Raw genomic sequence first — 72,089 nt, 5'->3', positions numbered from 1 at the left:
ACGGAGATGATGCTGTGGCAAGGGATGTGACCCTTCAATCAGATGATGCTAAAGGAGTCCATGTTTCTTAGGCTAATTCGGTTATCGATGCATCTGCGGGAGGGAAGGGGGACCTTCACTCACTCGTGGCTGAAGGAGTCCATTTTCCTAAGGCTGATTCGGTTATTGATGCATCTGCGGGAGGGGAGGGGGACCTTCATTCTCTGGTGGCTGAATGAGTCGATATTCTTGAGGCTGATTCAGTTATCGATTCATCTGCGAGAGGGGAGGAGGACCTTCAGTCACTAGTGGTTGAAGGAGAGCATCTTCTTGAGGCTTATGCAGTAGTCGAGGCAGTAGTAGGAGGGGATGGGAACCTTGCATCACTACAAGCTAAAGGGGACCATCTTCCTTAGAGCACTCTTGAAGCCAGAGAGACATGGTTGTTGTCAGCAAAGTCTGGTGTCCATCATCATGCAACACAAATTTCAGACCCAACTGAGCTAGCATGGGTCAAACTGGTGAGCAAATACATGTCAAGCCCATACGTCGACCCCTCAATGAGCCATCGGGATATGAAGGACGCAATGGTGGAAGCATACGAAGCTTTCAAGAAAGACGAGTGTGTGAGGTAAGCTCATAAATAACATTGCAAATATTGTTTTTTAATGAAACATTAATCCACAAGGCTTTTGAAATTCATTCTGTTACATATGCAAGCATGACGTTCGGGATCTTAGGGGATCAAGGTGCTGAATTTTTCACAACATTAGAGGATCCTATAGAAGAAATGAGTAGTGAACATATAAACGCATGCCTCAACATACTCTGTAAGCGGATGACAGGGCCAAAGTCTAAGCTGTACACGACCCGTGCATGCGTGGTTGACACGGTATTCTTCGTAAGTTTATCTAAAAATTTTTCAATTCTGAAAATACTAAGTTTTTTTATTGCATTAAGTGTAAGCTAATGTATACATGCTTCATAGGACACCATCCATCTACTACACACCGCATTTCCAACTGAAAATGCCCAGTCCACGATGGAAATTTTGGATGACTTGCGGGGGTACGTGGAGGGTGAAAGGCCGACATACGGTAAAAAATGGGAAGATGTTGATTTCATCCTCGCACCTTACAATGTGGGCAAGCATTGGGTGATAGCGAAGATCGACTTGGTGAGTTGGATGATCAAGGTGGTGGACTCCGCAAGAACTTCGGATGCTAAGGATAACGAAGTGCGTGCGGCTCAGATGACACCCCTTACGACTATTATGCCAATCATCTGCCACCAAGCTAGTTATTTCAACAAAACATTCTAGAAGACACGGGATTTGAAGCCGATGCCATTGGAAATCCATTTGCCAAAAGCTAAAGTGCATCGGCAAAAATAATAGTGTTAGCTGCGGTATGCTCATAATAGGGTACATTTACTATATTTTGTAGTCGAAAAATATCAGAGTTAAGCAGAATATGATTGCAAATATGCGTCGTCAATACATTCTAGAAATTTTTTCCAACAGTTGTGAGAGCGAACCCTGAACATATTGGCCCTTGTATGTACATCATTTTTTTTGTATATACAATTAATTTTAATATTCGTACATTTTATACATTACTTTCCTATTACTTATTCTTTATCAATTCAAACACAGTGCCTATAAATATAAGAAATTGATGTAAATTTTTAAAATAATATTGCAACCACGTGGCATGTCACCCTAGTGGGGCATGGCGTGTCACCTCACAAGACTGCAATAAGTCAGCATGTCACGCCAGAAGTCTGCATGCACTTAGCGTGTCACCACAATTGGCCCGTGCCATGTCACCCCACAAGATTGCAACAAGTCAACGTGTCACGCTAGAAGTCTACATGCACTCAGCGTGTCACCACAATTGGCTCGTGTCGCAGCACCCTACAAGACTGCAACAAGTCAGCGTGTCATGCCAAAAGTCTGCATGCACTCAGCGTGTCACCACAATTGGCCTGTGCAGTGTCACCCCATAAGACTGCAACAAGTCAGCGTGTCACATCAGAAGTCTGCATGCACTCAGCGTGTCACCACAATTGGCCTGTGCTGCATCACTCCATAAGACTGCAACAAGTCAGTGTGTCACGTCAGAACTTTGCATGCACTCAGCATGTCATCACAATTGGCTTGTGCCGTGTCACCCCACAAGACTACAACAAGTCAGCGTGTCACCCCAGAACTCTGCATTCACTCAACGTGTTACCACAATTGGCCCGTGCCGTGTCAACCCACAAGACTACAACAAGCCAGCGTGTCATGCCAGAACTCCGCATTCACTCAACGTGTCACCACAATTGGCCCCTGCCGTGACACCCCACAAGATTGCAATAAGTCAGCATGTCACGCCAGAAGTCTGCATGCACTGAGCGTGTCACCACAAGCATTTGCTCCCACTCAGCGTGTCACCACAAGATGTCATTCACATATACCAATTATAGCCGAATCTCAACCCTCACACCAGATGATCAAAACTGCCATGTGGCATTTTTTTTATTAGCTTAGCATAACTTAGATGAATTAATTTAATTTTATATCACTTAGGAGATTTGATTGTAAGAACATAAAAGGTTAAATCAAATGAAATAGAAATGAATTAAATCAAATCATTAATTGTTTAATACAAGTGGTAATAAAATGTGAGAAATGGGGTAATAGTATAAGGACTTCGCAAGTCTTTTCAGTGTTCAAAACTACGGACAAAATGAAATGAATACTCAAATAATATATCTACAAAATTAATAAAAAAATAAAGACTCATTTACAAGAGGAAACTAACAAACACTAAAAAATATGAATGAATGTAAGATACTGCAAGAGGAAATTGTGAGAAAGGTATTGCACATGGGTTACAGACAAGCTATCTTTATCCATAACACACTTTACATTTTCAAACATTGTCCTTCGTATTTGACAGTTGTTGCGTGTGTGATCGGTTTGTTTGCAACTTGAACATGCTTTGGGTTTGCACACTTGTGGAGGCATCGATTGACTTGAAGATGGTGCCGGATTTGTGGATGGAACTACAAATGGGGATGGGCAATTTTGTCTGTTATGCCTGTACCTCTTGCATTGCGAACATTTAGATGCTCGACTGCCTTCACCGGCCGATGGAATCCTTCTCCTCTTAGGTTTTCCCGCTTGGCCTCGCCAAGGTGTTGGCAAGACGACAATTTGTTTCACATAAGGGGGGATGGCCCACTCACTAGGATGCCGTACCGAGCGAATGGATCCCGAACAACCCTCCACCAAAACAGTTGTCTTGTAGTAGTCAGCGCAAAATTCAATGGTTTCACGTTTGCATTTACTGAAAAATACAATAAACTCAATCTTCAAGCACAATGTAAATGCTATGTCAATTAGGGTTCAAATAAGAAATAAAGATATTCTGACCTTATTGCTGCAATGGTATGGCTGCATGGTAGTAAATCTGTTTGAAACTCACAACATGAACACGTCTTCCTGGAAAACTTTACAAGTCCGTCCATCTTCCCGTCTTTAACTTCAAGCTCCACTCGATTGATAGGCTTAACTACAAAGCGATGTGCATCATTGAACCGTTTGCTCAACTACCTAGCAACCTAAGGGCTGAGGGGCATGGGCACCTTGACGGCCTCCTCGTACCGATCATGGAACCAACGCTGGAACATGTCTTTGATAAACTCGATCAAAATAGTGATTGACATTTGTCTTGCATGCTTCAAGCATGAGTTAACACGTTCCGCAATGTTGGATGTCATCATTTGGTATCGCCTTGCCGGTGAACATGCACGTGCCCATCTCTCAGGCCCTATTATCATAAGGTCAGCGTGGGCTCCCACGTGAATCTGCTTGAGTTGGTTCATATGTCTGTTGAAATCAGAAACCTTGTAGCAATCTCAAGCAAGGGTAAAAATCATAGAAACGACGTTGCGCTTGAACTTGTTTTTAAAGGTTTTTTTTTTCAAGTGGTAATCGCATAACCATGGTGCTCTTCTGGGTATGCATTTTGGATTGCTTTCTTAATGCCAAGATGCTAATAAAAAATGAACATAGTGTGTTCAAGACAACCAACCACATCACGCAGCTTGCTAAAACACCACGTCCACGAATCTTCATATTTAACATGGCCGATGCCAAACATAACTGGATATATGCACTTGTTCGCATCTTTGCATACAACGACAAACAGAACACCCTTGAACCTGCCTTTCGGATGTGTCGCATCAATTGCAATCGTAGGACACATTACATCTCTAAACCCTTGAATAAAAGCCCTATATGACCAGAAACAATATTTGAATCTTTCTGCCTTATTAATAGCCACTGTAGTCACTGTGCCAGGATTTTCTTGTTCCAACATATAAAAATACGAGGGTAGTAGTTGAAATGACTCCTCCGAGGGACCGAAAACAAGCCTCTCCGCATACTCCTTCACTTGCCAAGCATTCCAATCCCCACTGAACCCTTATCTCACAAATTATGTCCGTAGGTCTCAATGCTACTCCATTAGCCCGAAGCTTGTGTGACATAAGTTCACCAATTATCTTCACACTCGTAGTTAGATATCGCCCTTGCAAACCATCAACAGTACAGGTGTGTACTTTGTGGAACGTCCGAACTTGCCAATATTCTTCTCTATCAAGTAACTTAATTGCACGCACATTGAACTTGCATGCCTTGTCCTTGCAACCAACCTCATAACGACCTTTACATGACCTTTTTACTCTTATCGCAAACTTCTCTTTTAGAACCAACATGTTTAAAGCTCGTTTCAACTCAGCCTTCGACAAAAAAATTCTTTCTTTGTATTAGCGATCATCGGTACATGTCGACTCCTCAGTGGTAATTGTTTGGAAGGAGAACCTTTCTGCACCTGCAATTAGCCACATACGAGATATCCTTGCATTTCCCCTTTCTTGATAACTGTCATCGAGCAATGTATTAAGGGAACGAATCCTGTTCTCACCAGCTATGGGGTTATTGTATATGGGGTCATCACATTGAACATCTTCTACATCAACACCTCTAACAGGTTCTGTTTCGCCTTCAACATTATTGCAAATTGGAATGTCACTATCATAAAGCCAATCATCGTTTAAACTATCATCATGCCATTGTTCAAGCCCATCATCTGAATTATCATCAAATCTATCTTCATCGGCAGCGAACAAATCCTTATTTCCCTCATCGAATGCAATATTATCCTCCAACGTCGCAGTGTCACCCTCCAACCTCATAGTGTTGTCCTCAAGTGTCGTATTCTCATTTGACAATGGCATTACACACTCTATAGTTTCACCCGATCGTTGCATTTATTAGACAGAAGCAAGTAATTGGTTTGATGCAGATCTTGATCGGAATTGTGCAGCCAACTGTTCTATGAATGTCGTCTATCTACCGGGCTGCACAAACTCTTGTGCATACCTAAATTGCCATTGTTGTGGGTTACGGACCGAATGCTGTGGTATATGTGAAGCATTGTAAATCTCATTTTGATTGAGCTGATTACCATGTTGTTCAACTTCTTCACATGACATAACATTTGTTTGGCGTCCTTTAATGCTGACATACACAGTCGGAACATTCCTTTGTTCTAGTAGAATTAATGCAACATCCTCGTCGTCCTTGATAATTGGTTGTGATAGCTCTCCGGGTGTACTGATCAATGCATGTAACTCAATCTAGTCAATTTCTGAGTTTACCCCAACAACATCTTTAACCAGCTTCATCAAGGCTGCAAACGACAAATCACTCATAACCCCCCACATTCGTGACACCCATTGATCATCGTGTCTTATCACAAGTCGCACAATTAGAAACCCAATGAAATTTTGAAAAAAAAAATTTATCAATCATTTTACACAATACATGCCGTGTTCAAAAATTTGTTAGTCATGTTGTTACACGCCATGCATATAACGTAAAATCTTGTAACACACCATGCATATAACGTAAAATGTGGTGACACGCCATGCATATAACGTAAAATGTTGTAACATGCCATGCATATAACGTAAAATGTTGTAACATGCCATGCATATAACGTAAAATGTGGTAACACGCCATGCATATAAGGTAAAATGTTGTAACATGCCATGCATATAAGGAAAAATGTTGTAACACGCCATGCATATAAGGTAAAATGTGGTAATACGCCATGCATATAACGTAAAATGTTGTAACATGCCATGCATATAACGTAAAATGTTGTAACGTGCCAATGCTGACACACCTAAAATAACCAATGTCGTGACATGCTAAAATAACGCTAACACATGTTATAGATGCATGGCGTGTAAGAACTCTGAGCAATGTTTCTAATCCATGTTCTAATTGACACCAAATATTTCATAAATTTAAGTGTGTTACAGCAATAAACCCAATAACAGGTACCTTGATGTCATCTCTACAATAGGGTCTGTTAATCTATGACAATATGGCCATATGCCGAGAGATAGACCACAGCCTGATGGCGATGGTGCTCAACAGAGAGTTGACAGAGCTCATACAGTTCAGAGATCTCAGAGAGCTGATGACGATGGTGCTCAACAGAGAGTTGGCAGAGTTGAGACAGTTCAGAGAGTTGAGAGAGAAAGATGACTGAGCTCAAATTTATTTCTAATTTCTCTCTGGTGGGAGGGAGATATCGGGACCCTAATTTGAAACGATGTTTTTAAGGGCATTTTGGTCTACTTATACTTCTTTTTGGCTAGAAACAAGTTACTTTATATGGGTGGTTGTTTCTTATATCACCTTATCATGAGGTCCTTTTCTCACAATTTCCTCTTTATATTATTATATTGGTTATTCTCTAAACGTACAGTCTATTGATGATTAATGAAATTCATTTTTCTTCAAAAAAAAAAAAGAGAATCAGCATAAGACATAACCCATTTGCATACATTTGATAAGCTGCAAATATATGCAAAAGGTGTTAATACTAGTAAGGTGCTGCTGCAACTTTTTCAACATTCCCTACAAGTTTACAAACAGTCTTGAGTAAGCAAGGAACGAATGGTTGGTGAGGGAAAACAATGGGCCAACAATGGTCACCGAGCAGGGTGATTGCCTCGCAGCAAGCAGGTCCAAGATCACCGAAGGTCTTGTCAGAAACAGCCTTGTCGATTGCCTCGATACAACCTTCTACGCTTGTGAAAGACGAAAGGCATTCCAACAGATCCTGGGTTCCCTCCTGAGCTGATCCAAACGGAACAATTGAAGCTGCAATGCATGTCACAACCAACCAAAACATGAGGATTTTTGATGTTCTGGTCTCCATGGGAATACCTAGTATGTCAAAGTGCTTGGAAATTACCATAGTCTTGGTGAGATTTTATAGTGTGTTGAAGAAATATTTGCAATCAACATATTTTCAGAAACAAATTGATGATTCATTGGTAAATATCTTTCAATTTTAATTTGATTTATTGCGGAGTAACTAAATTAAATCCATGTAAGAATATTTTTCCTTTCTCTTACAGATTGATATGTGATCTTTCTAAGCTTCTTTCTTTTCCTTTTCTCTTAGTATGGTAAGCAAATATTGCTAGTGTTCAAAGAATGGAAAACAAAAGAATATTGTTTTTTTATTAGTAAAAGTACGTTTCGTCAAAATTTGATAACTTGTTATGTTAAAGGGATTCAATTTGGGGATTCGGTCTACAGAATTAACGTAACAACAATAAAATGTTGCCATTTTGGGGTAGCTTCTTCCTGATTTCAGTTGTTAATACGTTATGTTTTGACCAAATAATTATTATTAATTAGAATACAAATATCTTATGTAATAAAATTTCAACATTATGTCGTTGCTCCAGTCCTTAGGCTTAATTTTTATTTTTTTATAATTAAAAGAGGGAAATTCGAACACTACTCTTAAGGCAGTGGGATTATATGTCAGTCAATGAACTAAACACTAGGATGCTAAGCCCAACTTAATAAGTGGACATTTAGCCAACTTATAGAAAGACTTTTGTACAACCAAAGTAAGAATAAGGTGTGAGACTTTTTCACTTATCTAAGTTTTAGACAATATCGTAAAGCAAAACTTCTCTGAGAAGTATTAATGTGCAGTAATTTTATAGGATTAATAGGATTTTTAGAAATTATTTGGTTAAATATTCAAATAACATTTTGAATTAAATTTATATTTTTTATTACTTTCAATTAGGTTTTTAAAATTTTATTTTAAATCAAATAAGTATATTTTATTAACTGTTGATTAATTTTTATTAATAAATTGTACATTTGAGACTTTTATGTCATGTCATTATGTAATGTGATAAGTTGACATTTTATTTTCTTAAAATCGTTGTCACATGACAAATGAGGTGATGTTAATAAATAAGAATGATTTTTTTTCCCTTTTTTCTCAACCATACGTCATAAAATGTTTGGGTTAGGGATTGAACAAAAAAAAAAAAACTAAAGAAAACAACCTAATTACTTTATTGGTTCTTCCCTAATCCATAGAACAATAGGAGCGGATGGCTGCAGAAGCAACAAGGGCTTTCTGCAAGTGCCTCTTTTTCTTCTCAGCTTGTTTAATACAATCCAACTCATCCTTAACCTCCTTTTTTTGCTTTTCTCACCATTGATTGAACTTTATTGTATGCCCACGAAAATAAAATAACTTTAAACTCATACTTGTGTTTGCCAAGATTTTTTTTTTCTTTAAAAGGGTTCCTCTAAATTGTATACATTTCCCTATAAAGCTATCTTTTTTCCTCTTTAACTTTTTCCTTTCAACTAAACTTTCGATGCCACCTATTTCTAAATAATTCTCTTATTGAGAACTAATATAATCCTATAACACTAAGACTACGCCCACTCAGGTCTGTAAGAATATCTCATCTCATGGACAATGAATCCCAAACAGAAACAACAAGAGAACACAACAGAGCAGAATAGTAAGTATTCACGGGCCCATCCCTTGGTAGCATGCTTCCTAATTTCCCGCAAGCCTTGCATTTACCCATCTTGTGCACACTGCGAGAACCAACCCACCTTATAAATCAAAATGTCTTCTCCCTATCTGCAATTTTTTGTTGCTTTTCTCAAACTCGTTTCTATAAGATTAATATTTCAATGACTAGAACAAAGCTCAAACTAACTTGTCAATTTGAGATCCAAGTCGAGATTTATTAAAACTAAATGCAAATATGGTTTAATTAAGTATGCTTCAGCATTAATTAAAAGTCTCCTCACAAAAATAATCAGATAAGATTAGAATAAAGATGGCTTTTAATCGAATCAATGAAGTAAAATTAATTGCAGTAAATCCAAATTCGATTCCAGAATTTCAGACTTGTCACCCAGTCCTTACCTGACACATTACAAATGCATTGAACATCAAAGTATTCTTCAATTCAAAAGCATGTTCCCTGTTACCATCATCCTTCAAATGAAGAATGATCAAGCTTGCAAAGTTGAGTGCAAGGAGGACAGTAACTTGATACAAAGCCTGAAATGACATGTGAAAAGATGATAAGACAACAGGGAACCATGAAACTAAATTCCCAGATTGTGGTCTGAGTTAACAACTCTTGATCAAATAAACTTGTGAGAGAACAGACCGCTATGAAAAGTGCAAAGTTAATAGGAAAAAATAATTAGTCGTATTGTGAGGACCCAAGAGAAAAAAAATACCTGTATGAGTAAGTTTCTCCACATGCTGTTTATAATTAGAGGTTATCTGAGAAAATAAAACATTAAGATGAACACCACAAGACTATTATATATCAATTAAATAATGGTACATTCATCCCATCAAATCACATAAATATTTATGTTCGTGAAAGCATTCAAATCATTCAAGGAGCCTCTCCATTTCAAATTTCTAAAAATTGATTGTGCAAGAAGTATATCTATGTGTCTTCAAGTGTGTCATAAAAGTTCTTCCTTGGGAAATTGAAACAAATACTAACTAAAAGATTTCCAAGAGATGCTTTGCCTATGTATGCATATCTACTTTTGCAAATTCCAACGATGCATGTTAACAATGTCATTAAGGCATGAGCCACCTCTTTTTACTTACATTTGCTAAAGCATGAACATTGGGGACAAAGACATAGCAAACATCATAATTCTTTTAAACTTCAACTAGGACAATGAAAATTGGTAAAAAGAAATTAATAAAAAACAACAACTTGTCAGTAAAAGACAAATCGTAACATAATAAAGACTTATAACAAAGAAGGTCAAAGGTAGCAGACCCTGACTTTTTATTAAACTTTGATATGTCAGCCACGAACGACAGACAGTGATTCAAAGTTTTCACTATTTCATACTTTATGGTAATAGCACAGAAAGCAAAGCTGAATCTACAGCAATAAGCTAAATTATTCCAGAAGTGCTTTATTCATATCTACTAAACCTTTTTGCTACCTATGATTTCTTTTTGCTACCTATGATTAAATTGGAATATTTTTAGAAAACTGTTAGTTATTAACATATATAATTTGCTTATCTGGTATGTAAAACCTTCAATTTTTGGTGTACACAAAGTAAACTGAGAATGATTTATGAAATATCTTGTGTATTGAGGACTTTGATGATAGATTAAATATGATTGAGTATATGGAAGCATGCTTGATGACACTTAGGCAAATTTTTATGAATATATTTGGTAAATCTTAAAGTTTGATACTTTGATCAAGATTTGATCATATAATTGAGTATATGTATGAAGGATTTTGAGTAATATGAATGATTTGAAGTGTTTTGATTGAAGGAAAGTGAATTGGAGGTTTAAGGGACAAATTTGGAGGCTCGGAGAAGTGAAAATATGAAATCTGGGCATGATTTCACTTTGAGAAGTGAAAATAGATGTTCTACATCTATCGATAGATGCAAGATAGAAGGCTTGGGAAAACAAGTTGGATGAACATCTATTGATAAATTCTCTTAACTATTGATAGATAACCACCTAAGAACTTTGTAAAGCAAAGAGACCTAGGAACTATCGATAGATCCGCGAAATCTATCAATAGATAGCCATACAAAATTAATGAAAACCAAGTGAGAAGCATCCATCGATAGATCCGCGTAATCTATCAATAGATGGCTAAATGGGGAAAATAGAAAGGGGGTTGGGCACAATCTATCGATAGATGAAAGTTAATGTCTAAAATTTTTAGAGGGATCTAACAATAGATGCCTCTCATCTATCTATAGATCACCCCAAAAAGGCAAAAATAAAAGGGGCGAAAGGTGTCATTTGCCTTAGAACAAAAGAAGAAAACCCTCTCTCTTTCTAAACCTTAAAATCCTAACCTCCCAAACTGATTTTTGGAGCTATTTGGAGTAAATTGGAGTTTGGAAAACTTCTCTAGAGGTAAGATTATGCCTTTTTACCAATTGATTTTCAATTTGATTGGCTTAACATCAATTTGGTCTAGCTTTGGTAAAATTTTTCTCCCTTGAGTTTGCTGGGGATTTGGAGCTAAGATTTGGGTAACCCAACATCTTAGGTAAGGATTTAGCTCATTGTTAAAGGATTGAGCTTAAATATTGAATTTGGTTATTTTTGAAAAGCTAAATATTTTCAAAAGCTAGGAAATAAATATTTTTGTAATGTTTTGATGTGTTTAAGGAGAAGTTGAAGATAATCAACTCATTTGTGAGCTGAAAGACAGTTAGAAGCTGAGAATTTGAGCTTGGTTGTGGGCGCACCTCCGATTGTCATCGTGAGTGGGTTTAATTAAAAGTGCATGTGACGCATGATCCCTGGATAAAGGCGTTGCCATGGTACTAGATTAAAAATTTATGTATGTATATAATTGCTTAGAGAAATGTGCATAGGCTAGAGAACAAAAATAAATGTGATTATATGCTGTGTTGTATGCTTTAGTGCAAGCCATATAGTGGTCTATGATGTTTGAGTTTAGACTAGGAGGTCTAATGAATGTGATGAACATTTACAAGTAGATTACTCAAAACAAATGATTTGAAGAGAGATTGAATATTTGATGACTTAAAGATTTAAGGGCACTTAGAACTATATTGAGATTATAAATTATTGAAGCTCGTAAAATGTGATTTATGATATGATTGATGGATATATATGACATTACAGGGATGGCCTCATTTGTGGATTCATATTCCATCTAACGATGAGAATTCCAGACGTTGATTCGATTTAAGGTTGAGTGGAGTTCTACACCTTGAGACTATGTGTGCTTGCAAGGATAGTGGTAACCAAGGACAACGGTATTAGTCTCGCCTATGATTCCCACCTGCAATTCTTTCAAGCCAGCTATTTGAGATTACTTCAGGTGATGCCATCTATTAGGAGATTACTCCGGATGATGACTCTGATTCTCCGCTTCTTGCCTTGGCACGTGAATGATTTGATTTTTTGTTAACAACTTAGCCCTGAGCATGACTTGACTTCATTAGTTGGCCACCATGCATGATTTGATGATGTCCAAGAGAGGACCACTTTATAATTGTGATTTGATTTGTGAGTGATATGACATAGCCTCGAATAGGCTTAGATAAAAATTATTTGAAATTGATATAATACCTTAGTAACTAGCATGTGCTTAATGATATTCACTTTGATATAGCTTTGAGGGTAAGCCTAGTGATATACTATTTACGGATACTCCTAAGAATGATTGATATGCCTCTAACATTGGAGATGTTTGTTAGAACATTTGTTTGCACTGATAGTGCAATATTTGTATATGTGTCTAATATCTATATATATATGTTTGATTTATCTGTTAGGATGAGCCCTGCAGCTAATTGAGATTTGTTACGACTTGATTCCAATCATGCAACAATATCATTCATGTTAAATGATTAGAGGTTTTCTTTCATCAGGAAGACATTAATTATAATGGGTTATAAGTCTAATTGGATGAAATCCATGAGATTAATATGCCTTGCAAGGGAATTGTAATAGGTTGCAGTTATGAGATCCCTATGCTTCAAAGCATAATCTCTAAATGTTCCTGATCGATGTATCATTGAGACTGGACATCAGCGATACCTATAGACTGGTACATTCTATGTTTCTTACTTGGGAAATAAACAATCGATCTCATAGGTTGAAGTATAAAGATACCTGAAGCTAGAATGTAGGTGCTTGCTTAGGAGAGCAAGTTCATTAAACATGACCTGTCATGAGAAGTGTATTTGGTATTTCACTCAAGTGTCTATACAATACTTCTCATGTGTTAGTTGTGTAAATAGTCCCTAGACTTGAGACACCAGGTTGTCTTATGTATGGAGTGCTATACTTTGATTTCATCTTTACGGGTGCCTAACCAAGAATGCCAAAGCAGGATACTTTTGGGAATAACATGAAGCATGTGAAGGCAAATGAGTAGTCAAGAAAATAATCATCACCCCAAGTGATTTAGGGGACATGTCCTAACAATTCTTGGTTGATATTAGCTTATTGAAGTCCTTGGACAAGGCGACTTAGAGATTATGAAAAGAGTTTCATAAGTCTCCATAAAGCTAATGATCTAACTACAGGAACGAATATGGGGCTGAATAAGAGTAGACACTGTGCCATGCTCTTATCATCTTTGGGATATATGATGAGGGAATGAATTACACTGATATACTATACACTGAAAGGTTGTCGAAGAATCTTTTGACTCTCCTAACAATTTGGTGGCCATGATGCATTGCTAGATGCCAATCTTGGTCTATGGAATTGAATTAATTGATTAATATTACAATTTAATTCCATTTCCAACTTGTTAGGAGCCTAATGGGTCACATACAAAAGTTGTACTATGAATTAAATTAGGAGTGTGATGATTTAAGTTAGACTTAAATCATACTCTAGGTTTTAACTTCTAAGGACTTAATTAAAATAGTTTAATTAAGATTAAGGTTAATATTATAAATAGTTATAATATTAGAACCTTAATTGCAAACATGACAAAAGGAAATTAATTTGATTTTAATTTCCAATGACTAAATTAAAAGAGTTTAATTAAGTGTTGGGCCAATATTATAATAGGTTACAATATTGTGCTCTTAGATGCAATTATAAGAGTTGTTTAACCTAGGTATAAGTATCACCTTTAACTACTCACATATGACTATGAAAACCTAGTTATCAAAAACAACCAAAAGTTCTTTAACCGCCTCTTGTGGTTGAGAAAAAAATCTTGTGATGAATTTCTCTTGAGTGATCTGGCTTATAGTTTGTGTGAAGAAAACGACAATTGTTGGCCACTCTGCTAGCACAGAGAGTAGTTAAGAGCTCTTACCTTACTGAAGGTTCAAGTGCAATAGTGTGGATACCGTTGGAGGCCAAATGCTTGGGTGGCTTGGGTTCTTCCTCCCTTTGTGGTGTACACGGGTTTGGGTAGAAACAAGAGTAGTGTTGTATCTTCTCTCAATCAAGAGGATTTGCCATCGTGATTACGACTTCACTTGGCTAGGTGATATTTTGATTACTTCTCTTAAATTTTGTTTGTACTAAAACGACCAAGGTGATCCATAAGTGGTGGCATGGCATGGTATGTTTAATTTTTTTATTTTTCACTACGTATGATAATTATTATCTTTAAGTTTCATGCCATTCCAACATTATCTGCACCTCTCATTGAGTATTAAATGACTTACTCATTTGTTGTACCATATGTAGATAAATAGGCCACAAAACTATGTAGTAAGGGTCGTCTATTGACAAACCAATTTTGGCGTCCAGTAAGTCCTCATCCTAACATGTCCACTCTGCTGAGTCTATCATGAGCTTTCGCTTTTGGAGTTCAGCTTAGTTATTTTGTATGTTGACACGATGTGCCATTTGAACTCGTGTTAAGGGTTACAAAGTATAAACCCGTTTTGCTAGCCAAATGTATGGCCTTATGGATATTGTATTGAATATTGTGTATAAGCAATGTGCCAAGAGCAACTTTGTGTACTTGAATTTAAATATTATGTGAATATGTGGATTTAGAAATCCTTGGCTATGTGCGTATGATGGGAATTCTAAGGCTTGCTCCGGTCTCACGGGCTTCACCTGTCGGACTCGTGTATCAGTCATGGACCCTGTGGTTAGGTCTTGACATGGTAAGCTAGAGAAAGGCTCTATTGTAGCTGGTACCTTTATTTCATTTACTTCATTGTCTTCATCTTTCAACATCTTTATCAAATTTGAATATTTTGTAGGATCGAGTTTGTCTTTAATGTTAGATTTTCTAGTAACCAAAGTTATCTCACTCCTACAATCTAAGAGACAAAACAAAAACCACTAACTGCTATCAAGTAGAACATAAAAGAAAGAGAAAAATTAATGAAAATGAAAAATAGACATAAAAACAACATAATTTAAATTAAAGTCAATCCACAAAAAAACAAANAGAGAACGTGGGAAAATAGACTTAAGAGTACTATTTTTTTAATTAAAATAAAGAAACATAAAAGGTATTGAATTGTTTATAGGTTGCAAAATAAAAAATGCAGCTAAATCTTTAAGCCCAAATACTGTGACAAATTCTTTAGATGCAAAAATGAAAACGTAACTAAAATTGTGTCATTAAAAGTCATTTATGTTGTAGTGTTGCAAATAAAAAATAATAATGTCATTAGTACAAATAATCAAAGTGAAACAAAAAAAAACTTCATTATTTAATTAAATATTCCAATTAACAAATATTAGCATAATAACATAGAATTAAAATAAAAATATTCAATTATTTAATAGATATTGCAATCATAAATGTTAAAAATATATGAGAAAAAGGAAAAGTAAAGTAAGATAAATAGCATATTTGTATATTTACCTATCTGATAAGCGAAGAATTGATTCCAATAAAGACTGAAAAAAAATGTAAGCGATCAATTTAGTTATAAATATTGTTTCTATAAAAGTCATTGCCTTTTATGTATCAAGCACAACCTTAAGTCACTACCTTTCATGGATTAAGCATAACCTTTACAAATCACTACCTTTTTAGGATCAAGCACAACTTCTTTATCTTTTCTATGGAGGTATAACGGTTCTACCTTTTGCTATGAAGGTATAACATTACAACTGTGGATTTTTACAAAAGCTTAAGTCCTCAAAAGGCTGATGAGCTCAATTAGGTACCAAGGGATGAGAATAGTTCAAAGAATGTAAGCTCAAAGATGAAGTCTCTGTTGAAAGTATGCAGTAGACAGAGAAAAAATATGAACTTTAAAGATCTTGACTTTCTTCTTTTCTTGGAATGATTTTTTAAGTGTTCTCTCTTGCAAATGATGTTCTATAGGAAGGTATTTATAGGTCTTTAAGATTTCTGCCCTTTGGAATGAGATTTGGCTTCCTTTTTGAACGTTAGGACCATTTGAATTGTGCCTGTCGAACTTTAAGAATTAATTAGTGGGCATGTGAGACATCAATTCTTTCATGACCCGAGCCTCTCTGTTTCTTGAGAATCGACCTTTTTACTATTGTAATATCGATTTTTCTTGCCTAAAGTTGTGTTTGAAGCTTCCTATTTACTGAAAATTGATCATTGCATTCTTGAGTAGTCAATTCTTCTTATCTTTTTTCAAGTCTGGAGCATTTTATTTTGTGAGAATCAATGACTACATATTTGAGCTTGAATTGCTTGATTGAGGATAGGTTCTAACTTAGCCTTGCAAAGTTAGGTGTTGGGTTTTAGTTGATCCCGATAAAAACTATTGTGAAAGGTTTTGGTTAGGCCTGGTAAAAGCCATTGTAAAAGCTTGGTGAAAGCTTGTGAATTTCATCGTTCATAGTGGATTAGTTTGGAAAATCCTTTGTTGAATAATCAAGGTAATGGATGTAGGTCTTGGACCGAACAACTCTAAATTCTCGCGCATTGTCTACGTTGTTTTTATTTTCATTACTTTGAAAATTAGTTTTTCATCTTGCCAAGAGCCAAAAAGTGCTATTCACCCCCCCTCTAGCACATTTATTCGAGACCAACAGTAAGACATGCTGATCTAAAGAGTAAAAATGGTGACCACGTGGAGTTCACCAAAAGACTATCAGAGGATTGATGCGCTGGAGGCTGTGGTGGCTACAGTAAAAGCTCAAATGGTTTCGCGCGAGCGAATTGATGAAATTGAGATAGTCCAGTGAGAACTATCTAAGATGATTAATACCCTGAGTGATGAGACTAGGGATATGTTGAGCACTCTCTAAGGCGAGATTGGAGAATTGAAAGCTCAAGTAAATCTTTTGGTTATTGCTGTAGGTAATGCTAGTGCAAATTCAGGAGATTGAGGTAAAAAGGCCAAAGTACCAAAACCCAAGCTATACGAAGGGGTCAAAGATTCTAAGGAGTTAGAGAACTTCATTTTGATATGGAGCAGTATTTTTTAGCGAAACGCACGGAGTTAGAACAGGATAAAGTGGCGATGGCTTCAATGTATCTTTCTGGGTGATAACTCTCAAATATAGAGTTATTTGGGCTTAATTTTGATAATAATTTAGCTTAATTCTTGTAGTAATACATAAAAAATAGTAAATTTTGTTTAATTATTTTAAATTAGTTATTTAAGGTGACTTAATCTAATCTTAGTTAATTTTATACTTAATTTGGTGTTAATGTGGTTAAGATAGGTTGTTATTGATTTATGTATGCTTTTGTAGGTTTTGAAAGAAGAATTTGAATGAAAGAAGGAGAGCAATTTTGAGGTGCAGACCTCTAATGCACATGTTTTGGTATTTTGGCCATAACTCTTTCTACAGAGCTTCAAATGAAGTGATTCTTAAACCATTGGAAAGAAAAGAAAAGAATATACAACTTTCATGTTTACCACTTCATCTTTTTCAGCATGGAATGTAATCAAAACTCTTGTCGAAGTTGACATACTACAGTAGTCTTGGAGCAATTACGATTTCTATTAATTAATTGGACAAGGCTGCGACTCACATAGTCTGATGAGGAAATCCCAACTGAAATTGACTTTTTTCTTCACCTAACTTGGCTTAACTTCAAAGCCTATAAAAACAACCTTTTTGATGACTTAAAGAGAGAAGAAAAAAACACCAGATTAATAGTTGAGGGTCAAGCCACAAGTCATTGAAGCTAAGAAGAATTTGAAGGATTCACGGAGATTTGGAGATAAAGAATACAACTCTTGAGTTTTTCTATCTTTTCTTTTATTCTCTTATTTTCTTGGTTTTGTTCTTAATGTTTAAACTTTATTCAATGATGATGTGTGACTTTATGGGGAACTAAGTTTTTAATCTAAGATTATGATTGAACTCATTATGTAGTCTAAATTATTTATCTCTCTATTGATTATGTTTGATAGATTTAAGTTGTTGATTTTATTATGTTCTTAATGCTTCAATTGCTTGATCACCAATTAGATTGAATTGGAAACCTAGATTAAACCTTGACGAAGGAGATTTAGGTAGACCTAGAATAGAATAGCGAATGATCGAATACACTTAGTTGATTAAGTGGTTTGATTTGCATAGATGGTAGACATACACCTATAAGCCATACATAGCCAAAATTAGAGCACAAACTTAATGAATCTTTCTTCAATTTAATTTGCATAGACATATAGTAAATTAATTGGGGAAGGTATTTTTATGAGAAACTCGACAAAGACTTGTAAATAATTTAGGACTCTAGGTTAGCAACTTAATCCATTAAACTGAGTTAAGAGAGAGAGACAATAATCAGATAAAGTATTGAGGGATATCGTAATCTTAGGTCTGGTAGTTAATTGAGTTTTATAAAACAAATTTACTATTTAATTTTAGTTTTAGTTTATTAGTTTTAATTTTTCCTTTTTAATAGTTTTAAATTTAATTGTTCGGATAAAATTAAGGTGTTATAATTTTAATAATTAGCAATTAGGAAATAATTCAATTTTCTGTGAGAATGATACTCTATTTCATCATTATATTACTTGTTAATGATACATGCACTTGGGTGAGAAATCAACAACACCGGGAACACAAAGTTATGGTGGCATTCCAAATTCATCGATAGTGAGTGCCCCATCAACACTTGGGTGGACCTCAAGTAAGAACTAAAGAACCAGTTTTTCTCTGAGAATGCTGAGTATATGGCACGAAAGAAGTTACGGGAGTTGTCACAAATGGGATCAGTGCGGGAGTTCGTGAAGAACTTCTTTACTTTAATGCTAGATATTAAGGATATGACTGAAAAAGATAGACTATTCTATTTGTTCGAGGGTTTGAAACCATGGGCAAGGATGGAGTTATAGCGATAGAAGGTACAGGATGTGACTTTGGTGATGGCAGTTGCCGAGTGTCTTACTGATTATAGTGAAAACTCCAATAAAGGAAAAGACCCTCCATCCAAGACTAGTAGCTCTTGCTTAAATAGTAGAGCTAAATTTCAAAGAGTGAGCAGACCTTTGAGTGAGGGAGGTGATAGAAGACCACCTACTAGAGACTCACCCAATCGAGAATAAACAAGCCATGAAACTTCAAGACACGACTTCCGGTATGTTGTTTTTATGCAAAGAACTACATCGAGTAGTTGATTATCCTCACCGACCAACTCTTAGTGCGATATGCACTACCAATGTTAAGACACCCCACCACACACCACAGTCGAAGAAGTTGAGGAAGATCTAGCCTGAATGGGTTCTATTCATTTCCTCAACGCCTTATAAACGCAATTAGAAAAGATGGAGAAGGAGCCCTAACGAGATCTAATATACGTAGAACTGTTGTTGAATTAGAAAAGTACCTAAGCCATGCTCGACACGAGGGCCTCAGACTCCTTCACCACCCTAGGAAAGGTAATGAGATGTTGTCTTAAAGTTGAGAAAGACTTTGGGCAGATGATAACAGTTAACTCACCAGCTTTAGCTATCATGGGAAATGTTAAATACGTAAAGGTTAAGATTGGCTCTTCGAAAGGAAAGATGAACTTGACTGTAGCCATTATAGATTACTTTGATTTTATCTTGGGCTTGGATTTTATGATGAAAGTACAAGCCATTCCTTTCCCTACTACAAGTTGTTTAATATTTTTTGGAGAACGACCATGTGTGGTACCGGCTATAATTCTACCTAAGAGTGGGAAGAAGATTATATCAGCTATACAATTTAAGAAGGGGATACCCATCTACAAAGGCGAAGTTAACATAAATTCAATACCCGAATAAGTGAAATTGGTTTTGGAAGAATGTCAATCTATGATGCCAAAATGACTACCCAGGGTCCTACCCTTTCGACGAGCTATTGATTATGAGATAGAATTATTCCCAAGAGTCAAGCCGTCTGCAAAAGAGCCATAGAGGATGGCTCACCTAGAGATAGCAAAGTTAAGGAAACAATTAGATGAGTTGATTCAAATCAAATTTATTCTACCATCAAAAGAGCCTTTTGGGTCCATAGTACTCTTTTAGAAGAAGCAACATGAGAGTTTACGATTGTGCGTGGATTATTGGGCTCTGAACAAATTCAATTAAGAATAAATATCCTATCCCTCTTATTGTAGATCTCTTTGACCAGTTGAGTGGTGTAAAGTACTTTCCCAAATTAGATTTAAGATCGGGGTACCATCAAGTAAGAGTGGTTGAGAGAGATGAACCAAAAACTACTTGCATAATGCGGTATGATGCATTTGAATTTCTTGTTATGCCTTTTGGACTAACCAATACTCTTACTACCTTTTGCACATTGATGAATCAGGTGTTCCATGATTATTTGAACAAATTCCTGGTAATCTACTTAGACGATATCGTAGTATACAGTTTGACTTTATAGGAGCATCAACGACATTTGCGGTAGGTCTTTCAAAGGCTACTTGACAACCAATTGTATGTAAAAAGGAAGAAATGTGCATTCGCGTAAACTCAAATTTAGTTTTTTGGCCACATGATTGAATAGGGACACATCCGAATGGACATGCAGAAGGTGAAAGTTATTAAAGAATAGGCCACCCTTAAGAATTCAACTAAGCTTCGTTCGTTTTTAAGGCTAGCCAATTATTACTAGAGATTTATGGAAAGATATTCAAGAAGGGCAGCAGTATTGATAGATTTGCTTAAAATGGGACAGAACGGAGTTGGACGCCATAGTACTAAGAAGCCTTCGAAGGTTTGAAAGACACAATGATAAGGGATCCCGTTCAAGCACTTTTTGCTATTACAAAGCCCTTCGAGGTATAGATGGATGCATCAGACTTTGCCTTTTGAGGAGTGTTGTTACAAGAAGGGCACCCGGTTGCTTTTGAAAGTGGAAAGTTGAATGAAGCTGAAAAGAGCTAGACAACACAGGAGAAAGAACTACTAATAATGATTCGTTATTTACATGCCTAGATACACTACTTGTTAGGATCACAATTTGTGGTCAAGACCAACAACACAACCGTAAGTCACTTCCTCACACAACCAAAACTTACCATCAAGTAGGCGAGATGGTAAGAGTTACTAGTCGAGTTTGATTTCGCTTTTGAGCACATAGCTGAAAAAGAGAATCGTGTGGTAGACGCCCTCAATAGGAAAGTCGAATTCATAACTCTAAGGGTGACTGCACCAATGATAGCTAGCAAAGTGACTACAGATATCCGTAAACTTATTAAGGAAAATTTGCATCGAGATCCCAAAGCAATGGCCATTAGAAAGGTGGAAAGTGAAAATTCAAAATACTTTTGGATGGAAAATGGACTCCTACAAACAAAAAGACCACACATATTTGTTCCAAGAACGGGAAAGTTTAAGCAAAAATTAATGCAGGAATGTCACGACACTCTTTAGGTAGGACATCCAGATTGTTAACGGATAGTTACATTATTGAAACAGGGTTACTATTGACCTCATATGTGGCAGGATGTGATGGATTATATGAAGACGTGCCTCATTTGCCAGTAGGACAAAATAAATAGACAGAGATCGGTAGGAATGCTTGAACCTCTACTAGTGCCAACCAAACCGTGGGAAAGTATTTCTTTGGACTTTATTGTAGGACTTCCTAAAGTAGGAGATATGACAACGATTTTGGTATTGGTGGACCGTTTCTCCAAGTACGCGACGTTCATTCCAGTGCAGAAGTTTAGCTTTGCAAAAAAAAATGGCTCGCATAGTTTTTAAACATGTGGTAAAATATTAAGGTATTTCTAAGAGCATTATCAGCGACAAAGATCCAAGGTTTACAAGCTTTTTTTGAAAAGAGTTTTCAAGCTATTGGGGTCAAAACTCGACATAACTTTTAGTTATCACCCGCAAACAGATGGTCAGGCAAAATGCTTCAATGGGCTATTAGAATAATACTTGAGACACTTTGTACAGGTGAACTAGAAGAATTGGCCCAACCTATTAGATGTGGCTCTGCTATGTTTCAACTCACAAAAAGCTCAACCACCAATAAAACCCTTTTCGAGGTAGTCACTAGACAACAACTTAGATTTCCCTATACCTCAGTGGAATCGTACAGCAAGAAAAGGCCATGGGCATTCAACTTGGCTAAGGAATGGAGACAAAACATTGAAATAGAGAAAGCTTATTTAGAGAAAGCCTCCAACCGCATGAAAAAGTGGGCAAATAGAGGTTGAAGGGAGTAACACTTTTAAGTGGGAAACTTAGTGTTGGTGAAGTTGGTACTCGAACAACTTCGATTCCTAAAGAAGGGAGATCGAAGACCGGTACAGAAGTATGAAGGTCTAGTACCAATTGTAACCAAGGTAGGGAAGACTTCTTACAAGATTAATCCACCTAAGTGGATGAAGGCACACCTTGTGTTTCACGCCAACAATTTGAGGCCGTTCCATTCAAATCCAACAAATGCAAGTAAAAGTCAAGCCATAAGAGCCGCCATTAGCACCAAGTCACCATCATAGAGCTAAGTGGAGGAAATTTTAGTAGGGAGGACGACGACAATCAATCGAAGACTGACATAGGAGTACCTGGTGAGATGAAAAGGTTTAGGACCAGATAAGATCACTTGGGAGAAGGAAGCTGATCTTCACACCTTTCACTAGAAGATTGAAGAATTTCAAGCCAACCAATCAACAAAGACATCAACAAATTGAGTGGGGGAGGATGTCATGAGTCAACTTTGTATCGGACTATGATAGGGTAGAGTTGTTTAAGGGATTGAGTCTTTTGTACTTGTAAGGGAAATGTCCCTCTTTCAAACATTGTAATGGCTTGTGGTGACATCTCTAAAAATACTTATTAAGTCTTTAAGGGGAAAAACCCTTTAGGAAAAGAATGCCTTCATCTCAAGTGTTGTAATGGCTATTGATAGAATACATGTAAAATCTCATAAACTCTTTATAGGGGGTGAGCAGTCGACAAATTGTTGGGCTACCTCACTGATAAAGGTATGTTTGTAGCGAATCATCTATAGCTACCCCTACGGCCCAACAATGGCATGTCTTGGTCCTTTTGTACTTATTTTCATATTAATAAAGCATTTTTCCTTTTTGCGGCTTAATTGTTGCATATATGGCATTCGATATGCCCAATGATTTTGATGTGCATAGTCTTAGTCTGATTTGTTGTTATTATTGATGTTTGATTAGATATAACCGAGTATTGGCTAGTTGGCGTGGAAGCATCCACTCAAGCGCTGCACGGAGTATCGCATACTTAGGTGAAATAGCATAGTTTGTGACATGCGGTCGAAGATGTATTAAACTGTCAAGAATTTGATAAGGATTTACAATTTGCATTTGATGATTGTTTTAAAACCAAGAATCTTTGGCTTAAAAGTGAACACGATTTGTCATCTTATTGGTTTCCCAAATTTTTTTCAAGTAAAAGCCTATGGTTTCTTCAGAGAAATTTGGCTTCTATGGAATTAAGCTATTATGGAAATAGAGGTGCTTGCTTTATCTTCTCAACTAATTCATACTATGATTAATTTTCAAAATAAGCAATGGTTGTTAACGGCTTCTTATGGAGGCCTAGAGATGGAGGAAAGGAAAAGATTTTGGCAATCTCTCAATTGAGCTAGTACTTAACACAATTTACCATAGTTAGTAATGGGAGATTTTAACCAAGTAATATCATCAGATGAAAAGAAAGGTCGTAGGGGTGTGAATTTGTCTCATTGTAATCAGTTTAATAACTATATGAGTCATTGTAACTTATTTGATTTGGGTGCTTCTAGTTTGAAATTTACTTGGTGTAAATGTGATGGTTTAGCTTACATACGGGAAAGATTAGATAGAGCAATAGTAAATGTAGCCTTCTCTGATGAATTTCCTAATGCTGAAGTACTCAACTTACCTTGTACATTTTCATATCATCATCCTATATTAGTTCGTTGTCATCAGCTAAGCCTAAATAGGCATACCTTTCATAGTTTCTATTTTGAGACTAGAGGCGAACCTAGGAATTTTTCTAAATGGTGTCATTAGGATGATGCTTAGAAATTTTTTTCCTTGATCTAGGATCTGTTAAGAGAGCACTTAAATCAAATTCAACATAACTTTACTTAGAAGAATATTGTTGAGTACCATCATTAGTAGAATTTTATTGTTATTGCCCCGAATCTGAGTCTTGTGAGACAATTGCTTTTCTTTTAAAATATCTTTCCCTCGCTTATTTATCTAAAATTATAAAACTTATTAAAAATTACTACTCATTAGCATAAATTAAAATATTAGAATTAAATAAAATATTATCTTACATAGCAAATTATCAAGTTCAGTAACTGACAATATGACAAATTTCTATTTATTGATCAAAACTAAATATAAGCATCCACAAACCATATAAAGTTAAATATAAAAATCAAATAATCAAATAATATATCTACAAAATAAAAAAAAAGAAAAATTCATAATTTCAAGATATTATTTGACATGCAATATTATTTTTTATTAGCTAGATTATAATTATGAACCCAAATTATCAAATTAATCAAAAATATTTAGACATGAAGTATTTAAAAACTTAATTTGGGTTGAAAATTACTTACAATTGAAGTCTAGATGAGTTGTTTGAGGGAGTGAAAAACACAGCCAAGGACTGAAAAGGGGAAAGATTTGAATTTTTAAACAGGGAGGGTAATTTAGGTTTTAAGTTTTTTAATAAAATCTTAAATTATGGAAGAAAATTTTTTTGTCTTTCATTGTAGTATTTAAATATTAATACATAAATTACTTTTTGATAAATCACTTTTACTTGGAGCCTTTGACCCTACTCCCTATAAAATAAAAAAAATGGGCTCATTAATATATTAACAACCTTAAACTCTAGATAAATAGTATAAAAACTAAAATATTTTAAGAAGTGAGTGGTGCCATGTGACACAACTCCCTCCAACGTGGGTCTGCCCATGTTTGAGACTGATTGGATGTCACATCCAAAATTTTCAGATTTCATAAGAAATAATTGGAACCTAGAAGGAACTAATACTACTGCCACCTTACGAGATTTAGCTGAAGCTTTAGATAAGTGGTAGTTTGATTCTTTTAGGTATATTTATAAGTGCAAGTGAAGAATATTGGCGAGGCTTTGAGGAATCCAAAAGCAACTAAACAAGGGGTAGAATGACTACTTGGAAAATTTGGAAATTTCCTTAGTGGAGGAATTCAATTTAATATTGTATCAAGAATTTTTATTGTGGAGGCAGAAGGTGAAAACAGATTGGTTATAGCATGGAGACTACAATTCCAAATTTTATCGTGCTATAGTTAAAAGAAGACAGAGAAAAAAGAGAATTTTTGCACTAAAAAGAGATGATGGTTCCTGGTGTAACAATCAGGTTGAATTTGAGGGAATGGTTATTCATTTTTAATAAGATCTATATGCGGATGGTGGTACTGCGGAATCATTACCTAAAATTTTTCATTGGGGACTCAATGCCGATGCAATTGTTACAATGTCTAACCCAATTGAACACCAAGAAGTTAAGGATGCTTTATTTAGTATGGATCCTAATAAAAGTTCAGGCTGTGATGGGTTTCTAACTGGTTTCTTTCAAAGGCATTGGATGGATGTTGGCCCTGACATGGTAAAATTTTTACAAGGTGATTTCAATTCGGGCCAATTTCCAGTTGAGTTAAATCGTACATTGATTACCCTGATACCAAAGATTGAAGCACCTGAGAAGGTATCACAATTTCACCTAATTAGCTTGTGCTCTATACCTTTGAAATTGATTAGCAAGGTTTTAATGGACCAGTTACAACATTATTTACATGACTTCATTGGGAATATTCAATGCAGCTTCATACCCAGTAAACAGGCTTTAGATAATACTATTATTGTCCAAGAAGCGATCCATACCATAAGAACTATGAAGAGAAATGAGGAGGCTATTGTTATCAAAATTGATTTGAAAAAAGGATTCGATTGTGTAAAATGGAGTTTCTTGCAAGAAGTATTGGAGGAGATTGGCATTCCGAGTACATGGATTTATTTGATCAAGTTTATGTTTCAAACTACTACTTTTTCAATTAATTGGAATGAAAGCTACATTGATAGTTTTTCTCTTTCTAGAGGTATTAGATAGGGCAATCCACTATCTCCGTACTTATTTGTCCTTTGCTTAGAGAAATTGTCTCAATTAATTGTTAATGAAGTACAATTGGGTAATTGGAGACTATTATATTTGAAAAACTCTAATCTTTTTTTTATCTCATGTTTGTTTTGCTGGTGACTTAATGTTATTTGGAGTAGCTTTTAAAGACCAAGTACAAGTCATGATGAAGATTATTGATAGATTTTGTTTGGCTTCGGGTCAGAAGGTCAACCTTGCTAAATCAAGGATGCTTGTCTCATCAAATTTATCTCCTATAGTATTGAAAAGTCTAAGTAGCATTGCGAAGATACTGTTGACTAAAGACTTCAGGAAATATCTTGGAGCTTCTATGATACATGGAACGATTAGTCGTGCCATATACTCAGAATTGATTAACAAAGTCAAGTTGAGAATGGAGAACTAGAGTAATAAATATTTATCCATGGTCGGATGGGTCTCTTTAGTAAAGTCAGTGACGAGCACAATGGCAACATACTTGATGCAAACGACATTTCTCCCTAAACATGTCATCAAGGAGATTGATTGCTTAAATAGAAGCTTCATTTGGGGCCATGTTGAAGGTTCACCGAAGATCCACGCTTTAAATTGGAAGCATATTTGTGCATCTAAAGATGAGGGAGGGCTGTAAATCTGAGACAATAGAAAATTGAACTTGGCTTTTTTGGCTAAGTTAGGATGGCAAATATGGACAAATAAAAATTGCTTATGGGTGGATTTGTTGAGGAAAAAGTATCTTAGATATCAAGATTTTATGACAGTAAAATCATCTGATTCACATGTTTGGAGGAGTATTTCGAAAAGGAGAGATGTGCTTTCAAAAAGTGCAGGTATGAATGTGAACAATGGACATACTACAAAATTTTGGCTTGATGAATGGCTATATTATGAACCTTTAATCTCCTTTGCAACAAGGGATTTATCTGAAACAGAAGTTAATTTACTTGCGGCAAGCTGTTATGAAGAGTATGGAAATTGGGACATTCAGCAACTTAGTTCATGTTTACCACATGTCATTTTGAGTATAATGGCGATTTTGATTGATCCAAGTAGTACAGCTATGGACATGGGGTTTTGGAAATAGACAAGTGATGGTGTTTTTACTGTTAAATCAACCTATGAAGTACAAATGGTGGGTTCATTTTCTAAAGTAAGCCATTGGAAGTCTATGTGGAAGCTGATAAGTTCTAGGAAGGTTAGAGTTCTTATTTGGCGCATCTTGCACAAGGATTTGCCTACATTGGAGTGGCTCCTAAAGAGGTGTTTGCGATTGACTACTGTATGTTCTTGTTGCAATGCACTAGCTGAGACTTTGGTGCATGACATTGCGAGATTGTGGTAAATCAAAACTTCTTTGGCTTCAATTACGTTCAAATATGCATGGTAATGATTTTTTCCATGAAGATTTTAAAGCCATGGGTGCTAAAGAATTTGACATGCAAAGATCTTGTGGAAGGTATCCCATGGGTTATTATTTTTATACATGTGTTTTGGAGAAATAAGAATTTATTTGATAATTCTTTTATTTGGCCTTTCAATGCAAAACAACTAGTTTGGACAAAAGCAAAGGAGGCATGCAAAGGCAGACCCAAAATTTTTTTTGAGTGGTATCATTAAGATGACTCTCAAAAAGTTTTTCCTCAATCCAAGAGTTACAGGGAGAGTACTTAGATCAAATTTAATAGGACTTTGCTCAGAAGAATATTATTGAGTACCATCATTAATAGAATTTTGTTGTTGTTGCTCGATATTGAGTCTTGTGAGATAATTTCTTTTTTTTTTAAATATCTTTTGAATGACTTATTTATTTAAAATTATAAAACTTGTTAAAAATTACTACTCATTAGCATAAAATTAAATAAAATATGATCTTAAATAGCAAATTATCAAGTTCAGTAACTAACAATATGACAATTTTCTATTCATTGATTAAAATTAAATATAAGCATTCACAAACCACACAAAGTTAAATACAAAAGTCAAATAATCAAATAATATGTCTACAAAATAAATCAAAAAAGAAAGACTCATAATTTTAAAATATTATTTGACATGCAATACTATTTTCTATTAAGTAGATTATAATTATGAACTCAAATTATCAAATTAAACAAATAATATTTAGACATGAAGTATTTAAAACTTAATTTGGATTAAAAATTACTTACAAATGAAGCTTAGATGAGTTGTTTTGAAAGAATGAAAAACACAACCAAAGATTGAGAAGGGGAAGGACTTGAATATTTAGACAAGAAGAATAATTTAGGTTTTGACTTTTTTAATAAAATCTTAAATTATAGAATGAAATTTTTTTTGTCTTTCCTTGTCGTATTTAAATATTAATATATAAATTACTTTTTGATAAATTACTTTTACTTGGAGTCTTTGCTCCCACACATAATAAAAGTGAAAAAAAAATAACGGGTTCATTAAAATAGTAACTACCCTAAACCTTTGATAAATAATATAAAAAATAAAAAGTTTTAAGGACACCACTCCCTCTAACGTGGGTATGTCCATGGAGGCATGGGACATATTGGGTAGAGATACTCATAGATTGAAGTAGGAAGTTGTAATAGCAAGGGAGAAGCTTAAGAATGGGTATGTTAAACTAAATGTTGATGGTAGTGCAAAGGGACAACTTGGCTTGGTTGCCTCAGGTGGTGTGATTAGGGATAAGTATGGAAATTAGATTGTGGGTTTTTGACAAAATACTGTTATTGCTTTTACTTTAACAACTGAGTTATGTGGCATTTATCAAGGCTTGAAACTGTGTTGGAATAGGGGTTTTAGGAAAATTTTAGTGAAAACTGATTCTTTGCTAACTTTGCAAAATATTTCTACCCAGTTTTCAGTGTTGGATCCAAACACTTAGTTACTGAGAGGGATTCAAGAGTTGCTTCAACAGGATTGAGATATTACAATTTCTCACGTACATGGTGAAGTCAATCAGTGTATCGATTGAATGGCCACACATATAGATAACCAAGACTTGGGGTAACATATTTTCAATTATGCTCCGAATGATATTGATTCTTATTTATTTGCATATAGTTTAGACATATTATAACCTAGAATGATATAATAAGTCCTATAGATCTTTTCCCTTCTATATAAAAATATTATTTTCTAAAAGCTTATTTGTGTAGAACAAATGGTGTCTAAAAAACCAAGAAAAAAAATTCCTTTACATACACAAAAGGCTCAAAATAATCGACCGATAATCTCTTGGGATGTCAACGGGTACCCTATTATAGGGTACTCTCGAGTACCCGATCCGGTTAAACCGGATTAAGGTACCCAATAAATGGGTTCAGGTAGGGATTTCATTCGAAATTAGGTAAGGAAGGAAGATAACCAAAGTCTATACCATCTTGATCAATAGTTTCTTTTGTTAAATGTTGACAAAAATATTAAAAATATAGTTAGTTGAATTATTAATGTGATGACATTAATGTATATAAATAAAAAAATTATTAGATTATCCATAAAAAATATTTTAATAATTTTTTAATTTAATTAGATTTTTAAATGAGTTAAGGTAATTATAGGGTAGTAAAAATATAATAAAATTAAGATTAGGGTAATAATTTTGAAGTTATTCATATAGTTAATAAAGTTAAGATAATTAATTTTTTATAAAATTAAGATTCAGTACCTCAAAATTATAGGGTATCCTACCGTTGACATTCCTAATATTCTCCAAAACCGAGCAGCGATGCGCACCGTTTCGATGTTCATAAGGCGTAGAAAACTGAGACAACATTTCCCGCCAATTCTCTCTCTCTCTAAAGCCTCCTCCTTTGGCCATCTATTCTCTGCAAAAACCTAGCCAAAATCCTTCCATATTCACCGTCCGTCCGTCCGTCCGTGAAAGTAACCATGGCAACTGAAACTCCAAAGAAACAGCTTCAATCCCCCAGAAAACCCAAACAATCCCTCAATAATCTCAAAGTACAGTCCTCTCCTCTTTCCATTTCTCTCTCCCCTCAAACCCCTCAATCCTTAATCCCTCCCCAGGCTCCTCCTCGCCGATCCTTGCGCCGAACTTCGCTACATTTCAGTTCAACACCCATAGAGGATTCCATAGAATATGAAAAATCAGATCCAAAGACGCCTCGAAAGGCTGTGGAAGAAATTGGGAAAATTTCGGGGCAAAGTCGAAAGGGGCAGAGTCATGAGGAGAGGGTGAAGACTCCAAAAACTCCAAAAATTCCAAAAAGAAAGAGAAATGGTGAGAATAGGAAAACCGCAAAGTTGGGTATTCTGGGTGAAGGAATGGTTGAGGCTGAGGTTACATTTTCTTCAGTGACACCGGAGGTCTTGGAGACTAAGAAGAGGAAAAGAGGGGAAGATAAAACTGTTATACCAAGAGCTATGGCTACAAGGAGTTCGAAGAAGAAGGAAAAGAAGAGGGTTTATTATAAGAAAGTGGTGTATGATGAGGGTGAGTTTGATGTGGGAGATGATGTGTATGTGAAGAGGAGAGAGGACGCGAGCTCGGATGATGAGGTTCCTGAAATGGAGGAGTGTAGAGTGTGCTTCAGGGCAGGGAGGAGTGTGATGATTGAGTGTGATGATTGTCTAGGTGGATTTCACTTGAAATGCTTGAAGCCGCCTTTGAAAGAGGTTCCTGAAGGGGATTGGGTTTGTGGGTTTTGCCAGGCTCAAAAACTGGGGAAATATGTTGAGTTTCCTGAGCCTCCAGAGGGGAAGAAGCGGGTTAGAACTCTAAGGGAAAAGCTGCTTGCTAGTGATTTGTGGGCTGCCCGTATAGAGAGGTTTGGTTAAATTTTTATAAACGGATTGCATTTTGTCTATTGATGATTAATCATGTATGTGGACAAAAATAAGATGAATTTGTTTGTTGGACTTGTGCAGTTTGTGGAAAGAAGTAGATGGTAGCTTTTGGTTCCGGGGGCGTTGGTATATGATACCAGAAGAGACTGCATGTGGAAGGCAACCCCATAATTTGAGGAGGGAGCTTTATCGGACAAATGATTGTGCTGACATTGAGGTGATGGATAATATCTGTTTGGATTATAAATTTGTTATTAGAGGAGCAATGATCATCTATAACTGTGTATGTGAGAATATGTGGACGGTGAGATGTCTTTAGGGAATTTTCTTTTCCTGGTTGATTATATGATAAGAGAAATGATCATCCTTCTCTATTCTTGAAGAAGCTCCTTACTTGAATACAATTTAATAGTTGCATTTATGTTTTCATACGATATATGTGCTTCTTATATTTGTTACTGATAAGTTTTAGATGCTGCTATTCCCGAGCAGATAAGGGGCATGTATGTTAATATCCACAATAAAAGGGTCATCCTCTACAGCCTATAGTAATGTTGTACAATCTTACCAGTCACTTTAGTAAAAACAGATATTGGATAAGGATCATACTTGCAAAATCAAGCCTGAAATTCTCTACTTATGTTTTATAGGGTTTTCCCCGTTCTTTCCAGTTTAATCAAGTTGAGAATAGGGCTTAGCTCACTTGAGTCTCCCATTAAGCTAGAGACATATCATTCAACCCAGCTACTAGATATATCTCTCACACCAATTGCCTCAATTGATAAGATAGCAGCCGTAAGAACTTACTGTGGTCATCTAGTCAAAAGGTAGATCCATCAAGTAGATGGTCTTAGGAGATAAATCTAAGGATTTAAAAATTGAGCACAGTTGGTTAAAATAAGAAAGAGCCTGCCATCAAATTTAGGGAAACGTAAAAACAAAGTGTTGAAGAGATGTATTATAGCAGGTTTCTTCATAGTAATTGATTCAAAGGGGTTGTATTCTCTTCCTCTTCTTTCTAGGATAATTAATTTCCAGCTAACTGAAACTGAATGAATCCTAACGCCTTAAGCTTCTGAAGGAGTTTACTGAATTAAGGTTTCCAACTATTGGCACTGCAGATGGAATCTATCATCAGGCATTGTAATGTTATGAGCCCCAAAGAATATGCCAAGGCCAATGATGAGGGGGATGACGTTTTTCTATGTGAATATGAATATGATATTCACTGGCACAGTTTCAAGCGTATAGCTGAGATTGATAATGATGAAGCAGTAAGCAGTCAGAAAACTGAATTCCATTCAAGTGGTTTACTTTACTAAAATAGAGCTCATTTTGTGTTGAAATTAATTTTTTTTCTTTTGTTACTTGTAGGATGATGAACATGCTGACAGTGATGAAGACTGGAATTCTTCCAAGGAACCTGACTCTGGAACAGATGAAGATATGGAATATGAAGAGGAAAGCACAAGGAATGCACAAGCCAGACTGTCCACGGCTCATCTGGCTGCAGTATGGATAATCTCTGTTTATTGCACATTCTTAATTTTGTCCTTGGTAGTTGCAAGATACTTAGGCAGCTATTTGATTGATACAGAACTCTCGGAAGGGCCATTTCTTTGGACTTCAAAAAATAGGCACCAAAAAAATCCCAGAACATGTGAGGTGCCACAAGCAGACTGTGCTGGAAAGGGCAAAAGCAACACTTTTATTGGCAACATTGCCAAAGTCATTACCTTGTAGGAATAAGTATGTGAGACTTGATAGCTTTCTTGTCTATTTTAGCTTTTCTTTGGAGACATTGAATGCAAAATTGCTATGGTGCAGGGAAATGGAGGAGATAATGGCATTTGTAAAAGGTGCCATCTGTGATGATCGATGTCTTGGACGTTGCCTTTATATTCATGGTGTTCCCGGAACGGGCAAAGTAAGTTCTGTTGCTTTGCTCAACACAATTTTTTCTTCTTATTTCAAATATGCTGATATTATCTGTTGTTGAGGCTGATTTGAAAAGGAGACTTACTCATTTGGTCTTTTTATTTCACATGCAATTGCAGACAATGAGTGTATTGGCAGTAATGAGAAACCTCAAGTCTGAAGTTGATGCAGGAAGCATAAGACCTTACTGTTTTGTAGAGGTTAATGGTCTAAAGTTGGCATCACCAGAGAATATTTATAGAGTAATACAGAATATCCTAACTGCAAAGTTGATTTAGTTCACCTTTATATAACTGTATCTCTGGTTGTCTTTTGATATTTATATGCTATATTCTTATAGGTTATATATGAAGCATTAACTGGACATAGGGTTAGTTGGAAAAAGGCTCTGCAGTTACTGAATGAACGTTTTTCAGATGGAAAGAAAATTGGCAAGGAGGATGACCGACCTTGTATTCTACTCATTGATGAACTTGATCTTCTTGTAACCAGAAACCAGTCGGTAACTTGTTTGTTTGATAATGCAAACCAATGGTGTTTTGTTGTTTATTCATTTTGATTGAAAGAAGTTGCAGGTTTTAAAACCATGCCTTTCTCTAAATGACAGGTACTATACAACATTCTTGACTGGCCTACTAAGCCACATTCCAAGTTAATTGTGATAGGTATGCTTATTTCTTGATAAGGAATTTTGAAAAGCTGTGCACTGTGGTACTTGACAATGGTTATGGTAAGAATAATAGATTGATATGAATTTTGTATCTTTGAATTCAGGAATTGCAAATACAATGGATCTTCCAGAGAAGTTGCTTCCTCGCATTTCAAGCCGAATGGGTATTCAGAGGCTCTGCTTTGGCCCCTATAATTATCAGCAGCTTCAGGAAATCATATCAAGTCGTTTGAAAGGAATTGATGCATTTGAAAAGCAAGCAGTAGAATTTGCTTCAAGAAAGGTTAGTCCACTTGCTATTGTTTTTCCATGAAATTAAGGTTTCATTCTTTATTTTCATCTACTAAAATTGATGCCAAAGATATGCTTACTTTTTGAAAAGACTACTACTCTCTACCTTATCTTCGAGTATGTCATATGTGTATTTCAGGTAGCAGCTATTTCAGGGGATGCACGCCGTGCTCTAGAGATATGCAGGCGTGCAGCAGATATAGCAGATTATCGTATCAAGAAACAAATTTCAACTGTGAATTCTTCTACAGGTAAATAAGCTTTATAGAATTATTAGAACTGTAATTTAAGGCCATTGCTGAGGTGTTGGATACATTTTACACATGCCTACAGACAAGTACCATTTGTGGCGTGTTACTACACTTGATGCCTCAAGTGCAGTAATTTGTGCCTTTCAAAAGAAAAAAAAATGCTGCAATTTACACATAGGAGGCACAGATGCAAATGGTACTTGACTTTTTAAATGTCAATATGTGTGTTTGCTAATGCATAAACATATATTTTTAATCCATGATATATGTAAATTGTGGAGGTCAGTCGAACTGTCATTCACTCTATGGAGAATGTTTGGTATCTTACCATTGTATTAGATGACCTTCCCTTGTCTAGGCATCAGCTGATAATACGGTGGTAGATGCTAATTGTCATCACTCTAACATGACAAATCATAGCTTAAACACATCTGCACCATCATGTGATAAGGAAGGGGAGAAGTATGATTTCTAAAGCCTTTGCAAGCCTTTTCTTCCATAGGCTGTTCTTCTTCTTATCTCTTTTAATGTTACTGGCAAAATCCAAGTTTTAGAAAGTTAAGACGCATTATTATAGCATGTTGCCCTTTTTTATTTGACTATTTAGGCATCAAATTAAGTCAATGTTTGGGCCTGGTAAATTAAGTCAAGGGGATAGATATAATTGTTTTTGTTTATTACATTGGTTCATTTACTTGGGGCTATCATGTAAGGACCTTGGTCTCTGGAGCGAAGACAATGGAGCAAGACATATAAAAAAATTGATTGTCCTATTGCTTGGATAAAGGGTTTAGTCTGTGCTTGTATTTGTTTAACTTTTTCTTCATTCCTTAGAAGGGGGAAAATGCAAATCATTAAGAGTATGTATTAATTTGCATATAACAGGAACTTAAAACTTATATCCTCTAAGAACTGCATAAATAATTTTGTTTGTATTCCTTTCAAACAGGGTGTGCCTATCGTATTTTCAACTTACTATTCTATTGAAAGTCTATATGCTTACCCCTGGTCTAGTTTAATCATAAGCAGATATGTAAAATAAGATTAAAGTTCAGTCTACTTTTATGATTTATTATTGTGCACTTTCCTAACAGTTCTGTATTTTTTTCCTACAAATGTTACATTGTAAAGGTTATGAAAGCTTGAGTTTATTCTATATTTGTTTTGTTCAACTACTTAAATATTTTTTTAAATAAAGTTTGGTTTGGATTCTAATGATAATAAATCAAACACTTTCAGAATTAAACTGCATGATTTTCCTTTCTATTAATTAGAAGGTAGATTATGGGCATAATTTTTTTGGTCCCACCAGAAAATTTAGAGTGATGAATGTGTTCTTTATCACTAGATTATACAAATGGGCATCATATGATAGAGCTACTGTGCTAGTGAAAGTTGAGACCTTGATGTTCATCTTGGTTTTTAAATGATTTATTAGCACAGTTTCAATCACAATGTGTTTAGGTTCTAATATTTATGAAAAGATATAGCTTAGCTTGCTAGGTTTACAGAACCATATATAAACATTTTATGGAAATTCCATTCACCATTGGCATCATAGTGCTTTTACTGCCAGATGTTTCTATTGATTCTTCTGCTTTTTGATAGCATACTCTGGTGCACAATGTTTGTTTTAGATGAATAACTACTGTTACCCTTATTTTGCATGTCAGTTCATCAGTAACATTCACACAATTCTCAGCAGTTGTTCAGATTACTAAATAAATATATGTTTTACCATTCCCCAGGGAAAGATATTGTTACCATGGCCGAGGTTGATGCAGCCATTCAGGAAATGTTCCAGGCGCCTCATGTACAAGTAAGTTGAAGATCAATTATATATCCGCAAATTACAATTTTTGGTTGTCTTTCTGTTTCTTACTTGTCCACTTCCAAGGAAGATGATTAGCAACGGTTTTCATTGTTTTCAAGTGCATCGTGTGTTAGTATCACTGTGATTGTGATGTTTATCTTCTAACTGCATCCTTAGAAGTCTTTGTACATAAGAACAGATGTGGACGGACAAATCATTCCTTAAATAGCATTTTAAAGAACAGCAAATAATATATGTTGTCATGGAAGGCTAGTTGCTCTGTTGTGATGTTATGGTGAGGTTATATTTGAACATTTCATTAGTATAGATTTCTTAAATTATCTTCTTGCCATTGCACCTTAGTAAAATTAAATTTATTCAAGGAGAAAAGGAAATCAGCATAATCATTTGAATAAGGTTTGAATTTATAGCAGTGTGAAATTTCTAGAAAGTTTTTGCAGATTTATACCCTTTGGACCTCTGGAAACTTAAATAACGCGGAATTAAGTTTCCAGTAGATTTTTGGACTATTTGGAGGGAATGCATGCATCAGATGATGAAATGAGCCTACCAAAATTATCTTAGAACCTTATATTTTGGAGGAACTTTTGATGCCGGTTGTGTGGCCTTTTCTGCCACATTTTCTTTTTTGAATAGTATTTAGAGCTTATAAGTTCTACAGGCTAGGTTTGACCAAAGTCAAGAACTTGACTGGACTGACCACACTGATGGGATTGCTTTCCTCATCTAAAACCTGAAGCTGGCATTATAGAAGCCTACCAAGAACTGGCATTCCTACTTTCACTCAGGCAGCTGATCTTTTAACAGAAGATTTAATTACAGACAGAGAAAGGCTTACCCACTTTCTAAGACAGTTGCTCTAGTTTCATTTTGAACTCTATCTCTTCGATTCTTAACTGACCTTCCTCTTTAAGGTTGGTGTATATTTGGAACTTCACTGAGTCCAGAAAATATATATAATATTATATTATTTTATATTTTTCTTTAATTGAGATATGTTAGCCATGAGAAAAGGACTTACACTTGCATCAGTCTTTTTATATCATTACGAAATAACTTAATGCATATTCTTTTGCAGGTAATGAAAAGTTGTTCTAAACTGAGTAAAATTTTCTTAACGGCAATGGTTTATGAGCTCTATAAAACAGGAATGGGGGAAACTACCTTTGAAAAGGTCGACACCTAAACCCTATTTCTTCTGTGATCTTTTACTTTGGATGCTAGAATCTTAAGGTGTCATTCCTCAAGTACAGTGAGTACTATTATTTTCACCCCTCCAGCATATCTGACGTCAACTTTGCATTGTCCTTCTCAAAGATTTAAAAACTCTAGTCTTATCAGTTTTCACATTAATGGTATTTTCTCTCAAAACGTTAGTGGTAAGTAAAAACCCTACTCCAGGTGAGACTAGATATAGTACATAACTGAATCCCGAATTGCAAAACACATCTCTACAAGAAATGAAGTTAGCCGGGTTTCTCTGTGTTGGTGTTTTCTTTTGATGCCCTATCGAAATTAGTAGGTACTATATTTAGTTGATTGGATGTTAACTTCTGTTTGTGCACATTTTCTAAAAGATTCCATGTTGCAGTTGGCAATGACTATTTCATGTCTCTGCACAAGCAATGGAGAAGCATTTCCTGGTTGGGACACAATTTTGAAAGTTGGGTAAGCATCTTCTACTGTCTTGTTAACTCAATAAAGAGAACATGGCTCACCATTTTGTACGCTAAAATGGTATTTTTACATGTTATTTTGGGGACTCGCCTGACAATAATTTGTTCTTTTATATTTATTTGTGGCATCCTTGAGGAAATTTTATGCATTGATGGTGCAAATCCTGTTTTAAGCCATGGGGTCTGAAAGTTCTGTTTAGGAAGGTTGATGTTACCATTGGATTTTACAGTTAGCTGCACTACGTTTGGCTTGGCAAAGAACCTATTTTATTCAATCTAAAGCCAATAGGAGCCTGTTTTAAGCCCTAATATTTCAAAAAACACTAAGAAAAAGTTATTCTGCTTTGCTTTCATTACCTTATTTTTGTTTCTCCTGTACCAATTAAGTAATAATACAGGCAACTTTGTACCCCAAAAAAAAATTACAAGCCAGTTTGTTGATGAATTTGGATGAACGCATGTATCAATTGTTCTGTGAACTTGTATGTTCCTTAAGGTATTAAATCAAGCCAGCTGGAGTTTATGCAATGCAGATAATGGATGGCTATCGTGGCTTAATGGGTGTGCAAAAAGGTTATATATGTAATTGGATTTTCTTTTTATTATCCCTTTTCCTTTATGGCAGCTGCAAGCTTGGAGAATGCAGAATTATCCTGTGTGAACCAGGAGATAGGCACAGGTTGCAGAAGCTGCAGCTCAATTTTCCCAGGTTAGTTCTCTAGCAAGCTTTCGGCCAGAAGCAATTATGGCATGCTCCTGATAACAAATAACGTAGAAAATTCCTTTGTATTGCGTGGATGCCTTTCTACAATTTGAACATGCAACACAAAGCATTATTTGATGGTGGGCTATAATTTACTTGAGCAGTAAGCCATGGGCACCACTGAGGGGACTGTTTATCTGATAACTAGTAATTAACTTTTAGATATTCGACATGGTTGTTCTTACAATAGGAAAGATCTACTTTGACCAAATTCATTGGCCTTTCTAGTTCTTGACCTAAGAGCTCTCTATTTCAGTGCCAATAATACTGTTTAATTTTTTTTTCTGTTATTTGAGTTCGAAAGAGGGTTCCAGGCATTTCAGACATACAGCTGTCCTTCAGCTAAAATCTCGTGGACTAATTATTTAAACTGAATTGCCTAGGATCCTTGGTCATCTTAGCATGTAGCTTGTGGCTTAATTGGTTTCCATCTTTTGTTATCCTTGTATTTTGATGTAATATCTTCCTGCTTCCACAATCGTTTTAATGTATAATTGGGCTTGTCTATCAAAGTATGCTGACATTGCATAATCAGATAACAACAAAATATGGAAAATGTTTGGGCAGCCTTGTTATCTAACCCCATTCATTTTGCTCTGTGACAGTGATGATGTGGCTTTCGCCCTGAAAGACACCAAGGATCTGCCATGGTTGGCGAAGTATCTATGATTCAAGAAGCCTGCAATTACATTAAATTCTAAATTTATAGCTACAGTTTGCCTTCGTTCCCATTTTAAGATCCCCACTTTTCCCTTGTATTTCAATCACATTCATGCTGTCATTGCAATGTTTTAGCTATATGGTATTTGGAAGAGGAAATTGTTCCATTTGAGGCATACCTACTTTTCAGTATGAAAAATACTGAGATGAACAGTTGGTGTTTGTGATTTTTTTTTTTACTACAGTAAGAAAATAGACTTGAGAACTCAGAAGATAATATCTTATGCCATTGGCTCTATCTGGTTCTTACAATTGTAGGATTTTACTATTCCTTTCGCTGGAATGACAAAGGACTATTGCTGTGGCTTTAGGCTAGAGATTCCTAGAAACCAGAAGTTTTATAACTCCTTACTATCGGATAAGCCCTTTTTCGGCTCAAGCAGAAGATAAGATTTTGTATGGTATTTTCAGAAACATTTCTCCGATTAAATTGCCTGGTATCCATTTGTACTCGCATGTTACAATATTTCGTTATATGAACACCCAAAAACTTTGAAGCTCTCCAACCAGCTTGGGTCGATAAGATCCTCTACTCTCTCCTATCCATGTAACAAGAAAACATACAGGGACCAACATGGCGGAAAAATGTTGAACAAATAAACGAAGATACAATCAATTATGCGTTAATGTTCATCCTAAGGGCAACTCCAGGGCATTACAATTGTGCCAAATGTGAGCAGAAAGCATCAGGCTTTAGAAATCCTTGTCATTTTCTCTCATCTCCTGTCGGGAGATTCTTGCAACTAAATGCGAGAATGATGATTTTCCACGTAACCACATAGAAGTGTGATGATCACCATTAATAAAAGACAGGTAAGTATAGGCTCAAGCTTGTGGCGATGTGGAGAAGGTTCTCAGCCATAAAGGACGGCCTAATATGGCACTTCCATGGACAGAGAGGTAGGTGGCATTTAACCTAGCAACAACAACCAAAGACTTGAATTAATTATCGAACTAACAATTAACCCACAATTAACAGAACCGGAGGTTAGAAGCTTTACTTATCAACATCAGGTGTAGCCAGTGGATCATATGACTCATCCCTTTGCTCTAGAGCTGGGAAAGCACCTGCCATAGCTGCCATATCTTGAGAACCTTCAACCTGCAAATCAAGCATCAGTCACATAGTTAATTGTAAGCAGATTGGGGTTTCATTTCATTTACTGTAGCTTCCCTACTGGCATTCAGAATAGCAAATCACTTGATATTTTAAACATCATGCAGCTAGCTAAAAAGGGTTCTTCATGTTCTTAAGGGCATTCAGATCATTAACTGCAAGTCATATTATGTACTTTAAAACTTCTCAGTGGCTACATTACATATGTGGGCTTTTGCAAAGACAGTGACATAAGCAGTAAGTATGGGGAAAGTTGGGTTGATTCTATAAAAACACACTATAAATGACAACTATAACATCAATAAAGCTTGGAAAGTGCACAAGCAGTGGCACAAATGGTTGATGTCGTGAAGTGGTTCCCCTGTTCTGCATTATTCATTCTTAATGTAATTACCAACAATCCAACATGGTCAGATTTAGAAAATAATGACTGCAAGTGTATGTAGCTTACACTGCAAAGTTATTCTAAATATCTGTACAAATATAACTTCTTGTGAGAAAACACTAACAGCAGGAATTGTTAGATGCAATGCCAATGCTAATATGGCAAAACCTCTTGCCTGTTGAGGATATTGTGCATAGCCAGCATATGCACCATATGCATACAGTGAGGGATCCTGGGTAGCCCCATAAGCATAAGCATCATAGCTTTGTCCATAACCATAGTATGCGCTCCACTGACTTGGATCTGCTTGTGTACCCCAACTACCAGGTAGGTCCTAAAATAAGTAATGCCAAATATTGTCAAGCAAAGTAGCATTCATAGCTAATAGAAGATTGACCATAGACACGATATTCATCTAAGCCTACCAACCTTATATAGTGAAATAGCAGTTCACATAAACATATATGACAATAATGAGCTTCTACTATTGTAAATTCGTTCACTGTACATTTCCTACTATTTTTGACATGAAATAACAGGTTTCTTTCTTTTTCCTTTTTCCTCTTTGGGGAGGGGGGTGGAGGGGAGTTCAAATGAAACAAAATATAACTAAAATCAATGCTATGGGACATAATGCTAAAAATATTTTGGCAGATAACTGAATCAAAGAGTGAATTTGATATACAAAATATCACCTGCTTTGCTGTTGGGCTCCTACCCCAAGAAATGCGAACAAGTTGTTGACCAATCATTTGTCCCTGCATCCTCTGTATAGCTTCTTCAGCAGATGTCCTGCAGAATAAAAATAGAGAAGTCACAGAAGTTATTAGGCATCAGATCAGATAAAGGAAAGGGAACCAAAGCTCTTAACTAAAATACACAAGACAAGAGGCAGCCCTACTTGATTATTTTTACAGCTGAATTTTTCATCACCCTCCACCATTAATCTTTATACAACTCTTGTCTAAGGGGAAAGAAAACCGTAACAGGTCATCTAGATAATAAATTAAAGAGAATTTACTCATGAAATAAATTCTAGCTCATAAATGATTTAATAAACACTCCCCCCTTGCCCCATGACAGCGTAGGGGAATAAAGAAAAGATAACATAAGCTTCCCACCTAGGGTTCCTCGATTGCATCACACAACCAAGAATAAAGAAAATCTAAGCATCACACCTAGTGTTCCTTAGGAGTCACCTAAGGTTGATGGCATCACACAATCACAATAGCAACAATAGGCTACTACCAACCCTAATCCTAAAAGAAGTAGAACTCCTATTCTACGCAGGACTTTAAAGAAAATACTTAAAATCTAAAAAAACCAACAAACATGACATTTAAAACAAACCTAATATAAATGTAAAAAACCAAATAGAAGCCTAGATTTATAAAATATTACAATTAAGCCCCATAAATATGAAACTACTTTAGACTCTAAAAAACTAACAAACTTGACATTTAAAAACAAAAACTAACGGAATCTTGACATATAACGAACTTGATGTTACCTGGTTGCGAACTGTACAAAACCACATCCTTTGGCTGCAGGAATCTTGACATATACAATCTCTCCTAATGGTGAGAATAATTGCTTCAGTTCCTCTTCTGTGACATTTGGATCCAAGTTGCCAATAAAAATCTGCAAAGGATAGGATAGTTAGTCTAAGCGATAGGAGATAATTCCTGAAACAACTTGCCTATGCCTCACTAACCGTGGTGTTAGTACTATCATTATCTGGTGGAAGCACCTGCACAGGAGTTGTGTATGCTGGAGCTGGATATACAGCTGCAGACATATCCATGGGTAAGTGCATTTTAGAATTTCTTTCCTTCATATGCATTTAAGTCACTAAGTCTTCATACATACATGAAGCTAATATCAAGTATGGCCACGGTACCAAAGAGCAACATAAATATAGATATAGGTACAGGTAGTCAAGTCCTTAGACCACCAACTGCGAACAAGTATAAACGTTGATGTACATCATGTCCACATCTCAACTAAACAAACAAACAATGTGAACATAAATAAATAAACCTCAATTGACATGGAATTAGCAAAAAAGTTGCATGCAGAGCAAGAATTTTAAACAAGTGCAACATTTAAGTTATGAATAGAAACACATTCTTGTGAGAAAATATCCTCAAAGCAACATATCAGCAATGTGATCTTCAAAGTGTATGAAATAACATTAATTTCATTGCTTTACTGCTTCATCAAATCACTATTAAGCAAAAGAAAAAAGAGCGAACTGCATTACAGACATTGGGGTAGATTTGAGAATTGATATGAGTAGCTACAAATCAATTTAAAATTATCAAGTGATGCCTCTTTTTCACATGCACCCTGGTAATAATGGATAGCACAATCAAATTGAGGGCAGCCACACAAGGGCCATGGACCAAACAGAAGAGCGATATGATTTCAGAGGCAAGAAAATGAATAAATGAATCTGGCTATGGTTTTCTTTTGGTAAAAGTTAATGAAAGGAATACAACCTTTTGCCACAGCATACTGCTGCTGAAAACCAGTGGGCTTCTTAGGTGTTGCTGCGCTAATACGCATAGCTCTAGTTGAGCAATAGACACCATTCATCTCGGTCATAGCACGATTTCTCTCAATCTCATCAGAAAATTTAACAAATCCATATCCCTTTGAGCGTCCAGTATTTGGATCAGTCACAACCTTGGCACCTCTAACAGATGGATAGTGAGCTCGAAAGGTTTCTTGCAATAGATAATCTGTGACATCAGGTGCCAAATCCCCAACAAAAATAGAATGCTCAGGCCCAGGATCAGTACGTCTTTCTCCAATGCCAAAAGAAGCCCAATTTAACCTGAACATTTGATCTGTTCCAGGCATTGGTGTCCCATTGTAAGTCTGCAGTATCCTTTCTGCTGCTGCATGAGAAACAAACTCCACAAATCCATATCCCTCAGGCTGGCCAGTGATCTTGTTACGTATAATTTTTATTGAGACTAGCTGCAGAGATCGGAAGTAATTGTTCATTTTGAAGGCAACATCCACTAGAAAGCTACAAGCTTTGAGATAAGGTAAAGGAAACAAATACATCATTGAACATTAGCATCTGATGAATTTGATAACACCTGAATTCTAAATTTACTGAATTATTATGAATGTTGCAACCAATGCAATTCCCAGAGTTATCACAAGTTCGATAATTGCTTGAACCAACAATGGGTATGCATAACAGGCGAGGTTTGAACAACTGAATAGGATAAAACAAATGGTAGAAGCCAAGACAGATTATTGCTAGCATCCTATAATCGATATTAATTCAACTAGCCTGATAATTTGACAATCTAGTGAAGTTCTTCTCTTAGCTCTCTGCTCTTATCAGCTGAGCATTAGTCAGATTTGTAACCTGGCTCTTCGTGCACATTGAAATTACTTGCGGCAAAAGGCAGCTGGGTTGATTAACACATAGGTTTCAGAAACCTCTCAGTTATCCCTCCTATGTTTTGCAATAGCAGCCAAATTGCTTTCACAGACTACAGTCGTTATTTAATTCATGTCACATTGCTTTGCAGATGTTTAAAAAAAAAATTAGCACATGCTTCTAAGCCATGTGCTATTAATTAAATATAATTTTTGAGGTATATACAGGTGATTTTTTGTTTCTTGAACTCATTAGTGATTTAATAATAATTTGATAAAATTCATATCCACTCAATTGTTGATATTTGGCCAAAAAAAAACTCAATTATTGATAGGATACTATTTCAATTTATAATTTTATTATTAAACAAAATGTGAACAGATAATTCTAAGAACACAACGAAACTTGAAATCCTTTTACATCTAAAAAATACCTTACCAGCATCAGCATTTTCGTATGTTTTACACATAAAGACAGCCTAGAAAAACTCCCACAACAAATTATAGTCATCAAATTAAGTAACAACCAAAATTTATTCCAATACCCAAAATAAGAAAACCTAGAAATATTATAGATAGATACATAAATTTTGAGTATATAAAGGAGAGAGAGAGGGGAAAGTATGGGAACCTCGCCAGTGTGAGCAAAGCAAGAGTTGAGATAGGACTCATCGACCCAAAACTGGAGGTCTCCTATCCAAAGCGTACGGACTTCCTCTAGCGATGTTGGATGGTGGTGGTGTTGTGATGCTGCTATGGTCGCCATTGCTGATGGTCTATCTACTGCTTTCTGCTTTGCCAAATTCCACACAATCTCCCCTTTCCTTTTAACGAAGCCTCTGGGTTGAAGGGTCCATAGGCGAATCACGGGCTGGGCCTTGCTCTTGCTGTTGCTTCTCTTTCCCAGCGTTCAAGTTAAAATGGCCTTCGAGGCCTTTCTGTACTTAAAGTTTTTGGATTATTATTCCTCGAATTTTCAGACTTTGCGAATAGGCTTAAATGGTTAATGGTTATAAATGTTCAATAATATCTTCATGAGCAGCGTGTCAATTTTCTAACTCACTCGTAGAGTTCGTAAGATAAGTTTTATTTCTTTCCAAATTTTTACAATTAAAGTGTATTCTATATGGATTATTGTTGGCCTCAAAATTTTTGAATTTTATAAACGGGTTTAAGTAATATTTTAATTTATTTACTCTTTAATTATAATTTAATAAACATGTGATAATTTTTTAAATATATTTATGAAATATAAAACATTTATGGCCAATGTATAAAATAATTTTTAATTATATATACACAAACATACTTACATATACATTATGGTGAAATATTTTAGGAAAATTTTTTTTTAGCCATTAAAAATAACGTGTTTTTGGAAATAAGCCTCCAAATAATTTTAACTATTTTTAACCACGAGAATAGATTTTGAGACAAAAATGCCCTTAATGCGCCATCTTCGTTGACGCTCACTCTCAAACAGGCGAAAAATGGAAAAATAAATATGCAAAGAATTTGCAAACATATAATTTTGTGCAAAACATCTATTTTTTTTTTTCGCGAAGCTTGTATAAAACAAAATAATGTTGCATGAGATGGTTTTTCAGAGATTTCAAACACGGCATTCAGATAATATGAAAAGAGTGATATTAAACCGAACGAGGAACCGGTCGTGATGAATCGAAAGCTTGGAGAATGATGTGAAACCAGAAATCCCTAATACGGTGGTGAATTGAAAGGAGAAAGATGTGAATCCAAAGCACAAAATGGTCGTACTACAGCAGGCCATATGTGACACGGCTGTGGCAGGGCAAGGTTTAGAGTTTATGAAACGACATGTTGGGAATGTATGACACGACATGGTGAGAATATGTGACACGACAGGGTTTAGAGCTTGTGACAAGCCATGGACGGAATTTGTGACACGGTAAGGTTCAGAGTTTGTGACATGCCATAGAGGGAATCTGTGACACGACAGCGTTCGGAGTTTGTGACACGACATGGAGGGAATCTGTGACATGCTAGCCTTTAGAGTTTGTGACACGCCATGGAGGGAATCTGTGACACGACAGGGTTAGAGTTTGTGACATGCCATGAAGGGAATTTGTGACAGGTCAGTGTTTAGAGTTTGTGACATGTCATGGAGAGAATTTGTGACACGCCAGCGTTTGGAGTTTATGACACGCCATTAGGGATGTCAACGGGTCGGGTACCCTATAATTTTGAGATACCCGAACCTAACCCTATAAAAAATCAACTACTCTAATCATATTAATTACCCGAATAATTTTAAAAATTACTATCGTAACCCTAACCCTATTACATTTTCATTACCCTGTAATTACCCTAACCCATTTAAAAACCCGATTAGATTAAAAAATTATTAAAATTTTTTTCATGGGTATCCAATTACTCGAACTCGTATACATATACAATAATATTTCTTTACTTATTTCATAAAATTAACTACTAATTAAATTAATAAAAATAAAATATAATTATATTCCTTTGTGATATGATATGATATGATATTCATATTATTTAAACATAATTAATAATTTAATAATTTTTTATTTATATTGATTCATATCATTACATTAGTTATTTAACTAACTATATTTTAAATATATTATTTTGTCAATATACAACAAAGGAAACTGCTTGTCCAGATGGTGGAGACGGTGAGTGCTTTCCTGCATGGCCTGGGTTCGAGTCCTGATGCAGCAATTTTATTCAACTATTGTAAACGGGTTCGGGTAACGGGTATCCAAAGTGTGATACTTGAACCCTACCTGAATCCGATTCGGGTAGTAAAATCACTACCCGAACCCGTTTCGAATATGTTTATTGGGTATCCTAACCCGGTATAATCGGGTCAAATACTCGCGAGTACCCTATAATAGGGTACCGGTTGACATCCCTACACGCCATGGAGGGAATTTCTGACACGCCAGCATTCAGAGTTTGTGACACCTCATGGAAGGAATCTCTGACATGGTAGGGTTCAAAGTTTGTGACATGCCATGGAGGGAATCTCTGACACGGCAGGGTTTGGAGTTTGTGACACACCATGGAGGGAATTTGTGGCACGGTAGCATTCAAAGTTTGTGACATGCCATGGAGAAAATCTATGACACGCCATGGAGATCTGTGACACGGCAGGGTTTAGAGTGTGTGACATGGTATGGCTTGAACATGTGACACGACATGGTTTGAAAAAAGAAAAAAAAGTGGGAAAATAACGAGGAAATCTATTGGACTTCCACTGAGGGAATTCAATGAATAAATGAATATTTATAGAGCAAATTGTGAGGCCATTTCATTTTAATTAAATATTTTTCAGAAATCGCAAACGTTTGTGTAAAGGAAATCAAAGAGTTTGATTTGATTCATTCCTCATTCCCAAAGGTACTAGAGTGTTTGACTTTGTTCTTTGCAAGCTTGACGACACCACAGCAACAATGTCTGTTATCAGTGAAGAGGTCAGTCAGTCTGAAAACAAAAGTTTTAAAACTTTCTTCTGTTCGTTAATTTTTTGCTAGGTTTGTGTGATATGTTTGTGTTTTTTCAATATTTTTCAATTGTTATGTTTAAACTGTTTTCTTCCCGATTTTATGGTCGTACCAAAGTTTTGAACTACAATAGATATGGCGTGTAGTGGGTTAATTACTTTTTGGGGTTTTTAGCATGTCACGACATTGGTTATTTTAGGGCATTTCATGTAATGAGTCAGTAATTACACTGATTAGCCTGTCACATGCCATGGGTATTTTAGACTAGTTTGTGTAAGGACATAATAATTATAGTGATTGGTGTGTCAATGTTGGCGTGTTACAACATTTAACTTGATACTCATGGCGTGTTATAACATTTTACGTCATATGTATAGTGTGTTACAACATTATGGGTTAACTCGCTCGTGCATATGTGCCATGTTTTGCATATGTAGTCTAGAAAGTATGGGGATCTTGATAGTTTGCTTATTGTGTCGAGGGAGAAGTGGGCGTTCAATGTCACTATTAACACCCATTGTAAGTGGTCGCAACTACATTACATCAACAAAACTGTCTAAGAGAAAAGGGAGTACGATACAGTGAAGCGTATGTGCTTCGAAATACTGCTGGATGTATATCCATAAGGCTATTTCTCCGCTAGTTTCCTGCATAACATCATGATTCGTCGAATCACTGTGACAGATTCAATGGATTATGAGGTATGGTTTGCCATTAGCAAAAGTAAGGCACGCATATCAAAGCAGGAGTTCTGCCTTATCACTAGACTGAAGTTTGGTCGAATGCCCGATGTGTTCACACGACAGTACGAGGTTGTTCCGAACAGAATTCATGCACGATACTAGAACGGGCAGCAAAGCGTTAAGCTGTAAGCGTTGCTTGATATGTTCCACAGAGGTAACTTTCAGCAATCGGGAGACACGACCAAGATGACACTCTCCTTGATCGCGAATAACATTTTATTTGGTCAACACTACCGTAGAAGGGTGACGCCTTGGCTCTTGTCATTGGTGGAGGACATCGACACTTGGAATGTCTTCCCATGGGGTCATTATGTTTGGAGGCTGACCTTGGACTACCTTTTGAAGGGGTTCGAAGTGCCTGCCTCGAACGTGCAGAAGGATTGTTTAGGGTACAACATTTACGGATTCGCGTGGGTGATACAGGTACTATCATGTAACATTTTTCATTTTCCTTTTGACATAATAATTTATGGTTGCACTCGTTTATCATTTACAATCTGATAATGGTTACATTCGACTTGCAATTCTAGGCAATGGAGGCAATTCTGACTTTACGAAAGATAGTTGCCCCTTTTGCTCCGAAAGACAACGTCTACCCACTCATGTGTAGATGGCAATGCAACTAGAAGCTAAAAGACTTCTACAATGCAATTGAGATGTTGGAGTCATCTTAGCACATGAGTGAACAGCTATTAATTTTTACTGTCAATTTGTATAATAATTTTTCCTAAAATTTAATCACAATCTTTATTTTGCAATTGTAGGCAGTTAAGACCTTGGAGCGAACCTCGGATGAGGCCAGCCTGGATTAATTTGTGGACATCGATGTCCTGTTATCTGAGGGTCACCAATATGTGCCAATACGGCACATGGGGGATCGGGCAGACTAGGGCTTAGGTGCAAGAGAAAAGAGGAGAAACTTGAAGCACAAAAGAGCCACTAGTGCCATGAAGCGGAGGCGCACCGCCACTACTGGAGTCGATAAGCTGTCACGCCTTGAGTTGATGGAGGAAGGTGACGACCATGGCAATGGCAGTGAAAAGCCGGTAAGGACGGTTCTAACAGTTTGTGTTCAACAATTTCATATGTGATTATCGAATAACATATCTGTGTTTGCAATTGGACCATATGATAACAGCTCCACAATCACCGAGAGGTCCTCCTTAAACTCACAGTGCTAACGACGAGCCTGTAAGGACGATTATAACGATTTGTGTTCAACAATTCCATATGTGATTATCGAATAACATATCTGTGTTTGCAGTTGGACCATGCAACGACAGCCCCTCAACCACTGAGAGATCTTCCTCAGACTCATAGTGCTAACGACCCGTCGATACGATCGGTTTTAACAGTTTGTGTTCAACATTTCCACATATGTTTACCGAGTAACACAGTAATTTCTGTTATTGCAGTTGAGGGAGGCGACAACAGCTCCTTAACCACCAATCAGTTTTGCTCAACCGCACAGTGGTAACGAGCTACCGGTAAGGATATTAAAGTTCTAATGTGTAATGTTCAACAATTCCATATATGATTAGTGAATAACACAGTAATATATGTTATTGCAGTTGACCCATTCGATAAGAGTTAATGACGGAGTAGTCACGAAGCGTCAGCCAAGGCCGGCCCTTGGGTGAAGCCACCCAAGCAAGCGCTTTAGGCCCCCAATTTGGGGAGGCCTCAATTTTAGGAAAGATTTATAATTTTATAATAATTATAATATAATTAATTATATTAAAAATATATAAAAATAAAAAATAATTAATAAAATTATTTGTTCTTTCACTTTTTTAATTATGTGCCTAATAAATCTCAAACTTCTATTACTTCCTTATTTCTAGAATGTTATTAATTTTCAACTATATTCTCTTATTTCCAATAAACTAATAGTCATATGTATTTAATTATCTCCAACAGTAATTTTTTTTCTCACTTATTTCTCTTATTTCCAATCAACGCATTTAATGATTTCCAACAGCTATTTTTTCCCTATATATAAAACTAATTATTTATTTTCAATGTATAATATCTACTTTTGAAATCTTCCTTTCTCATTTGCTCTTTCTTCCTTTAACTTTAATTTTTCTCCAAAAAATACACAAGAAGTCTATTCTTTTATTATTTTCATAAAACTATGAGCCTCATTTGCGGTTTGCAATAAGCATTCAACAATTAGATACTATTGTTCTAATATTTACAGATTTTATTACTTTAATTTAGAGTTTATATTATATTGTTATATTATTTTTATTTTATGTAATAGTTGATTTATTTGAATTAGAAATTTTGATTGTTGATTTTATATTAGCCATTTAAAAAATATAAGATAATCATAATAGTTAAATATTTTTAGAATAATATTAACAATTCTAGTAAGTGTTGCTTCAGGAGAAAGAAGTTTTTCAAAACTAAAATTAATAAAATCTTATTTAAGATCAATAATGTCTCAAGAAAGATTAAATGGATTAGTTGTATTATCAATTGAAAAAGAAATATTAGAAGAACATGATTATAAAAGTTTAATTAAAAATTTTGCATCTCAAAAAGCTAGAAAAATAAAATTTTAATAATTATTTTTTAATTTCAATAAAAAAAACCTCATTTGAATATTTCACTTTAGGCCTTTGAACTTATTGGGCCGCCCCTGGCGTCAGTTGCGACGGATCATGCACCGGTATAAAAAAGACATGTTAGAGCTGAAGGCTTCAATTCAGTCATTGACTTTGGCGATACAGACGTTTAAGGACCGTGTCGTTGCTCGGATTCTAGATGGCCTGAAATCATAGGTATGTTATTCTATCTTCGCTCATATATCAATCGTTTACGTTTAGTAGGTGTAGTTCTATTTTTTGTTCTCGGTTTACGGTTTGTGTTATTTTATGAGCTAATGGATTTTCCTATTTGTGTCATTTTGTAGGGCGGTCCTTCATCTCACGATGTTGGTGATGACTACGATGATGCTGATGATGGGCAACATGATGAATCTGGTGTTCACATTCACGATGACGTTGTTGGTGCTGACCGAGACCCTATTCTTGATGTCGATCTAGATGATGCTGTGGCAGGGGATGTGACCCTTCAATCAGATGATGCTGAAGGAGACCCTATTTTTGAGGTCGATTTGGTTATCGATGCATCTACAGGAAGAGAGGGGGACCTTCACTCAGTCATGGCTGAAGGAGAGCATCTTCCTCATACCGATGCATTAGTCGAGGCAGCAGCAAGAGAGGACCATCTTCCTCAAAGCACTCCTAAAGCCAGCGGGTCACGGTTATCGTCACTTGAGTCATCTGATGTCCATCATCGTGCAACACAAATTTCAGACCTAATTGAGCGGGCACGGCTAAAAATGGAGAGCAAATATAGGGCAAGCCAGTACGTCGACCTTTCATTGAGTCGCCGGGATGTAAGGAGCACAACAGTTGAAACGTACGAAGCTTTCAAGAAAGACAAGTGTGCGAGGTAAGCTCATAAATAACATTTCAAATATTATTTTTTAATGAAACATTAATTCACCAAGGCTTTTCAAACTCATTTTGTTACATATGCAGGCGTAACGTCGAGATCTTAGGAGATCAAGGGGCTAACTTTTTCACAATATTAGAGGATCCCAAAGAAGAAATGACTAGTGAACAAATAGACGCATGACTCAACGTACTTTGAAAGCGGATGCAGGACCAAAGTCAAAGCTGTACACTACCAGTGCATGCGTGGTTGACACAATATTCTTCGTAAGTTTATTTGAAAAATTTTCAATTATGAAAATACTAAGTTTTTGATTGTAATGAGTGTAAGCTAATGTATACATGCTTCACAGGACACCATTCATATACTACACACCACATTTCCAATTGAAGATACTCGGTCCACTATGAAAATTTCGGATGAGTTGCGGGGGTACATGGAGGGTGAGAAGTCGACATACGGCTAAAAATGGGAAAATGTCGATTTCATCCTCACGCCTTACAATGTGGGTGGGTATTGGGTGGTAGCGAAGATCGACTTGGTGAGGTGGACGATCAAGGTGGTGGACTCCGCAAGAACTTCGGATGCTAAGGATAACGGAGTGCTTGCAGCTCAGATGACACCCTTACGACAATTATGCCAACCATCTACCACCAAGCCGGTTATTTCAACAAAACACACTGAAAGACATGGGATTTGATGCCGATGCCATTGGAAATTCATTTGCCAAAAGCTATAGTGCATCGGCAGAATGATAGTGTTAGTTGCGGTATGTTCATGATAGGGTACTTTGATGATATTTTGCAATCGAAATCAATCAGACTTAAAGCAAAATATGATTGCAAATATGCATCGCTAATACACTCTAGAAATTTTTTTCAACAGTTGTGAGAGCGAACCCTGAACATATCAGCCCTTGTCTATACATTTTTTTGTATATACAATTAATTTTATTAATTTTAATATTCGTACATTTTATACATTACTTTTTCTTTCTCAATTCAAACACAGTGCCTTTAAATTAATACTGTAACCACGTGGCGTGTCACCCCATTGGGGCATGACGTGTCACCCCTCAATACTAGAATAAGTTAGCATGTCATGCCAAATATTTACTTCCACTCAGCGTGTCACCACAATTGGAGCGTGCCGTGTCACCCCACAATACTGCAAGAAGTCAACGTGTCACCACCAAAATCTGCATGCACTTAGCGTGTCAGGCCAAGTATCTGCTTCCACTCAGCGTGTCACCACAATTGGAGTGTGCCATGTCACCCCACAATACTGTAAGAAGTCAACGTGTCACCACCAAAATCTGCATGCACTCAGCATGTCACGCCAAGTATCTGTTTCCACTCAGCGTGTCACCACAAGATGGGGTGTACCATGTCATCCCACAATACTGCAAGAAGTCAGCGTGTCACCACAGAAATCTGCATGCACTCAACGTGTCACGTCAAGTATCTGCTTCCACTCAGCGTGTCACCACAAGATGTCATTGACATCTACCAATTACAACCTAATCTCAACCCCGATACCAGATGATCAAAAATGCCATGTGGCATTTCTTTTACTAGCTTAGCATAATATATTTTTTTGTTCATTTTCATCCTTATATTTCAATTTTATTTTTAAAATGTTTTAATTGAATAAAAAATAATTATGATGATTCATAGATGAAATTTGATTGGATGATCCATAAATTTTTTAAATTTTTTTGGTCAAATCATGTGTTTTAATCTTAAATTTCATATGATATGTTTTTAATTAGTCGAAAATTTTCTCTTTCTATACTTGCATCCTTTGAAGTAAACTCTTTGGTACAATATTATTATTATTTTGTTAAGTGATTGGCTTAAAGTTTTATATGGAGGTATTAATAAGATAAAATAAATGTTGTAATTAAAAATTTACAAAAAGAAATTGAATATTAGGATTTAGAAAGCTACTAAAGTTAAATGAATTAATTTTATATCCTTTAAGAGATTTGATTGTAAAAACATAAAAGGTTAAATCAAATAAAATAGAAAGGAATTAAATTAAATCATTAATTATTTAATACAAGTAGTAATAAAATGTGAGAAAGGGGGTAATAATATAAAGACTTCGCAAGTCCATTCAGTGTTCAAAATTACGAACAAAATGAAATGAATAATCAAATAATATATCTACAAAATTAATAAAAAAAATAAAGACTCATCTACAAAAGGAAACTAACAAACATAAAATCCAAATATGAATGAATGTAAGCTACTGTAAGAGCAAATTGTGACAAAGGTATTGCACATGGGTTACACATTTAGTTAGGCCGACAAGTTGTCTTCATCCACAAGACACTCTACGTTTTCAGACATTGTCCTTCGTATTGGATAGTTGTTGCGTGTGTGACTAGTTTGTCTGCAACTTGAACATGCTTTCAGTCGGCGCACTCATGGAGGCGCCGATTGACTTGGAAATGGTGCCAGATTTGTGGATGGAACTGCAAATGGGGATGCGTAATTTTGTCTATTATGCTCGTATCTCTTGCATTGCGAACATCTTCGTGCTTGACTGCCTTCACCAGTCGATGGAATCCTTATCCTCCTAGGTTTTCCTGCTTGGCCTTGCCAAGGTGGTGGCAAGAAGACAATTTGTTTCACATGAAAGGGGATGTCCCACTCATTAGGATGCCCTACCGTGGTGAATGGACCCCGCATAACTCTTCACCAAAACGGTTGTGTTATATTAGTCAACACAGAATTCAATGACTTCACGTTTGCATTTACTGAAAAACACAATGAACTAAATGTTCAAGCATAATGTAAATACTATGTTAATTAGGGTTCAAATAAGAAATAAAGATATTCTAACCTTATTGCTGCAATGGCATGGCTGCATGGCAGTAAATCTATTTGGAACTCACAACATGAACACGTCTTCATGGACAGGTTTACAAGTCCGTCCATCTTTCCGTCTTTAACTTTGAACTCCACTCAATTGATAGGTTTAACCACAAAGCGATGTGCATCATTGAACCGTTTGCTTAACTGTCTGGCAACCCAAGGGCTGAAAGGCGTGGTCACCTTGACGACTTCCTCGTACCGGTCATGGAACCAATGCTGGAACATGTCTCTAATGAACTCGATCCAAACAGTGATTGGCATTTGTCTTGCATGCTTCAAGCATGAGTTAACACATTCCGCAATATTGGATGTCATTATTTGGTATCGCCTTGCAAGTGAACAGGCACGTGCCCATTTCTTAGGGACTATTCTCATAAGGTCAGCATGGGCTCCTACGTGAATCTGCTTGAGCGGTTCATATGTCTGTTGAAATCAGAAACCTTATAGCAATCTCGAGAAAGGGTGAAAATTATAGAAACGTCGTTGCGCTTGAACTTGTTTTTAAAGTTTTTTTTCAAGTGGTACCCGTATAAACAGTGGTGTGCTTCTGGGTATGCATTTTGGATTACTTTCTTAATGCCGAGATGCTGGTAAAAAATGAACATAGTGTTTTCAGGGCAACCAACCGCATCACGCAGGTTGCTAAGAAACCACGTCCACGAGTCTTTGTCCTCAACATAGCTGATGCCAAACGTAACTAGATATACGCACTTGTTCGCATATTTGCATACAATGACAAACAAAACACCCTTGAACTTGCCTTTCTGATGTATCGCATCAATTGCAATCGTAGGACACATTACATCTCTAAACCACTAAATACAAGACTCGTATGCCTAGAAACAATATTGAATCTTTTTGCTTCATTAGTAGCCACTACAGTGACTGTGCCGGGATTTTCTTGTTCCAACATATAAAAATACGAGGGTAGTAGTTAAAATGACTCCTCCGAGGGACCAACAACATGCCTCTTCGCATACTCCTTCGCTTGCCAGCCTTACCATACAAGCATTTCAATCCCCACTGAACCTTCATCTCACCAATTATGTTTTTAGGTCTCAATGCTACTCCATTAGCCTGAAGTTTGTGTGACATAAGTTCATCAATTATCTTCGCATTCGCGGTTGTAAATCGCCCTTGCAAACCATTGACAGTTCACATGTGTACTTTGTGGAACGTCCGAACTTGCCAATATTCTCTTTCTTTAGGTAACTTTGTTGCACACACATTGAACTTGCATGCCTTGTCCTTGCAACCAACCTTATAACGAGCTTTACATGACCTTTTTACTCTTATCCCAAACTGCTTTTTAGAGCCAACATGTTCAAAGCTTGTTTCAACTCGGCCTTCGAGGAAAATATTCTTCCTTTGTATAAGCGATCATCGGCACATGTCAACTCTTCAGTTGTAATTGTTTAGAAGGAGAACTTTTCTGCACCTGGAATTACCCACGTACGAGATATCCCTGCATTTCCCTTTTCTTGACAACTGTCATAAAGCAATGTACTAGGGGAATGAATCCCGTTCTCAACAGCGATAGGGTTATTGTATATGGGGTCATCACACTAAACATCTCCTACATTAACACCTCCAACAGGTTCCGGTTCACTTTCAACATTATTGCAAATTGGAATGTCATTGTCATAAAGCTAGTCATCGTCTGAACTTTCATCATGCCATTCATCAGGCCTATCATCCGAATTGTCATCAAATCTATCTTCACCAGTAGGGAACAAATCCTCATTTCCCTCATCAGATGCAATATTATCCTCAGGCGTCGCAGTGTCACCCTTCAATATTGTAGTGTTGTCCTCAAATGTCACATTCTCATTTGAAAATGCCATTACACCCTGTACAGTTTCACTTGATTGTTGCATTTGTTGGACACAAGTAACTAATTGATTCGATGCACATCCTGATCGAAATTGTGCAACAAATTGTTCTGTGAATGTCATGTGTCTACCGGGCTGCACAAACTCTTGTGCATACTTCAATTGCCATTGTTGTGGGTTACGGACCGAATACTGTGGTATATGTGAAGCATTGTAAATCTCATTTTGATTGAACTGATTACCATGTTGTTCAGCTTTTTAATGTGACATAACATTTGTTTGGCGTCCCTTAACGCTAACACACACAGCTAGAACATTCTTTTGTTCTAGCAGAATTAATGCAACATCCTCATCATCCTTGATAATTGACTGTGATAGCTCTCCGGGTGTACTGATCAATGTATGTAACTCAATCTCGTCAATTTCTGAGTTTACCCCGACAACATCTTCAACCAGCTTCATCAATCCCACAAACGACAAATCACTCATAACCCCCTGCATTCATGACTCACCACCCTTGTAAATGCCATCCACCTACTGACTATCGTGTCTTATCACAAGTCGCACAATTGGAACCCCATTGAAATTTTGAAAACAACAATAATTTGTCAATCATTTTAACACATTACATGACATGCCGTGCTCTAGAATTTGTCAGTCACGTTGTAACACGACATGCATATAATGTAAAATGTTATAACACGCCATGCATATAACGTAAAATGTTATAACACGCTATGCCTATAATGTAAAATGTTGTAACACGCCATGCATATAACGTAAAATGTTGTAACATGCCAACGCTAACACGCCAATCACTATAATTACTGTGTCCTTATACGAACTGGCCTAAAATACTCATGGCGTGTGACACGCCAATTAGTGTAATTACTGACTCGTTACACGAACTGTCCTAAAATAACCAATGTCGTGACTCGCTAAAATAACGTAAACACATGTTATACATGTATGGCGTGTAACAACTCTGGGCAATGTTTCTAATCCATACTCTAATTTACACCAAATGTTTCAGAAATTTAAGTGTTGCAGCAATAAACCCAATAACATACCTTGATGTCATCTCTACTACAGGGTTTGTTAATCTACAACAATATGGCCAAATGTCGAGAGATAGACCACAACCCGATGACGATGGTGCTCAACAGAGAGTTGACAGAGCTCATACAGTTTAAAGAGTTGAGAGAGTTGATGATGATGATGGTGCTCAACAGAAAGTTGACAGAGTTGAGAGAATTCAGAGAGCTAAGAGAGAAAGATGGGTGAGCTCAAACAACTGAGCTTTTATTTCTATTTTCTCTTTGGATGGAGGGAGATATCGAGAGCTTAATTTGAAATAATGTTTTTAAGGGCATTTTGGTCTACTCATGCTTCTTTTTGGTTAGAAATAGATAACTTTATATGGATGATTATTTCTGAAATTACCTTATCAGGAGGTCCATTTTTTACATTTTCCTCAATATTTTAACTCTATTGACAAGCTTAGATAATTGATACATAAATCATTTGTTCAATGATCTACTCGTATATTTTTTTTATTTGGGTTTGCTTGTAGAGTTAAAAAACATGTAACATCAAGTGCATATATAGGACAATTTTCCAAGCATTAATTCACTTTGCTGATATCATTCACGTACTCATGCATTCATCAAAAGTATTGTTAAGACAAGAATAATTTTCATATATTAGGGTAGAAAATTGACAAATTCATAGACATTGATGTTAAAAGAGAGGTTGATATATTGTATTTGGTAAAATCTAAAAACCTTCCCTTAATCATTTAAAAAAATATATTTTGATTTTTCTTATCTTAAAAATGATATTTTTGATCCTTTAATTGTTAATACAGATACTTAACTGTTAAAAAATGTAACCTAATATCATATAAACATTTCAGACTCAAATACCCTCTTAAAAAACTGCTCAATCTTTCTTCTCTCCCAAAAACCTTAAACCAAAAAATAAAAACCAAAAAACTAAAGGAATTTTGATAAGCTTTTTTTAAATTTTCATATTTTGCATTTTAGTCCACTTGAAAAATCTTGTAATAATCAACAAACATTCTTCCAATTTCTTTTTTTTTCTTCGTGTTGCTTGAACAATTTTTTCTTTTCTCTTTGAATTTTGTTTTGCTTTTCTTTTTCTCACAACTCTTGCTCTTTTAACTAAAGAAATTTTGATTTGAAAGAAAAAAGAAATATAAAGAAATTGTTAAAGTTTCTTGGTCACTACCTTTGAAGAGGAGAAGATTTTATTAACATTGATCCCATGGAGGCTGCATTTGCCAAGGTCTTTTTCCTTTTTTATATATTATCTTTTTTTAATTTTCTATCTTTTTTGGGTTCAAAATCTTGTTTTTAACATTGGTTGACTTGTGTTTTTTTTTTTCCTAATTTTGTTATTCAACATGGATTTGGTTTAAAATCTTGTTTTGTGAAATATTCATCATTGAATAAAAAATTTACTTTTAATTTATTCTTCTCAAAGAAAAAAAATTCTCAAACTATTGAAGAAATAAAAAGTATGATGACAATAAATTTTATTTTAAGAAATATGTTTATGGTTTTCAATTTCAACTTTAAATTTTCATGACTTTCAGATTAAAATTCTTTTGATTTTTCTTTTTCTGATAAACGGTTTTTTAAAAGAAAATTTTCAACAGCCTCTAAACAAGAATGAGAATTCATTACAACAAACGTACAAACCTAGAAACTAAATTATATTTTGCCAATCTGTTTGTGTCAATAAACATAATACCGTAAACCCAAAACATTTCCATTGATTTCCATTTTTAAACCTGAACAACTAGATACAACGTTGACATTCTTACCGCTACAAGCTAGATTAACTTCTAAGACGTAAACACAGTGTTTCTAAGAAGCGACATATAAAAAATACAAGATAGTGTTTGCATCTACCTAACAAGCTGTACCGGTAACTTTACAAAAGGGATGAAGGGTGTGAGCAGCTCATGGATCAAGTGAAAAAGTTCGCAATAAGAATGCTGTAAGCAGTTCTGATCAAGTTTGGGAGAAGGATAAGCAGATTCTTTTAAAGAAAATTTATCTAATTTTTTTTAAATATGATATAAGGGGCATATTTGTTCTAAAATATTTATGTGATGTTGCATTTAGTTTTTGTTTAATTGAGGATTAACGATGTTAATAGTTAAAAGATCAAAAGCATTATTTAAATTAAGAAGAATCAAAGTGTTGTTTCATAGTGATTGGAGGGGGTTTTTGGTTTTTTTTTTTTTATGGTGATTTGGTTTGCTTGGATTTTGAGTTCTTAACAGAAAAGCAAAATTTAATCTTGCTGCATGTTCTCATTTACGCCATGTATGCCCAAAAAAGGGGGAGAATCACCCAATGGTACGTAGGATGCCCCCCATCTATAAAGGGCTCTTAAGACTGCCTAATCCACGTGTATTTCTGGCAACATTTCTCTACAACCCATTAACCATCTCTCAGTTTCTTTTTCTCTTTTCAATTGACCTTCTCTCCCTTCGCAGAATCTGGTTTAGGTAAAAGAAATCCATGGCAATCCCAGCTGCACTTGTTGTTGTTCCTGTTGGGGTGCTCTTCATTCTCTCTGGTCTCATTGTTAATCTTATTCAGGTATTTAAGCAAGGCCTCCTTCCATTCATTTTATCTCTTTTCTTGAGTCTATTTTTGGGTACCCTTTTCTATACTTTCTTATTATTTACTACATTTAATTTGTTTTATAAACTATTCTTTTTATTTTTCATGAAGAAAACATTTGTTTTAATAATGTAGATCTATTTTCAGGCAGTTTTATTTGTCCTCCTTCGGCCATTGTCAAAGAGTTTGTACAGAAGGACCAACAAAGTAATTGTGGAATTATTATGGTTGGAGCTCATATGGCTCATTGATTGGTGGGCAAGCATTAAGGTTTTCAATATTTTTCTCTTCCATTTGCCTCTAGCATGTTCATCACTTAATTTTTTTCTTTCTTTATGAAAGTTTCATATTCTTGTTCTTGTTATGGGTTCTTGTATGTGATTAATTGTATGGAGCAATCCCACCTATGCTTGGAATCTTTACAATCAAAATATTTTGGTGAAGTACACTTGTTATGCCATGCTTCTACTTTATATATTTAGCAGCATTAATATGCTAAAATTCCTTTATTCTACTGAGTGTTAAAGAAGTAAATTTTGTCATATCTTATGGTTGCAGATTGACTTGTACACAGATGCAGCAACATTTCAATTAATGGGTAAGATGATGATTTTGTAGTAATTCAATGCCTAAATTATTTTGTATTAGTTGAAAGATTATAAACTGGTGCAGATCATATAGACGAATTTCACACATTTAACATTTCATTTAATGTTTGTAATAATTCTAGGTAAAGAACATGCTCTGGTCATATGCAATCACAGGAGTGATATTGATTGGCTTGTTGGATGGGTCTTAGCGCAGGTGCTTACTTATCCTTTGTATCATAATTGCTCATTCATCAATGTCTTCTTTTTCTTTTTTGGCCACAATTGATGTATGTAAAATAAAATGTCTGGGTAAAGGTTTCCAGGAGCAGGTTACCGGGTTAAGGTGTGGGCTCAATCTGTCATAGTCGGGTTTGGCCATAGATTTTTAATCCAAACTTGATCAATTAATTTATTATTAAATTTTAATTTAAAAAAATATATAAAATATTAAAGTATTAATAGAAAATAATAATTAAATAGATAAGTTGAGCCGAATTCAAATTTTGTGTTTTGTTTTTTTTTTTAAAAAAAGAGAAGCTCAATAATTCTGATCTGACTTGATCCATGAACACTGTTATGTCTAAATTCATAAAAATGTTTCTTAGTTTTTGCTCATGACAATTAATACTGCAACACACCTAGAATTTTAGTTTCACTTTTCTTGACACATATTTCATTTCTATAATTAAGTCTATCCATACGTACGGGTTTACATATTTGGGTTGATCAATTTTATATTAGATTTTGTCTAATTATATGCTTATTAGTATGTTTATTTTTCTTATTATTCAAATATGATCGTTGATTGTTTACTTATACTTGTAACTTTATAAAATAAAATTATAACTCAAGTTAAGGAGATTTCCCTAATGCTTAATTTTTTTTTCAGTCAAAGTCAAATTGTTATAGATTTTATGGTGAATTTAATTTTATTTCTGTTTTTGCAAAAGATTTATCGTCCCTTCATTCATGTGTCTTTTCTTTCTTTCTTTCTCTATATTTAATAGAAAATTCATTTGATTACAGCGCTCAAGTTGTCTTGGCAGTGCATTAGCTATTATAAAGAGATCAGCAAAATTCCTACCTGTAAGTTTTCGTTTGATCTAATCACTTTTGCTATATACTTTTTAACAAATTCTTTATATACCAATTTATGTGTAAGCTATTAGCTAAAATTAACATAGTCTTTTGAAGGAACACTCTTAATTTCCAAATGTAATAAATATTGGCTGGTGAAAGTTATACCATTCAGAAACAATATTTCTGCAGTTGTTACCTAGAAAAAAATGTCGAAAGTTCTTATTCCAAGATAGGAGGGTGCATTGTTTCTCTTCACTGAAATTTCCTGAAATAGCCATTTGAGATCTATTCCTCAAAATCGCTATACAAATTCCTTCTAAAACAACGAGAGGTACTACTGTAAACAAATAAAGTGTGAGCTGGTGATTGAAAGAAAAACTGAAGCGGACTTTGAAGTACGGGAAGTGCTGTGGAAATATGATATATGATACCTGATCTAAACAGAAATTCAAAAGAGTGAAAAACGAGGAAAATATTTTTAAAATAGTGAAATAATTTGTTGGTGTATTTTTATAATAAAGGATTGTCTTTTCAAATGAAAAATTATTGTAATTTAAAAGTTATGTCGCATAGTGTGACAAAATGTGACTATTAGATTGTAGGTGTGTTCTCATATGAATAATTATGTCTCTTAATAAAGTGACATGTTGGGAAAACACCTTTAAATCCAAGAATTATGAGACAACAAAAAAAATACCACAACTCAAAAGTTTAGATATAAAACGTTATCTTTGCATATTATAGCTCAAAAGTTATATCTATTGTAATGAGTAGTTGCCCTATTATAAGTTGATTATTGAAACAATATCTTTATTTAAGGATTGTGTCCTACAAAATGCAAAGGTGTCTTTAAAATAAAAAGGTGCCTTGATGAAAGGATTGTGTTATTAAGAAAAAAACACTTGCAAGCCTATATAAAGGATTTGCTATCAACCATTTTGATACACCAAAAAACAAATAAGACAAGAGCAGAAAATTAAAAGCAAGAAAAGTGTTTATGTTTATGTTCAAAACATATCAATAAAACACTTGCAAGTCTATATAAAGGACTTGCAATATGTTTTGAACATAAACATTAACACTTTTCTTGCTTTTAATTTTCTGCTCTTGTCTTATTTGAACACTTGAGTCCTCGTCAATGATCAAAGGAATCCAAATTCCTTATAATCTACTTACTGCAAAAAGTAAACTCTAAAGCCGAACAACTTTGCAAACCCTCAAGTATTTAACGGTTTACTCTTGTAAAGTGCAAGATGAAGTTAGATATAAGAATAGTCTTAAACTCACAAATCTTATCCTATTTACATCCAAATCACTGTCTCTAGATCTAGGTGCTAATTAAACTCTTTTTTGGCTTAACGATATTCTTTAACCCTATATGATTCTTCTATAAGGTCAAGGACAATAATTTTATCCTAGTTTGACTAGAATTTGATATCCTAGTCTGACTAGAAATAAAGACTATCTTAACAAGGTATACTAATTTAACTAGAATTAAAATATCCTAGTCAAACTAAAATACGAGACTATCATAATAAATCTCCATTTTGGCTTGAATTCACCAAGCTCCACCTTAAAAACCAATCTCTGTCATCAACATTAATGCCCAATAGGGCCTCAAGCACTATGAACATCGATCAAGTCTAAGAAATGCTTGAACTCTATCCCGAAAACTAACTTAGTCAACATATTTGTCAGATTTTCAATTGTAGCTACTTTCTTCACTACTATCTTACCTCTAGAAACAATCTCTCGAACAAAGTTACACTTGACTCGAATGTGTTTGGGTGTCTCATGAAACATCTGAGTTTTAATCAAATGTATAACACTTTGACTATCACAAAATACAACTATCTGTGCTTGTCCGAAACCAAGATCACTAAATAAGCCTTAGAGCCGAAAAGCCTCCTTCATTGCCTTGACCACACCATATATACAGATTCAATTGTAAACAAAATGATTATTGATTGGAGAATTGTTTTTCAACTAATTGCAAACCTTGAAAGAGTGAACACATTCCCTCTTTGAGATCTTCTATTATCTAGATCATCAGCAACATCTAAATTGAAGAAGCCAACCACATTACAACTAGTGTTTACACATCCTTCATACATTAAACCAACATCTATAGTGCCTTTTATATATCGAAGGATCCACTTCACAACTTACCAATGTCATTTTCTTGATCTGTACATGAATCTATTAACACACTGATAGCATGTTAGATATCTAGCCTACTGCACACCATAACATACATAATGCTACCTACTAAATTGGCATAAGGAATTTGAGTCATGTACTCCTACTTATCCTCCGTTTATGGTGATAAACCAATTGAAAGTTTTAGGTGTAACCCCAATGGAGTAGTCACGAAAATTGGCATCTTGCATCCCAAAACATTTTAGTACTTTTTGAATGTACTTCTTTTATGACAAACATATCGTAAACGCACATCTATCTCTAATAATCTCCATACTTAATTTTTTTTTGCAGCACCTAAGTCTTTCATCTTAAACTCACCACTAAGTTACTCTTTTAATACATCAATGAACGTATCAAACTCCTAATATACACATGTGCCTCCATGAACGTATCGAACTTTTTATACCATTGCCCAAGAGATTGTGTCAAGCCATATAATGACCTTTTAAGTAGACATACATAGTCTTCCATACTTGGAACAACGAATCTTTTAGGTTGTTACTTGTAGATATATTTTTCAACCTCACGATAGAAGAATGTTGTCTTGACATCAAGTTACTCCAACTCAAGGTCCAAGTAGGCCACTATAGTAAGTAACACTCGGATTGAACTATGCTTTGAAATGGGAGCGAATACCTTATTGTAGTCGATTCTCTCTCTTTGTGCATAGCCCTTTGCCACAAGTCATGCTTTAAATCTAACATGTTCAACCCCTAGGATCCCTTCCTTTTTCTTGAAAACCCATTTTAATCCCACAATCTTCTAGCTTTTAGCTGGTTTCACAAGCACCAATATTTGATTTCGGTGGAGAGACTCAATCTCTTTTTTAATATTAGTAAGTCACTAAGAAAACTTGGCACATGTAATTACCTCACGATAAGAGTAAGGTTCATTAGTTTATACTTCTTTAGTCACAAATAAAACATAAGAATCAAATCATCATCGACATAAGTAAAGAAATCATCATACTTTTGAGGTATTCTTAAATTTTTTTCTTGGTATGTTTGTAGCAATGCTTCATTGTTGTATATGAGGTACCGGTTCTTGTACCTTTTGTGACTAATTCTAGATTTCACTATCATTCTACACTATCCTCGGAATGTTAATTTCAAGCTTTACTTGCTCACCAAATTCTTGGTTTGATATGATTGTAATCTAGATTTCGTCTCATGAAGTAATGCATACTCGTCAAGGGTAACATTCAGACACATTATGAACTTGGGGGATTTCGAATTAGTACACCACAACCGATAACCCATCACCCCAAATGCATAGCCTAAGAATATGCATTTCTTTACCCTTAACTCAAGCTTACCATCACTCACATAAGCATAAGCAAGATGACCAAATACTCTTGATATAGAGTAATTAGAGAGTTTACCTAACCAAACTTTCTTGAGGGTATTGAATTTAATTGCATTTAATGGAGACTGATTTACCAAGTAGTAAGTTATATTGGCAACTTCTATCTAGAATACTTTGCGTAGATTGGCATTAGAAAGCTTACATCTTGCTCTCTTTAGAAGTGTTCCATTCATCTGCTTTGTAACACCATTTTGTGGTGGTGTTTTAATGAGAGTGCCATGTTTAATGATTCCTTCATTCTTCTAGAAGATATCAAACTCACCTTTGCAAAATTTCAAAAATGTTGTCTATTTGGAATTGCTTGATCTTTTTACTAGTTTGCTTCTTGAACAATTTCCATTGCAAAAAAGGTGATGAACACTTCATTCTTAACTTTTACAAAGTAAGTCTAGACCTTTCTTGAAAAATGATAAATGAAGGTCAACATGTATAATGATCCTTTTCTTTTTATGCCATCGGAGAAATACTCCACAAATATGAATTTATGTAGTATATTATGCTTTTGGTATGATGAATTACAGTGCTAAATTTTTCCTAATGTTGTTAGCAATATATAGAAATCTAGCTTCTCAATTGTTTGATTACATAGTAAACCATGCTTACTTAGTTTTGTCATCTTCTTTCATTGATATGGTTTAATCTCATATACCATAAATGTGTGACATCATTATCAGGATCATTGGATGAGACTATGAAAGTGGTTCCAGAAATTGTGTTTCCCACTAGATGATAAAGGCTACTCAACAACTCGCCCTTCATGATAGTAAACACTTCTCTATATACCTTCAAGACACCATCTTGGCCACTCAATTTGTAGCCCTTCTTATTAAACAAACTCAAGGATATCAAGTTTTTCTTCATGTCAAGGATATGTCTTACTTCAAGTGTCCTTACCATATCATCAAACATCTTGAACCAGACGATGTCAATCCCAACAACTAAAAGAGAGAAATCATCTCCTAATTATACGTTACCTATATCAACAGATTAATTGATTGTAAACCAATCACGCTTAGGACATATGTGAAAATAATAACCTGAATCCAAGATACATGTATCCATCAAGTTATTGTTGATAACTACAAGAACACTATTAACTTCCTTAAAAGTATTAAATTCATCGTTTACTACATTTACAACATTTTCAAACTTACTGATCTTTTCATCACCCTTGAATTTGGTATAGTCTTGACAGAAGTGCCTTTTCTTACAACAATTCCAATAAGCATTCCTCTTGCTCTAGATTTGGATTTAGATCTAGATCTACCTTTTCTATCTAGGGCTTTTTTTTTTTACCTCTTCCTTTATTCACAATCCAGCCTTCAATTTGATTTTTACTTTAGATACCCTCAACTTTCTTCTTCAATCTTTGGAGCTTAAGATGCTCTTACATCCTCAAAAGTGAAGGTGTTTCGACCATATAACATATGGAGGTAAAGAATAAAGAAAAAGTAGGGCTAGGTCTTCGTCATTAATTTTAACATCACTATTCTTTAAATCAAGAATAATTCTATTCAATTAATCAATGTGGGTATAAATAGATGTACTTTCATGCATGTTGAGAGTATAAAATCATTGCTTCGTAATTAGGATTTGATATCCTAATCTAATTAGAAGTAAAGACTATCTCAACAAGGTATACTAATCTAACTAGAATTAAAATATCCTAGTCAAACTAAAATTCAAAACTATGACAATAGAATATGAAATGAGCCATTCTGTTCCACAAACAAATATGTCATGAGCATATAGAATCTTTAGTTTTTTTGTTTTGCAATAGAGGATATTTGAGTGGGTGGGAAGGTAAAGGGGTCTCGCCTACATCTATTTCAAAATTATAATGCTACTTTAGAACATTAAGGGAATAAAACTTATTTTTGGCAATGGGTATGGATAAGTTGACTACTATTGTTGGTTTGAAAATTTGAAGAAAATAGGTCCAAAAAAGTGATTCATAAAGAAGAGGGAAGAAAAGAGAAATGAAGAAGGCATAAAATTGATATAGGTGTCAAACTATGCTATTGCATGGCTTAAGGGAATGCCTTATAAGAGCACTAAGAGTTTTGAGAGAAAGTTGTAAACTTTGATGAGAGAGAAATAGACATTTCTGGTGCTGATTTTTCAAGTTTTTCCTTGTATTTATGTTGGCTATGGTTCATGTGCCTATGCTGATTTTTATTTTAGTTGGTAGTGTCTTCAAGTTTTTGTCTTTTTTTTTGTTCTTTACATCTGCTCAATACTAGTAGCCTTTCCAAGTTGAGTGCTTGAGATTGTACCATTCTCTTGGTTTTTTTATTGGTTGGTGTGTGTTGATATTATTGTGAGCAGCTTATTTATGTCATTGTATATGTATTGTAACTATTATTTTCCTTTTCTTAAGATTTAGTCTATCTTGTGTTATCTTCTTTTGACTTTGGTGTTGGTTTTCGTCATGTGGTTGTTAACTTGCTTAGGATTTTTTTTGTTTTAGGGTTTTGTTATGAGATTGGTACTTGGTTTAATTTATCATTTGGTTGATCTTTTGCTAGACTTAGCATGAGTTTTTTTTGGTGTTTATTTGTATTATCTCTCTTATATTAAAAAAAGTTTATGCTTTTCAATCACATGGCAATTTTTCATTCAGATTGTTACTTTCAAAAACAGTATTGCTTGGGAATATTACATTGATTCTATAATATAGAAATGGTAAAATTTATACAGATCATAGGTTGGTCAATGTGGTTTTCGGATTATGTGTTTCTGGAGAGAAGCTGGGCTAAGGATAAAGAAACATTAAAGGTAATAAAAATTTATACATGCATTTTTTAAGGCTCTTTTTGTACTCAGAACTTACTATATGAGATTTTATATTGCAGTTTGGTTTTAAACAGTTAGAGGATTTTCCTATGCCTTTTTGGTTAGCTCTTTTTGTGGAAGGAACTCGCTTCACACAAGCAAAACTTTTATTAGCCCAAGATTATGCTACATCTAAAGGGCTACCTATTCCCCGAAATGTTTTGATACCACGTACAAAGGTGATATTAATTTCAGTTGAAAATTTTACTTAAAACATTAATTGTGTTCCTTTATACTAATTTCTTTTTTCTTCTTGATCAGTTGAACTTAGGATGTTGCTTTATTTCAAATTTCCTTGAAAGATTTTTCCAATTTAGGATACCTCATAATGCATTGCATGCGATTAATGAGTCTCATATAAGAGTTAAAGTTATTTTTACTAAGAATAACATGGGATTAAGTTTTCGAAAGTTAACCATTTAAACCCACCATGTTGAAGTATGGGGGTTACATTTACTATCATAACATGTACATGATGTTGGCTCTCAAATTGTACTAGTGTGATCTTGATTTTTGTAGTTGTGAATTTTAATTGTGATAGTGATGTATGATTCTAATGAGGGCATCAAAAATTTAAGTAAGGAAAGATTATGATATCTCATTCTACATTGAATATAAATATAATCTATGAGTCTCAGGTAAAGGTACAAATCATTTATTACTAAATAACTTTAGTTTAAACTTTTAAGGGACAATGATGTTTAGGTCAAAAAAATAGTTATTCTAGTGTTACTTGGATTTTGCTATTTACACTCTTAAGTTAAAGCTTGCAGAAATTTTTGTCTTTACATTGAATTTTGCCATAAAAAAAGCATGTAATGCCACTAAATTTAGAAACATACTATAATCATTTGTTTACGGTTAAGGAAATTGTTTGTATTTCATGGTAGTATTGTTGAGCATTATGAAACATAAACTACAAAGTTCTAATTAATGCAATGAAGTATATAGTTTATAATAATTGTTTATTTTGTTATCAGGGTTTTGTTTCGGCAGTATATCATATGCGTTCATTTGTTCCAGTAATTTATGATTGTACTGTGGCAATTCCCAAAAATCAGCCTCCACCAACAATGTTGAGAATGTTTAGAGGACAACCTTCTGTGGTATGTAAGCCAATGACTTCTTGAGAATAGCAGCATGGATTAGAGTATATTTCGAAATATTTTCATTTTAGCTTTTAGTTTATGTTAAACTTGGTTTAAAAATTAATTAGTGTTTTTCTACATATGCTAGTTTTTTACTTGATTTATTGTAGGTAAATCTGCAAATTAGGCGTCATTTAATGCAAGAACTACCAGAAACTATTGACGGCATTGCACAATGGTGTAAAGATATATTTGTGACTAAGGTAAAGTACTATTTCCAATTATGTTATCCAAAGCCAAAATTTTGCGAAGAAGATGTAGAAACCTCTCCAAAGGTGTTGTTTGTGTTTCCCAAACTAGTCATTCAATGCTTCATTAACGATACGCATGATTGATTCTGATTGAATCAGTTATACTTATTTGTCTTTTGGTTTTGTTCTAGTGTAAATTACATATTTAGTAACTTATATTTTTTAAAATTTTCTATTTTGATCTCTCAATTTTGAAAGATATATAATATTTTGGTCACTAACATTATACAAATAGTATATTCTTAATCACTTTATCCTTAACTATTAACAAGTCTCCATTATGGTATTCTATATCATCATTTTGTGAAATGTGTCTAAGTCTACATCATTATTTTGTGTCACAAAATGATGACATGAACTAGATAGCATGACATTACATGATTACGTGAAATGTAAAAATGTAAATCTATTAGTGTTTAAAGATTGAGTGATTAAGAGTGCACCATTTATATAATTTTAATAATCAAATAATCATTTTTCAAAAATAAATGATCAAAACAAATAATTTCAAAATCTTATATAACTAAATAAGTCATTTATTTATTTGATATTTAACATGGAGTCGACAATGGAAAGGTTCCTCTTACTTTTGTCGTCGGAGCTCAATGGATAATTAATTACTTATCAAGCCATACTTTGTAGGCTTGTTTTGGCTTATATAAGTTTAATACAATTTATATTAGTCTTGGTTACTCATTTCAATTGACTCTGCTATCATTCTGCTTTCCCTTTTCTTTCTAACCATTCAGGATGCTATGTTAGAGAAGTATTTTACTACGGATGCATTCAGTGATCTTGAATATCAAGACATTGGACGACCTAAAAAGTCTTTGATTGTAAGATAAAAAAGTACTAATTTCTTCCTTTATTTACAAATTTTTCCCCTTAATCAAATATTCACATGTATATTGTTGTTTAAACAGGTTGTGATTTCTTGGTCATGTTTACTTCTCCTCGGTATTATCAAGTTATTTCAATGGTTCTCTTTCTTGGCTTCATGGGAAGTCATTGCATTTTCAGTAACTTTCTTGGTCATTGTTACTATTGTTATGCAAATCCTCATTCATTCTTCTGAGTCGAAGCGATCTACACCCCCTAAGGTATTTCAAGTAGATTCAATAAAAGAAAAGCTTCTCTGTTAAGACTTATTCAAATTTCACATATCTTCTCATATTCCGTAGCTTCAAATTTTCCATATATATATAATATCCTGATTTTAACTTTGAATTCCCTTTGTATCTTTTGTTTTTATCCGTCTCAGAAATTTTTTGTACCAAACTCTGATAAGAGAAAAGACAAACTTGTATTAGAGTCTGGTTTGTTACATTTCTTATTTTTATTGTTGCTTGTTGTTCTTTATGAGTTTATGAGTTTGTGATGTAATAATCTTTATTTTGGTTAGGACCAAATCTACATATAAGGAAGAGTGTTAAATGGTGTTAAATCATATCGATTAAGTTATGAGTTTTCTATGATTTTATATGTATGAGATTCGTGCATCTACAGCCATGTACGAGAAATAATAATTGTGTTGGACATTTTCAAATAAGTAAATATGGGATACAATATTGGAAACTAAAAGAAAGTCACATCTGTTGGAAATTAAAGAATAAAAGAATAGTCATGTCTGTTGGAAAAAAAACTATCAGTAGTGACTATTTGAAACAGACACAATTATATCTGTTGGGAATAGGTACCTTTACCTATAAAAAGACTTTCCTTTGGAGCAACAGAATGTATAGAAAACAAAAACAACAATTTCTCCTTTCTTTCTTTATATTCTCCAAGTTTTCTTTTATATCAATTCTGTTGTAGAAAAATTTTATAAAAGTTTGATAATCTTATCATACTTCAATAAGTACTCAAATAATCTTGACATAATTTAGTAAGTACTCGGTGTGTCAAACCCTGTTCTATAAAATAATTACGACGTCATTTACATGCTCAATAGAATGTTTATATGTTTAGGAAGTTCGAGAAATTGTTAAAAGACGATATTGCCCCTAATGGTACCATTAAGTTAATTAAGCCTTGAACTAGTTCAAATAGGAATTTTGAGGTGAAATTAAGAGTTTCACAGTTCAGGGATGACTCAAAATGATAATTCGGAGTTCGAGGATCAATTTGAAGTCAAATTGAAATTTTCACTATCTAGGGGAAAAATGGTAATTTGCTACCTGGGGATAAAATGAGAATTTTGAGAAAAGATTTTTTTGGCCCCATTTAACTTATTGGAGTATGATTTGAGTATTGGAGTATAATTTGAG

General features: G+C 35.0%; 3 protein-coding genes and 2 long non-coding RNA genes across 7 annotated transcripts; 3 read left to right on the top strand and 2 right to left on the bottom strand.

Moving 5' to 3' along the window:
* Positions 7,129-10,534, bottom strand: LOC108663351. Of its 2 annotated transcripts, none has more exons than XR_001929319.1 (3): positions 9,638-10,534; positions 9,315-9,452; positions 7,129-7,210 (listed from the first exon to the last, which is right to left on the bottom strand). It is a non-coding gene; the product is annotated as an uncharacterized LOC108663351 (long non-coding RNA). The 2 variants fall into 2 exon arrangements; XR_001929320.1 differs by lacking the exon at positions 7,129-7,210 and adding an exon at positions 8,681-8,977.
* LOC108663336 lies at positions 11,235-14,864 on the top strand. 2 transcript variants are annotated; one of them, XR_001929305.1, is made up of 4 exons: positions 11,235-11,460; positions 11,583-11,676; positions 12,066-12,264; positions 14,607-14,864. It is a non-coding gene; the product is annotated as an uncharacterized LOC108663336 (long non-coding RNA). The 2 variants fall into 2 exon arrangements; XR_001929304.1 differs by lacking the exon at positions 14,607-14,864 and having other exon boundaries at positions 12,066-12,680.
* LOC18589827 (origin of replication complex subunit 1B) lies at positions 30,194-39,589 on the top strand. Its single transcript, XM_018127738.1, has 16 exons — positions 30,194-31,189; positions 31,290-31,425; positions 32,330-32,482; positions 32,583-32,720; positions 32,806-32,957; positions 33,036-33,135; positions 33,266-33,388; positions 33,487-33,648; positions 33,754-33,811; positions 33,921-34,099; positions 34,247-34,358; positions 36,107-36,177; positions 37,271-37,366; positions 37,784-37,860; positions 38,494-38,577; positions 39,237-39,589. The coding sequence occupies exons 1-16, from the start codon at positions 30,291-30,293 to the stop codon at positions 39,298-39,300; spliced, it is 2,604 nt and encodes an 867-aa protein (XP_017983227.1). The 5' UTR covers positions 30,194-30,290; the 3' UTR covers positions 39,301-39,589.
* LOC18589826 (polyadenylate-binding protein RBP47B') lies at positions 39,756-45,074 on the bottom strand. The gene is made up of 8 exons (XM_007014972.2): positions 44,887-45,074; positions 43,355-43,838; positions 42,568-42,641; positions 42,364-42,494; positions 41,549-41,645; positions 41,029-41,187; positions 40,353-40,453; positions 39,756-40,267 (listed from the first exon to the last, which is right to left on the bottom strand). The coding sequence occupies exons 1-8, from the start codon at positions 45,019-45,021 to the stop codon at positions 40,177-40,179; spliced, it is 1,272 nt and encodes a 423-aa protein (XP_007015034.2). The 5' UTR covers positions 45,022-45,074; the 3' UTR covers positions 39,756-40,176.
* LOC18589824 (1-acyl-sn-glycerol-3-phosphate acyltransferase 3) lies at positions 60,162-71,105 on the top strand. Its single transcript, XM_007014969.2, has 11 exons — positions 60,162-60,327; positions 60,499-60,621; positions 60,910-60,949; positions 61,082-61,155; positions 61,968-62,027; positions 68,289-68,366; positions 68,444-68,602; positions 69,404-69,529; positions 69,682-69,774; positions 70,572-70,658; positions 70,746-71,105. The coding sequence occupies exons 1-11, from the start codon at positions 60,247-60,249 to the stop codon at positions 70,962-70,964; spliced, it is 1,140 nt and encodes a 379-aa protein (XP_007015031.2). The 5' UTR covers positions 60,162-60,246; the 3' UTR covers positions 70,965-71,105.

Source organism: Theobroma cacao, chromosome 9 (genome assembly GCF_000208745.1).
Source record: "Theobroma cacao cultivar B97-61/B2 chromosome 9, Criollo_cocoa_genome_V2, whole genome shotgun sequence".
Classification (NCBI taxonomy): Eukaryota; Viridiplantae; Streptophyta; class Magnoliopsida; order Malvales; family Malvaceae; genus Theobroma; species Theobroma cacao.
Note: the sequence above shows the minus strand (reverse complement) of the source record. Positions and strands in the feature narration are given on the sequence as shown.

Coding starts and splice junctions, on each gene's coding strand:
- LOC18589824 (XM_007014969.2), top strand. CDS start 60,247: ATGGCAATCCCAGCTGCACTTGTTGTTGTTCCTGTTGGGGTGCTCTTC. Junction 60,622..60,909: donor ATTGGTGGGCAAGCATTAAG/GTTTTCAATATT, acceptor TTATGGTTGCAG/ATTGACTTGTACACAGATGC. Junction 60,950..61,081: donor AGCAACATTTCAATTAATGG/GTAAGATGATGA, acceptor TAATAATTCTAG/GTAAAGAACATGCTCTGGTC.
- LOC18589827 (XM_018127738.1), top strand. CDS start 30,291: ATGGCAACTGAAACTCCAAAGAAACAGCTTCAATCCCCCAGAAAACCC. Junction 31,426..32,329: donor ATGATTGTGCTGACATTGAG/GTGATGGATAAT, acceptor TTGGCACTGCAG/ATGGAATCTATCATCAGGCA. Junction 33,812..33,920: donor TTCCAAGTTAATTGTGATAG/GTATGCTTATTT, acceptor CTTTGAATTCAG/GAATTGCAAATACAATGGAT.
- LOC18589826 (XM_007014972.2), bottom strand. CDS start 45,021: ATGGCGACCATAGCAGCATCACAACACCACCACCATCCAACATCGCTA. Junction 43,839..44,886: donor GCTTTGCTCACACTGGCGAG/GTTCCCATACTT, acceptor CGATCTCTGCAG/CTAGTCTCAATAAAAATTAT. Junction 40,268..40,352: donor GCTACACCTGATGTTGATAA/GTAAAGCTTCTA, acceptor TGTTGTTGCTAG/GTTAAATGCCACCTACCTCT.